The sequence below is a fragment of the Bos grunniens genome, chromosome 15 (assembly GCF_055505025.1).
Source record: "Bos grunniens cultivar Pamir isolate PY7600 chromosome 15, Bosgru_T2T1.0, whole genome shotgun sequence".
Classification (NCBI taxonomy): Eukaryota; Metazoa; Chordata; class Mammalia; order Artiodactyla; family Bovidae; genus Bos; species Bos grunniens.
Window position 1 is genome coordinate 47,885,048 of NC_141179.1, and position 72,089 is coordinate 47,957,136.

A 72,089-nucleotide genomic window follows, 5' to 3' on the forward strand; every position below is an offset into this window, starting at 1 on the left:
ATCACTGCTGACATTTAACTAAAAACTTGCCATGCATGTGGTATCATGCCAAATACTTTATATTCATTATATCACTTCCTCTTTTAAAAACACGTAAAAGTAACTAATATTGTTATTTTCATAGATAATGAAGGGAACAAGGAAAGGGAGGCTGAGCACTTTGATCAAAATTGGAAAGCTAGAACATGAGCCACATTCCCTGGTGGCTCAGATGGTAAAGAATCTGCCTGTAATTCAGGAGACTTGGGGTCAATCCCTGAAGAAAAAGAATGGCAACCCACTCCAGCATTCTTGCCTGGAGAACTCCATGAGCAGAGGAGCCTGGTGGGCTATAGTTCATGGTGTCACAGAGTCGGACATGACTGAGTGACTAACACACACACACACACACATACACAAGCACACACACACACACACACACACACACACACGTGGCAAAGCCAAACTGAAAACCAGGGAATGTGATTCTAGAGCCTGTGCTTTCAGTCCCTGTACAAGATTTAGCCTCATTCAGCACAATTTCTTAATTCAGCTTTTCCTTCCCTCAGAGTTTACAAGGAAGAGAGCTCTGTTCAGCTGATTCTAAAGGAGCCGAGCCCTCTACTCCATACAATTGGACAGGGACTGACTTTAGGATTTTTTATTTTCAGTATTCAGGAAATATTGGATTAGAGGTGGAGCAGCCGTTTGCACCATCCCAGGACAACAATTTAGTCCAGCTCCAAAGGGGATTTCACTTCAAGGCATAATGTTTATCATTCTCTTGTTGGATTAACTGCTATTGCTTCTCTTTGTGAAATTTCAAGAGTGCTTTATTAGATTTGAGTCGTTTAGAAAAGACTGTGAATTTCCTATTCTCGTGATAGAGACAGTATCGCAAGGTACACCAGGAGGTTACCAAAGGTGAAATAGAAGTTTTCAATAGTGAGTGAGTAAGTTTTCAGCATATAAACTCAAATAGGGCTTGCTTACCTGGTAAGCAAAATTATCCATGAATCCTTGTGACCAGGATCCAGTTATTTCAGCATATGGAATCTACGTTCTGAAAATTTACCTGCTGTGATTCTAGTTGGGATTTTTTTTTCTTGGTGTTGGGTTCTGGCTTAACTCCCTCACTGCTACACAAAGAGCAGAATGACCAACACTAAGAAGAATGACAACAATGACTACAGCAACTGAAGACCGGGAAAGAGCCAGGGAGTTGTGGAGGGATGAGAGAAGCAGCCCAGGAGACATATAATCAGTAGATTTGAGGCTACTGATTCTGCTCATGTATCCCACCTGACCAGCCTCTTCCAGGAGAGTGAAGTGTGTATGAGAAGGTATCAGATGCTGGCTGCCAGGGAAGGAAATGAAGGGTTTTTCTTGATACAAAGACTTTCACTTTGAATATCCTAGACTTTCCAAATACAGATTATGCAATAAACACACACAACTTTCTACTCGGTGTAGGACTTTAGGAAACCAAAGATTCAGGGGCTCAAGGGTCAAATCTGGGGTAGGGACAGCTATGTATTAGCTCAGTTCTGTATTTCCATTTGCGATTAGAGAAATTATTCTCAGTATGAATCAGAGAAATAAGGAGGATAGAAAACATACCAATCTCTTCTAAAAACCCTTCTCCTTCTCATTAATCAAGTTCTAGATCCTCAGAGTGACTCAAACTATTTGAAAAGTCAAGAAAATGATCAGTGCCTTTTCAGACCTGATCTTGTTTGGCATACAGATGTATAACGTGGATTAAGTACAAATGATTATTTTCAGGGAGATTAATAGAGAAAACTTGACTTATAAACATATATAACACATGTTATAATTGTGGTTATAGTAAAAATGATCTTTCAAGCAGTGGGAAAGAGACAAAAGTACAGGTGAATGAAGCAATGTTCTGTAGTTGAAAATTTGAGTTCCAACTCTGGCTCTTATACTCATTATATGACCCTGAAGGCTATTTAAAATTTTTGGTACCTAATTTTCTCATATGTGAAACAGATAAATGATACTTAGCTTTGCTGTTGTTGTGGGGACAGAAAGGATTATTTCCCAAGATCCTATTAGCCCAGGGACATAAGAAGCTTAAAGCATCTGAAGAGGACACATAAAGTGGTTATATTCATCTGGGGAGAGGGGAGAGTTACTCTTGTAGGCAATGGCCTACAAGAGAAGAAAGGTCTGCCTAGGTGGATATTCAGTAATGATTAATGATGAGGTATTAGGGACCAGTAGATCCTAAAGTCTTTAGGGGGAGGAGGTAGGTGAGCAGAGTATCAGGAGACAAGGTTTAAATGTATGCAGGAGCATATGCAGCCATTCACAGCCCACTTGGCAGTAGGCATTTTCAGGTACACCCTAAGGAATCAACAGAGAGTTTGACATAGGGAAGTGCTGTGCTACAGATGGGACAAAGGAGAATCACATACTAGCCTTTTAGAGAATCCTGAAGAGTCCAAAGGAAGTGATCAGCATCTGAACACAGGCAGGGGGCTGGAGAAGGAAGGGTATATTACTATTTGAGGGGTGAGAAGGACAGCTAGATTTATGTAAGGAAGGATGAAGACACAGAGAAATGAGTCAAGAACATCATCAAAAGTCTTTTAACAGACACAGGGAAGAAATGTCCTTTTCAGACCTCATATAACACTGATATAGTATTGCAATATACTTTTAGTCCCATCTTAGAATCCTTTTAAATTCCTCAATAGCTGGGAACATTTTTTCTGTATATACATATATTCTCCTCAATGAAACTCAAGCCTCTTAATATGAGAAATGAGGGCTTGTTGGCCATGTGGGGCATTGCTTTGATCTTCAATACTCCAATTTCATTAATTACTCCACTAATTCCATTAGTTATGCTCACAGACTGATATTTACGAAGGAGTGGTCATAGTGGTTCCTTATTCCAAGTACTAAAGAACAAGACATGATCCCTGACCATGAAATGTTGAGAGTCTGGAAAGAACAGACTAGTCTTAAATAACCCAAATGATAACAGAAGGTCTGAACCTAGCTATGATTGCCTAGAAACAGAGTAATCACCTTGGCTCACAGATTGGTTTAGAAAAGAGAAGAAAGGCAGGTGCTGATCCAGCCAGGCACACCACCTTGGTCTTCTAGCCGTGATATGGATGGGGGCTTTGAGTCTACAGTTGTTTGGGGTCAACAACAACTTTGTATGGCCACGGGATCTAAGTGTGTTGGCAGAATCGACATCTATATCAGGCCCTATTGAAAGTTTTCATCTCCTTTTCATTCCAGGCTCCTGGACTCACCTTTCTTCATTGTCTCCTTCCTTACAATTTTCCTGGCCTCAACTTGGGACTTACCAGCTTCCAAAGTTTGCACTGCCTCTATTTCTGGTTGTTGGAAAAAGGACCCGAACTGCCTCTTCAAAGGCTCTAGAGGCTGATTTTATGGCCTCTGGCTCCTCTGTGCCCCTTCCATCCCCATTACTTTCAATGGTTGGTGCACTTGTTAGACACCTGGACCCTGAGGCCCTATGGTCTATTTCCCAGGAGAGTATATTGTCAAAGACTTAATTCAGCACTGTGAACAGAGTGAGAGAGATCAAAGGCTCTTGGGGAGTCTGAATAAAGGAAAAACACCCTGAGAAAAGAACGGTAAGAAAACTGAGTGATGAGAATCTTCTTGGGAAAAATTTCTATGGTTGCACCAGTAGGGAAGGAACTGAATAAATTACCCTCAGAGGAAGATGACAAAGTGACATCCCGAGTAATCAAAGGAGCAGGGGCGTCCAAACAGCTTGGACTGTGGGCAACTGTGGGGGCCAGGAAGTCAGAAATGTTCTTTACAGGAAGGAAGGACTCATTTCCTCTTGTAATGGTGTGAAATAACCTTCAGTGTGCAACACGAGAAAGTGACACTAAGTAGCAAATGTCTGCCCTCTAAAATTTTGTTAGCTTTATGCATGTAATTATTCTCTTTCATTCTGGATTTAGCTGGACAGATAATTAAGCTGGTTACCTGTAATTTATCTACCTGAGTTCAAAACACATACTAGATTATCCAAAGTAATTGACTGATCTTGAAAGTATGTTTTAATGGTGAACCACTTTGGAGGAAGAGAGTATGAAAAAGCCAAGATAGTCTTGGGGTCACAGTCAAGAGCAGAATAATACTTGAGATTCTTATGAAACAAAGGAGGAGAGAATAAAGGAGAAAATGGGTGAAATAGAGAGGAAAAGAGCTATGGAAAATAACAAAAGAAGAGAAGAAAAAGACAGGGAGGGGAAGGAAGACAGTTTATAAGAAAGAAAAAAGCACAAAGATAGTGAATTAATGTTTTTATATGCATATATAATTGAATGAAAAAAGTCAGTAAAATAATTACTCTTTTCAGTGTTTTAGACAATGAAACAGAAATGTGGGGAGTTTAAATTAATTGCTTATTTTGTGTAGCTGGCAATAGCCTAGCCTATCCAGAATATTAAACCTGGCTTCCATACTTAAAATCCAGGTTTTTTTTACACTTAAAGTGAATGTCAGGAAGTTCTTTCTCAAGAGTATGTGGCATACTGACCAATCTGTCACTCAGTAGAGTGTAGGAAGAATCAGCCATAGTGATCATTAAAACATGTGTATTATTTGGTGAACTAAGCAGTCCTTTTCTGTAAGAAAAGAAAATTGGTGCAAAAGGAATATGAAGTGATGACACTAAGCAAGGCAGTATTATCCCACAACAGGAAAAAAAAACCTCAGAAATATCTTCTCACTGATATTAGTTGCCTGGATAAATGTACAGAACTCCTCAGACATCTCTTAAGTCAGCAGAGTACCTAAAGTCAGACAGCCTGCTCTCACCTCAGCTGTGAGGAAACAAGATACTGAGACCCATAAATACCACCACCTCCTCCCCTTTTGGCCCAATCTACAGATAAATCAATATTTACTTTTACAGGAGTTAGCTTAGGTCTTGGGAAACTCTCAGCTTAATTCTCAAATAGGACACAGTTCTTAATTCTATTATAAACATCCAAGCAAATGCAAATTCAGTTATTTTGTTGAGGAAATCCATCAAGTTCTGTCTTCCTTAGATATTAACTCCTCTAGTGCCCCTTCCCAATTATATCCAACAGCAGTGTCTTCTGACAGACAACAAACTGTGGAAACCCAAAGAGAATCCTCATTTGCTTGAATTAAATGTTGAACTCTTGATGTGACCCTGGCAAAATGGCAAAGCAGGTCTCTGGAGAATATTTAGATGGTCCTGGGTTGGGGGCTGGGTCTGGGGAGGAATTCAAATCCCTGTACCCGGTCTGTTGAACTTCTGTCTCTGACATGCAGTTTGCCCATACTCCACCCAGTGCCTTCTCTTCCTTCCTACCACAGGTGAGGGGGATGATGGGAAACATGGAAGGGATCTAAATGTGTCCCTCTGCTTCTCTCTCTTCTGTCTAAACAAACATGGGGAATTATTTAATGAAGCATCTGGAAAAAGTAAACAAGAAGTAGATCAGGCTGTAGGACAGACAGTGTCTCAGTGAGACCAGAAGAGCCATAAACATATTTGGAGGTTCCTACCACTTCTCACCATTTTAATGTCATGGTTGGGTTTTAGCTTGGCAATCGGTGTATATAAATGACAGAGACAAGGCTAACTTTCCCAAGCAGAGTTCGTTTTCCTCCTAAATACAAGTCAATTTACACATTCCAGGCATACTTGCAGTTGCACGTGTGCTCAGTGCATCTGACTCTTTGCAACCCTATGGACTATAGCCCACCAAGCTCCTCTGTTCATGGGATAGTCCAGGCAAGAATACTGGCGTGGATTGCCATGCCCTCCTCCAGGGGATCTCCCTGACCCAGGGATCGAACCCTTGGGTTCTGTCCCCTGCATTATAGGCAGATTCTTTACCCACTGAGCAAATTGGGAAGCTCATACTTGCAGTTGTGTGGGGCTTTATGACTAAGTCTGGCCAAGGGAATGGCATGCATCTCTTCCAGGAATGGCTTTTACAACCTCCTCGATGTCCTCTGCATTCGTCTCTTCCTTCTCCTCTGGCTCATTGCAGATAATTCACTGGAAGATACAAATCCATAGAAAATAGTGGAACCACACAGTGAACAAGGCTAGGACCCTGAATGATTGGAAGGAAGAGAGCTTTCACCTTTCACATACACTGAATTTGATGTCATTAAAAAGTATAAAATTGCATTGTGCTAATTCACTGGTAAATTGGAATTGTTTGTTTTGACAGCTGTCAAGTTATGTTGCAGTGGTAAAGAATCTGCTGGTCAGTACAGGAGGTGCAAAAGACGTGGATTTGATCCCTGGGTTGGGAAGATATCCTGGAGAAGGAACTGGCAACCCACTCCAGTATTCTTGCCTGGAAAATCCCATAGACAGAGAAGCCTGTTGGGCTACAGTCTATGGGGTCCAAAGAACATGCCTGAGTGACATGCCTGGCTGAACACACACACACACACACACACACACACACACACAAGTTGGTAATTCTAGGGGAAAGGTTTAAAGAACTCAAAATAATAGTGTGTGTTTGCAGTTGTTGATTTAATTTGATAAGTTGTTATGAGTAATAAATGAGCTTAACAGAAAGTTACCTGGTTTCCAAGAAGAAATTAATCACAATAGATAAAGTTTGTAAATATAAAGTCTTGAAGAATGTTCCTAGTACTTGGGAAGTCAAAGGTTAAGAGAAAGATTTAGAATGTCTTTGAGTAGCAAAGACTCATAGAAAATGACCCTGAGAAAAGACTAGATTATGTGAATCGTTGTCTTCTCATCTGATAGCCTTATATAGACAACATTATGTAGAAAAGCAGTTGCTTGGGGAAAGCAAAAATACATAAAAAAGGAAAGAAAGTTTACCTAAGATAAATCTTGTTAAAAATTTAAGGGGATTCATTGCTAAAGGAACATGATCTAGGCTTTTAAAAAGTTTTTGATTAAAAATTAAAACAATCATTGATTTTAATATTTGACAGACACAAAACAGTCTCCAAATGCAATATCTGCGAAATAAGTCACACATTCCAGTGCCTGCTTCATATAAGGCAGTGGGGAAACATTAAAGAAGACACAACCCCACAGATGCAGAAAAAGGACATGGAAAGCAACGGCCAGGAGAGTTTCTCCCAGAATCATATAAAGTGGGAGGTCAAGAGAACTTACCCAACTGTTAGGAGATAAAAGCATTGCAGTGCCTGGCCCCAAAGTATTTCAGAATTACCACTGACAAGTTCCTGCTAAATGTATTACATGCTTCAGTTCAACTGGGAATCTTTCTGGTTTATGCTCCACTATTAGATGTATGGTAGGAGGAGGGAGATGACTCATCCAAGAGGAACTACATCAGGACTTGATGGAGATGACCACACACCCCTGGAGACCTTGGACTTTCTGAGGATACAGTGCCTAGGTGAGGGTTCTGGTAGTCTCATTTGGGAAGAGGTTATATATGCTTTACATGTGAGGGTCTCTCATCATTTTTCTTGTTATTCGGTCACTAACTAACTCTTTGCGACTAATTAAGATCTAACTCTTTGCGACCCAATGGATTGCCGCACACTAGGCTTTCTTGTCCTCCACCATCTCCCAGAGTCCACTCAAATCCCTGTCCATTGAATCAGTAATGCCATCCAATCATCTCATGCTCTGCTTCCCCCTTCTCCTCTCACCCTCAAGCTTTCCCAGCCTCACACTCTTTTCCAATGAGTCTGCTCTTTGAAACAGGTGCCCCAAATATTGAAACTTCAGCATCAGTCCTTCCAATGAATATTCAGGGTTGATTTCCTTTAGGATTGACTAGTTTGACCTTATTTCTCTTAAGAAATAAATATTTAATCACCAGACCTCTCCAGCTAGATTTATGTAAAGATTCTGGCCAAGGGAATGCAGAAAAAATGGTGTAAATCTCTCTTAAATTGAATCCCTAAAATATCTTACAAAATCCTGCTCACTCTCCCCCTTTATTTGCCTGACATATTCAGAAGCTCCAGTGGCAGTCTGTAATGGATTAGAACATGGAGTCAACTAATCAAAGAAGCATGGGTCTCTAAATGCTGACATGAAACAAAGCCCTCACGTATTGGAATGGTATGTGGATGAGAATAAACTTTAATTGTTAAGTGTGTTAAGTTACTGTGATATCTTTGATGGAGAAATCAACTTTACTTACACTGAGCAATTCATTATATGTTGGGTTATACAGTGGTCTGCCTTTGCTATTTGTAATATGGACCATGAAAAAGTCCAGAAAACTGCAAAACTATCCAGTTGAAGTCTAACAATGCAACTCACTCTTCAAAAATGTAATAGGAAAAGCAGATTTATGTAGCAGATATGCCTAACCTACTCTTGACTCTGGCCACTATTAATTAAATGATCATTAGGAATTTATCATTTTGGTTAATTATCTAATTGCCAAGGTTAAAAATGATGATAAGTTTTGAACTTAATCTTTCTTAAAGTAGCTTGTTTCTTGGTAACTGTCTGTTCAGTTCAGCTCAGTTCAGTCGCTCAGTCGAGTCCGACTCCTTGCGACCCCATGAATCCCAGCACACCAGGCCTCCCTGTCCATCACCAACTCCCAGAGTTCACTCAGATTCATGTCCATCGAGTCAGTTATGCCATCCAGCCATCTCATCCTCTGTCATTCCCTTCTCCTCCTGCCCCCAATCCCTCCCAGCATCAGAGTATTTTCCAATGAGTCAACTCTTCACATGAGGTGGCCAAAGTACTGGAGTCTGAGCTTTAGCATCATTCCTTCCAAAGAAATCCCAGGGCTGATGTCCCTCAGAATGAACTGGTTGGATCTCCTTGCAGTCCAAGGGACTCTCAAGAGTCTTCTCCAACACCATAGTTCAAAAACATCAATTCTTCAGCGCTCAGCCTTCTTCACAGTCCAACTCTCACATCCATACATGACCACAGGAAAAACCATAGCCTTGACTAGACGGACCTTTGTTGGTAAAGTAATGTCTCTGCTTTTGAATATGCTATCTAGGTTGGTCATAACTTTTCTTCCAAGGAGTAAGCGTCTTTTAATGTCATGGCTGCAATCACCATCTGCAGTGATTTTGGAGCCCAGAAAAATAAAGTCTGACACTGTTTCCACTGTTTCCCCATCTATTTCCCATGAAGTGATGGGACTGGATGCCATGATCTTCGTCTTCTGAATGTTGAGTTTTAAGACAACTTTTTCACTCCCTACTTTCACTTTCATCAAGAGGCTTTTGAGTTCCTCTTCACTTTCTGTCATAAGGGTGGTGTCATCTGCATATCTGAGGTTCTTGATATTTCTCCCAGCAATCTTGATTCCATCTTGTGCTTCTTCCAGCCCAGCATTTCTCATGATGTACTCTGCATAGAAGTTAAATAAGCAGGGTGACAATATACAGTCTTGACATACTCCTTTTCCTATTTGGAACCAGTCTGTTGTTCCATGTCCAGTTCTAACTGTTGCTTCCTGACCTGCATACATATTTCTCAAGAGGCAGGTCAAGTGGTCTGGTATTCCCATCTCTTTCAGAGTTTTCCATAGTTTATTGTGATCCACATAGTCAAAGGCTTTGGCATAGTCAATCAAGCAGAAATAGATGTTTTTCTGGAACTCTCTTGCTTTTTCCATGATCCAGCGGATGTTGGCAATTTGATCTCTGGTTCCTCTGCCTTTTCTAAAACCAGCTTGAACCATCTGGAAGTTCACAGTTCACGTATTGCTGAAGCCTGGCTTGTAGAATTTTGAGCATTAATTTATTAGCATGTGAGATGAGTGCAATTGTGCAGTAGTTTGAGCATTCTTTGGCATTGTCTTTCTTTGGGATTGGAATGAAAACTGACCTTTTCCAGTTCTGTGGTCACTGCTGAGTTTTCCAAATTTGCTGGCATATTGAGTGCAGCATTTTCACAGCATCATCTTTCAGGATTTGAAATAGCTCAACTGGAATGCCATCACCTTCACTAGCTTTGTTCATAGTGATGCTTTCTAAGACCCACTTGACTTCACATTCCAGGATGTCTGGCTCTAGGTGAGTGATCATACCATCGTGATTATCTTGGTTGTGAAGATCTTTTTTGTACAGTTCTTCTGTGTATTTCTGCCACCTCTTCTTAATATCTTCTGCTTCTGTTAGGTCCATATCATTTCTGTCCTTTATCGAGCCTATCTTTGCATGAAATGTTCCCTTGGTATCTCTAATTTTCTTGAAGAGATCTCTAGTCTTTCCCATTCTGTTGTTTTCCTCTATTTCTTTGCATTGATCACTGAGGAAGGCTTTCTTATCTCTTCTTGCTATTCTTTGGAACTCTGCATTCAGATGCTTATATCTTTCCTTTTCTCCTTTGCTTTTCACTTCTCTTCTTTTCACAGCTATTTGTAAGGCCTCCCCAGACAGCCATTTTGCTTTTTTGCATTTCTTTTCCATGGGGATGGTCTTGGTCCCTGTCTCCTGTACAATGTCACGAACCTCCATCCATAGTTCATCAGGCACTCTATCTATCAGATCTAGTCCCTTAAATCCATTTCTCACTTCCACTGTATAATCATAAGGGATTTGATTTAGGTCATACCTGAATGGTCTAGTGGTTTTCCCTACTTTCTTCAGTTTAAGTCTGAATTTGGCAATAAGGAGTTCATGATCTGTGAGCCACAGTCAGCTCCTGGTCTTTTTTTTTTGTTGTTGACTGTATAGAGCTTGTCCATCTTTCGCTGCAAAGAATGTAATCAGTCTAATTTCAGTGTTGACCATCTAGTGATGTCCATGTGTAGAGTCTTCTCTTGTGTTGTTGGAAGAGGGTGTTTTCTCTGACCAGTGCATTTTCTTGGCAAAACTCTATTAGTCTTTGCCTTGCTTCATTCCATATTCCAAGGCCAAATTTGCCTGTTACTCCAGGTGTTTCTTGACTTCCTACTTTTGCATTCCAGTCCACTATAATGAAAAGGACATCTTTTTTGGGTGTTAGTTGTAAAAGGTCTTGTAGGTCTTCATAGAACCGTTAAACTTCAGCTTCTTCAGTGTTACTGGTTGCTAATGTAACATCTTATAAAATGCTGAGATATATTCTATTTATGAATACTTGACTCATGTCATTGATTTGATATTGACTTTTCAATGTCAATGGAGAAAAGGAAATCAGAGTATAAATTGTCATATATATCTTTTGTTTTTTAAGTTAATCATTAAAATTCCCATTGGCTTATGATCATGAAGTACAGTATTTTCTTCTTTAAACTATCCACAGTCCTTCCCCTATTGTTGGAGATCCCAGAAATTTTGATTTCAAAGTTATCAGTCTCCTTTCAAACACCAAGCAGATTTAAGTGGAATCACTCCAGTCTTGCTATTCTGGTTGATAGCCACAAGGAGACACTGTTGAGTTGCCAGCAATGAAGCCTTTGATGGGTCCTTTTGGAGAGTTCTGACAAAATGTGGTCCACTGGAGAAGGGAATGGCAAAACACTTCAGCATTCTTGCCTTGAAAACCCTATAAATAGTATGAAAAGACAAAAAGATATGACACTGAAAGACAAACTCCTCTGGTTGGTAGGTGCCCAATATACTACTGGAGAAGAGTGGAGAAATAGCTCCAGAAGGAATGAAGAAGCTGAGCCAAAGTGTGAGTGTGTCTGGTGGTAAAAGTAGTCTGATGTTATAAAGGACAATGTTGCTTAGGAACCTGGATTGTTAGGTCTATGAATCAAGGTAAGTTGGAAGTGGTCAAACAGGAGATGGCAAGAGTGAACATCAACATTTTAGGAATCAGTGGACTAAAATGGACTGGAATGGGTGAATTTAATTCAGATGACCATTACATACACAACCGTGGGTAAGAATCCCTTAGAAGAAATGGAGTAGCCACCATAGTCAAAAAAATAGTCCAAAATGCAATACTTGGGTGCAATCTCAAAATGAAAGAATGATCTTTGTTCGTTTCCAAGACAAACCACTCAATATCACAGTAATCCAAGTCTATGCCCCAACCACTAGTCCAAAGAAGCTAAAGTTCAATGGGTCTAAGAAGACCTACCAGATCTTCTAGAACTAACACCAAAAACTGATGTTCTTTTCATCATAGGATTGGAATGCAAAAGTAGGAAGTGAAGAGATACCTGGAGTAATAGGCAAGTTTAGCCTTGGAGTACAAAATGAAGCAGGGCAAAGGCTAACAGAATTTTGCCAAGAGAACGCACTGGTCATAGCAAACACCTTCTTCCAACAACATGAAAGATGACTGTACACATGGACATCACCAGATGGTCAATACCAAAATCAGATGATTATCTTTTTTACAGCCAAAGATGAAGAAACAATATATAGTCAGCAAAAACAAAACTGGGAGCTGACTGTGGCTCAGATCATAAACTCCTTATTGTAAAATTCAGACTTGAAGAAAGTAGGGAAAACTACTAGGTCAGTCAGGTATGACCTAAATCAAATCCCTTGCAATTATGCAGTGGAAGTGACAAATAGCTTCAAGGGATTTGATCTGTTAGACAGAGAGGCTGAAGAATGATGGATGGAGGTTTATAATACTGTACAGGAGGCAGTGATCAAAACCATCTCCAAGAAGAAGAAGTGCAAAAAGGCAAAATGGCTGCCTGAGGAGGCCTTACAAATAGCTGAGAAAAGAAGAGAAATGAAAGGCAAAGGAGAAAAGGAAAGATATACTCATCAGAATTCAGAGTTTCAAAGAATAGCAAGGAGAAATAGGAAAGCCTTCTTAAGAGATCAGTGAAAAGAAATAGAGGAAAGCAATAGAATGGGAAAGACTAGAGAGATCTCGTCAAGAAAATTAGAGATACCAAGGGAATATTCATGCAAAGATGGGCACAATAAAGGACAGAAGTGATATGGACTTAACAGAAGCAGAAGATATTAAGAAAAGGTGGCAAGAATACACAGAGGGACTTTACAAACTCTTTTGTAAAGAGCTTATCTTAATGACCCAGATAACCATGATGGTGTGATCACTGACCTAGAGCCAGACATCCTGGAATGTGAAGTCAAGTGGGCCTTAGGAAGTATCACTATGAACAAAGCTAGAGGAGGTGATGGAATTCCAGTTGACCTATTTAAAATCTTAAAAGATGATGCTGTTAAAGTGCTGCACTCCATATGCCAGCAAATATGGAAAACTCAGCAGTGGCCACAGGACTGGAAAAGGTCAATTTTCATTCCAATCTCAAAGAAAGGCAATGCCAATGAGTATTCAAACTACTGCACAATTGCACTCATCTCACACACTAGTAAAGTAATGCTCAAAATTCTCCAAGTGAGGCGTCAGCAGCACATGAACCAAGAACTTCCAGATGTTCAGTTGGATTTAGAAAAGGCAGAGGAACCAGTGATCAAATTGTCAGCATCTGTTAGATCATAGAAAAAGCAAGAGAATTCCAGAAAAGCTACTACTTCTGCTTCATTGCCTACACTAAAGCCTTTGATTGTGTAGATCACAATGAACTGTGGCAAATTCTAAAAGAGATGGGAATAGTAGACCACCTGACCTACCTCCTGAGAAATCTGTATTCAGGTCAAAAAGCAACAGTTGGAACTGAACATGGAATGATGGACTGGTTTCAAACTGGGAAAGGAGTATGTCAAGGCTGAATGTTGTCACCTTGCTTCTTTATTTAACTTATATGCAATGTACATTATGTGAAATGCTGGGCTGGATGAAGCACAAGCCGGAATCAAGATTGCTAGGGAAAATATCAATAACTTCAGGTATGTTGATGACACCACCCTTCTAGCAGAAAGTGAAGAGGCACTAAAGAGCCTCTTGATGAAAGTCAAAGAGGAGAGTGAAAAGGCTGGCTTAAAACTCAACGTTCAAGAAAACTAAAATCATGGCATCTGGTCCTATCACTTTATGGTGAATAGATGGGGAGACAATGGAAACCGTGAGAGACTTTATTTTCTTGGTCTCCAAAATTGCTGCAGATGGTGACTACAGTCATGAAATTAAAAGACGCTTGCTTTTTGGAAAAAAAAAAAAAAAGAAAAACCTAGGCAGCATATTAAAAAGCAGAGACATTACTTTGTCAGCAAAGGTCTGTCTAGTCAAAACTATGGTTTTTCCAGTAGTCATGTATGGATATGAGAGTTGGACCATAAAGAAGGCTGAGCACCGAAGAATTGATGCTTTTGAATTGTGGTGTGGAGAAGACTCTTGAGAGTCCCTTGGATGGCAAGGAGATCAAACTAGTCTATTTTAAAGGAAATCCATCCTGCATATTCATTGAAAGGACTAATGCTGAAGCACTAATACTTTATCCACCTGATGTGAAGAGCTGAGTCATCAGAAAAGACCCTGATGCTGGGAAAGATTGGTATGAGGAAACAGGGATGATAGAGGATGAGATGGTTGGATGATATCACTGATTCAATGGACATGAGTTTGAGCAAGATCCAGGAGATGGTGAAGGACAGGGAAGCCTGGCCTGCTGCAGTCCATGGGGTCGCAAAGAGTCAGACATGACTGAGTGACTGAACAACAACAACAAATGCTGTTTAGACTCCCAGATTCCCTGTCTTGATGTCCCACTCTGGGTCTATGAGGTCACAGTTGTCATTATTAGCACCCACATGCTTGGAATATGTCATAAGCAAAATATAGCATCAGATGTACCAAGAGGCTTGCAAACTCCACTTTTTGATATGTGGAATGCATAGTTTTATTTCCTCAACAATACTTAGCTCTTTGTTTTGAGTCTTGGTCACTAGGTTAGATTCTTTTTCCTCTAGATAATTAATTCCGAAGGTAACCTGTTGCTCTGTCTTGCTACTGGATCTTGATTAAAATTTTCTCTGTTTCTCAATACTGTTCAATGGTTTCAGATCTTTATTTATCAAAAGGATCTGTGTTGCTCATGTAAATTTCTCATGCAAATATGACAAACCTGCAAACCAGGGAGTGAGGTGAGTGGCTTTGATAGGTCCCACCTTACCCTTCTCTGGTTCTTAGTACAACTTCTTCCAGAACAGCTGAACCATAGTCAGACCATAATAGCAAAGCGACTCTTCATAGATTTTCTCAGTTAAATTGACAAAAACAACTACAGTCTACTAATTTTAAATACATTTAGTTAATACTAAATCTCGCCAACTAAGCCTGTGCTAAGAGGACTTTTTTTTTTTTAATATTATTGAAACTTCTTGGCAGTGTTGGATCTGCCCTTTAAGACCTGGTTCTTTGAGTAATCCTGGCCCCATATTTCCATTCCCTTTACCTGTATGTAGAGTCACCTGAAACATTGTCTTGGGACCATTTTGTCCAGTTTCTTGAACCACCTTCCCTGGTTTTGACAATTCTGTGAGAGCCTGTGGTCCTCTTTAACCTCTTGCCTTAGAACCAGGGCAGAAAGACACTCATATGTAGGGACTGACTTCTGTAGAACTAGAGATCCATTGTAGACACTATTTGTCAACTCTACATTTATACACTTCAGTATTGTAAGTAAAGGAATGTTTTCTGAGCCCCTTCATGTGCCGAAATTGTGCTAGTTATCATGAGGAATGACAACTGGTGTATGGAATCCTACATCTTTTACAAATCCTTACAACAGATTGGTAGTATCTATTCCTGTGAACACTGACTTTGAGTCAAATTTCTCACAATTGTGTTGCTATTTGCATTGATTTAAAGACTGTATTTTCTTCTCTATTTTCTGATTTTGTCATCAGAATAAAATTAATTTTTAAAATGATTTTGAAAGATTTGCAAATTTGCTAATATTGCTAAACAGTTAATTATTAATATAAGAAACATATGACAAGTTATCATGGCTTCTTACCATCTTACTGGGGCTTCCCTGATGGCTCAGTGGTAAAGAATCCACCTGCAATGCAGGAGATGTGGGTTCAATCCCTGGGTAGGGAAGATCCCCTGGAGGAAGAAGTGGCAACCCACTTCAATGTTTTTGCCTAGAAAATCCCATGGACAGAGGAGCCAAGGGGTAGCAAAGAGTTGGATGAGACTGAACACACACACCACCTTACCTGGATGAAAATCTGCAATAACCTTTTTTGTCATCTCCCTTCATCATTTTGATCTGTTTAGTTTTTAAAAATCTTGTTTGTGTCAATATTGTAATTTCTATGTAGAAACCTATCATTTGGTCATTTTTCTTTATAAATTTATACAAAATATAATTTTTTTTAAGTTCACCACCTCTCTTTGTTTATAGTACCATAGTCCCATTTTCTGTTTATTCCTTACTCACTCTCTCTTGAATTTTAACCAGGTCCCATTTCCAATTAGAAGCCAAATGAATGTTTCTGCAGTTCCTAGAATACCAAAAGAAATCAGTTATACTATCTAGCTTCCATACTCAGATGGGAATGACTTTTTGTTAGTAGCCACTCTCGTGCATTCTGCCCTAAAGCTAACCATTCTGCCTCATGCCCTAACCAGGACTGTAGGGCATATGGTTTCACTGAGTCCTCAAGCCCAGAGGAAGAACTCTTAACTCTTTAGGAATTATAGCCTTCTGACTTAAAGGCTTTGACCAAGGTCAGGGTTGAGTCCCTGTAGACCTCTAAGCACTGGGGTCATCTGCAGCTGGAACCAGTGACTGTAGAGTAAGATTGAAATTAGTAAATTAATCTACATGCACCAGAAGTAACAACCACACCAGAAACACATGTGTTTGTTTTCAAAGTTTCTTTGTTCTTCGAAGCTGCAAAGTTGTTCACAACAGTTTTTTTTTTTTTTTAGTTATTTTATTAGCGAGTATACTGACACTCTGAAAGAGATGGGAATACCAGAGCACCTGACCTGCCTCTTGAGAAATCTGTATGCAGGTCAGGAAGCAACAGTTAGAACTGGACATGGAACAACAGACTGGTTCCAAATAGGAAAAGGAGTATGTCAAGACTGTATATTGTCACCCTGCTTATTTAACTTACATGCAGAGTACATCATGAGAAATGCTGGGCTGGAAGAAGCACAAGCTGGAATCAAGATTGCCGGGAGAAATATCAAGAACCTCAGATATGCAGATGACACCACCCTTATGGCAGAAAGTGAAGAGGAACTCAAAAGCCTTTTGATGAAGGTGAAAGAGGAGAGTGAAAAAGTTGTCTTAAAACTCAACATTCAGAAGACGAAGATCATGGCATCCAGTCCCATCACTTCATGGGAAATAGATGGGGAAACAGTGGAAACAGTGTCAGACTTTATTTTTCTGGGCTCCAAAATCACTGCAGATGGTGACTGCAGCCATGAAATTAAAAGACACTTACTCCTTGGAAGAAAAGTTATGGCCAACCTAGATAGCATATTGAAAAGCAGAGACATTACTTTGCCAACAAAGGTCCGTCTAGTCAAGGCTATGGTTTTTCCAGTGGTCATGTATGGATGTGAGAGTTGGACTGTGAAGAAAGCTGAGTGCCGAAGAATTGATGTTTTTGAACTATGGTGTTGGAGAAGACTCTTAAGAGTCCCTTGGACTGCAAGGAGATCCAACCAGTCCATTCTGAAGGAGATTAGCCCTGGGATTTCTTTGGAGGGAATGATGCTAAAGCTAAAACTCCAGTACTTTGGCCACCTCATGCGAAGAGTTGATTCATTGGAAAAGACTCTGATGCTAGGAGGGTTTGGGGGCAGGACAAGAAGGGGATGACAGAGGATGAGATGGCTGGATGGCATCACTGACTCGATGGACATGAGTCTCAGTGAACTCTAGGAGTTGGTGATGGACAGGGAGGCCTGGCGTGCTGGGATTCACGGGGTTGCAAAGAGTCGGACACGACTGAGCAACTGAACTGAACTGATACTGACACTCAAAGAACTCCAAGTGACAAACTCAGGTAAACCTTCCAGTCAAGGACAGAGCCTGAGTTTCAACCTGGATCTCATGACCCGTGCATGTCCCTTATCACTGTGTCCTGCTTGACTTTCATGAAATTCATCATTTTTATAGACATGAACTTCAGCTTCTGACCTGTGAATAACAAGACCATAAGAAAAATAATTATTGAAGGTACCAGGGGCATGACTTTTTCAAACCTTTTTCTCCCCTTAGGAATTTTGTAGCATCAGTGGGATTTCAACATGAGAATTTTTGACGTACTTTTCCTGTGGCAAAAAGTAGAATGATTATTTTGGAATCTTTGAGCTATGCATTCCGATGGGGATATACAGATTATGACTGATGGGCAAAAAAGCAGTGTGACTGGCTTGTGTGGAAATGCCAGAGGAGTTTAATGAAAATATTTCCAGTGTTTACTACTGCTTTAATCTTATTATTATCCCACTGATGATCATGGAATATTTTCTTGGGGCTAAACATCAATAGCTTTTTGGGTTGAGCATCCTAAGCACTCGCTGTCTTATCTGCTTTGTCCTAACCCCATAGATGATAGGGTTAAAGGCAGGAGGTACAACCACATATAGATTGGCCAGAAGTATGTGGATGCAGTGAGGGACATTGTGGCCAAAGCGGTGGGTCATGAAGGAGAAGAGTGCTGGCAGGTAGAAGGCCAACATGACGCAGACATGGGATCCACAGGTGCTGAGTGCCTTGAGCCGTGCATCCCAGGACGGGAGGTGGAAGACTGCTCTGAGGATTTGGACATATGAAAATCCAATCACAGAAAGATCAATGTATCCCACAGAGAAAGCAATCAAGCCATAGATAACATTGACCCTAATACTGCCACAAGACAACTTTGCCAAACCCATGTGTTCACAATAGGTGTGGGGGATGATCCGGACTTCACAGAAAGGCAGTCTCAGGATAAGGAAAATAAATGGAGTCACAAATACCAAAGTCCTAAATATGATGACTATGCCAAGGATAGCTATTACCTTACTGGTGAGGATCATGCTATATTTTAGGGGGTTGCAGATGGCAATGTATCGGTCTATGGCCATGACTGTCAGCACCACAGACTCCAGGCCAGTGCATATGTGAATTGTGTACATCTGTGTGATGCAAGCACCAAACACAATCTCCCTGAGATTGAACCAGAAGATACCCAGCATCTTGGGGATGGTGGCTGTGGACAGGCCAAGGTCAGTGAAGGCCAACATCGCCAGGAAGTAAAACATAGGTTGGTGGAGGCTGCATTCAGTCTGGATCACAAACAGGATGGTAATGTTTCCCAGGAGAGCTATTAGATAAACTGCAAGGAAGGGGAAGCCAATCCAGATGTGCATGTCTTCCAGCCCTGGAATCCCCATCAGAAGAAAGGAAGAAGGATGGAACTGTGTCTTGTTGGGGTGCAGCATATCTGTTTGGAGTGGTTATAGATACATTTTTTGCAGTTTTCTTGCTTCCAGGGAGAGACCATAACCTCTTTCAGATCATGTCACCTGTTTTCTGGAATCTTTAATTTCATAATACAGCTGAAGAGACCTAGAGATGGAATATGAGGCAGAATTAAAAAGACATTCTCACTTCAAAGTACTTACCTCACCTACATAGAAAACCACGTGGAAAATTTCCAAAAAAAAGCCATTCTGCACTTGTATTTTTTTCTTTCACTCTTTAAGGAAGAAACTGTATATGGCTATAAAATAACAAATATTGATTGTTAATTATATCTATTAATCATCACGTAAAGCCTAAACAAGATGGTCTGTATGTGTGTGTATAAAATTATAGGACTTGTATTGATGTAGATGGTTTAGGGGAATGATACATTCTTTCAAGAGAGGCCTGACAAGAACATGGTATGTGGATACATAAGCAACAAGATCCTACTGCATATCACAGATAGCTATATTTAGTATCCTATAATAAATGATAATGGAAAAGAATATGAAAAACACTTACAACATTATAAATCAACTATACTTTAATAAAAAAATTTTTATAAAAGAACAAGGAATTGCTAAATAAAAAGAGAAAATGGTATGTGGGAGGGAATTTAGTTAGGGTGGAGGGGTGGACAGCTGGTGTTTAGATTTGAGCTAAGGAATGAAATTAAGAAATTTTGACATATCAGGAGACTAATGTATAATTCCAGCAAAATAATAAACCTTCTCAGAACTATAAATTCTTCTAAGTCCAATCACCAAAATAATTCTTAGTCTAAATTTAATGAAACACTATCCACAGAGCCTTCCCCAGATGGCTTGTTTCATGATTATTTATTATTTTTGTTATTTTCCAGAAGTCTATTTATTTTGCTGTTATGCTAGTTATTATTGATTATTAGTAGTTTTTAAAGTGTAGTCCCTGGGCCATGGGTATCAGCATCATCTAGTAATTTGTTATAAATGCTAATTACTGGACACTACCCCAGACTCTCTAAATAAGAATTTCTGGGATTGAGACCTATTAATAATTTTAATTAAACCCTCCAGGCAATTCTAATGCTCATTCTAGCCTAAAGAAACACTACTAGCTTTTTACCGCTAGGGTATAATGTCTTTGAGGTCAAAATCTGTGTCAGATTTATGTTCATGGTATAGAGTATCTTTATACTTTACATAGTGATAGGCAGAGATCAGCAATAATTAGCAAATAAAAGTTAAAGGTTTTAGTGGAAATAATCTTTCAAATTATTATATAAATATGATATCCTAGATAAACACAAACTGGGTTACAGAGTGGCATGCAGAGGGATTTTGGAGATCTCTCAGAAATCATATTTCTAAAAAAAATCTAGGAAAGTAGGACTGGGTCGAAGGACAAGGTGACTCACCATGAGATTGCATCTGGGGCCTCCAGTGATATTATGGGAAGCTCTGGAGCTGGAATGGCCCTTCTACATTGTCCCACGACGATGCAAGGAAATCAGTTATTTGCATTCCATGGTGTCTTGCCATTGGCAAGTGTTATCCTAAGTGATGGGACAAAACTTTGGTTGAGATAGTTTCTTGAGTTGGATGACAGTTCCAGAAAGGGGTGCAGATGTGAGCTCCCAGTATCTGATATTCCTAGTAGCTGGGAGGTAGATGCATATTTCCTAAAAAGCAGATCTGGAAGCTGTGTCACAGGGCATACCACAGATGGCATTGTGTTTCTGCTCATTCTTGGCTGTATTTCTCTTTCAGTCTCAGGAAACTTACTCTTTCCTTACTTAGTTGTCTGCATTTGAACTTCACATCTTACTTTTTCTTCTTTCTCTACCTGTCAGTATTCTCTGTATTTCTTGTGTCAGGGGCAAAACTTTAATTTGCTCCTGGACATGGCCTGGACTAAAATTCACGTTTGCGTGCATGCTAAGTTGCTTCAATTGTGTATGACTCTTTGTGACCTTATGGTCTATACCTGCCAGGCTCCTCTGTCCATGGAATTCTTCAGACAAGAATACTGGAGTGGATTGCCATGCCCTTCTCCAGGGGATTTTTCCGACCCAGGGATCAAACCTGGGTCTCCTGCATTGCAGCCAGATTCTTTATCATCTGAGCCACCAAGTACTTTAACAGTGTTTGTCTTCAGAAATAGCTATCAAATCTATTTTTCTTCCCCCTCACAACTACTGAGTTAATTAAGACTTCTATAATCTTTTATCTTAATTTTTCAATAATTCATCCCTCTTCACCAATGACTCTCAGTAATTTTCCCTTTGAAAAACATATGACTGATCAATATAATTATATCAATAAAATGTGACTGAGATGCAGTGACTCATATCCTGTTCAAAGGGAGTAGGGGGTTCAAAGATTCATGTCCTGTTCAATGAGATTGTCCAGTGTTTCCAATGTTTAATACTGTTTTGATTTTATTATCATCCCACTGAATGATCATGGAAGATTTTCTTGGGGCTAAATATCAATAGAAGCATATTGTCATTGGCAAAAATGCTGTCTGTTTAGGTCAATATGTTGCAACCATTGTCTTTACTGGGCTTCCCTGGTGGCTCTAGTGGTAAAGAACCCACCTGCCAGTGCAGGAGATTCGAGAGATGCAGGTTCAATTCCTGAGTTGGGAAGATGCCCTGGAGGAGGGCTTGGCAACCCACTCTAGTATTCTTGCCTGGAGAATCCCATGGACAGAGGAGCCTGGTGGGCTACAGACCACAGGGTCACAAAGAGTCAGATATGACTGAGCCACTGAGCATGCACACATGCATTACCATTACTATGACCACTACAGATGCAGTCATCTTCACCTTTTGTGTGCTTAATATTATTTTCTGTTTAATAAACACTTCCATGTATATTTTTAAAGTTTATATTCACCATAACTCTCTGATGTTCTTTCTTTTCCTTTCTGAACCTCTCTTTCCTTTCAGACACACAGTTCCCCAAGTAAACTGTGGTGAGCTTCTCCCAGGGACTGGCTTCCATCTTTGCAGCAGAATTGAATAATCTCTTGGCCCAGGTTTCCAGGCTTCCCATCTCTCAACCCCTCTGTGCCTCATTTTCAGAAATGCTGTTACCTCCCACTAGGATGACCGTGCCTAGTATAAGAGGTTCTCTTCTGAGATGACAAAATAGAAGGCTGTAGAGAAGGAAGGAGTTCGTTTGTTCCAGCCAATGAGTTACCATTAGTATTTTTCCCTCCTGTTTGCATATCACATTCTTTGTTCATATGTTTGAATCTATCTGTTCAATATCTATCTACCTATCTGCTGAGTTTGTTGATATTAGTTTGCATATTTAGTCCTGTGTTATGCTATGTGATTTTGTGTTAGTGACTGATGTGCATCTATAAATTCAGGTTTTTCTCAATACAATTTCTTGCTGCTCTGCTTGGAGATGGATTTCTCTACGAGACTCTGATGGAGCCACTGGAATTCCATCATTCCATGAATCACTTTAGTTACTGTCATTGTGATCCCTCTTCCAGCATAACCAGAAACTGACTCACCTATCATGACTGGCATCTGAGAAATAGTTTGTGAAGAACTGGATGCCACAGACTGTAGCCTGCACATGTCTGAGTTTTCAATAGCCAAGGCCAAGGAGTTATATGAGAACTCTAGCCCCCGGAAGGGCCTTCCCACTGTGGGTTGTATCCTTAGACCTGTAATATGGCATGGAAAATTTCCATATCCCTGAGGACAACCTTAAAATTTTCTGGTCAGAAATTCCCTCTGGTTACAGATCTATAGTCTGCATCCTCCAGTGAGTACCCTCAGGAGTCTAGTAAATCAAAGGAATAATGGCCTCCCACCAAACTGGCGGGCTGCAGACCATGGGTCACAGAGTCAGACACAACTGAGCGACTTTCAGTTTCACCTTTTTTTTTCCGCCAATATCTTAAATCTCACTGTGGATCAGGTGAAGTTACTTTTGGTAGGCAGGGAAGACAGTGAAACAGCACTGTAGGAAAAAACCCAGCATTTCTCAAACTCAGTGCAGAAATATATGTACATTTGATAAAGGCCAGAGCCAGAATTCTTATATAAGTTTACAAACTTTGAGCTATATTTGTTTTAAGAATTACACTAAATGATTTTTGTGAGCGTATAGAACCTCTAACACTAGATATAATAGTAATTGTGTATCATGTATATTAGGAACATGGTCCCTTTGCCCATCCCTTTGTTCTATGAGTTCTGTCCATTCAATTTACCTTTTGAGCTTTGGTTTTCTCACAGGAAAATGAGGAAAGAAAATCAACTTAACGGGATTGTTGTAATGATATAATCAGATAATGCCTAGAAAGGACTCTATCACTGTTTATTAGAAATTAATTGATATTAAACACTGGCTATTTAATTAATTTATGGCATTATCTCTGGAATCAACACTTTAGAGTCAGAAAACTTAAGTTTAAATCTTTTTTCTGCAATACAATAACTGAGAGACACTGAGCATAATTCTTTACCTCTATAAGCCTCACATTCCACCTTATAAATAAATTAAATTTTTAAAAAGGGGTGAAAATAAAAATTCACATCACATTTTTTTTCTGAATTAATATATGCAATGAGAAAGAAGTGTTTGACAATAGATCCAAGCTATTACTAAAATGGATATTGTCTTTATTACTTATTTAAGATACATGTTTTTGATGGAATTTGAATAAAACAACTGCAGTTACTTTTTAGTTCACTCTTGCTTTTATAAAGGACTCATTTAATTAAGAAGTGCATTTAGCTTGACCACTGCTGCTGCTGCTAAGTCGCTTCAGTCGTGTCCGACTCTGTGCGACCCCATAGACGGCAGCCCACCAGGCTCCCCCGTTCCTGCGATTCTCCAGGCAAGAACACTGGAGTGGGTTGCCACTTCCTTCTCCAGTGCATGAAAGTGAAAAGCGAAAGTGAAGTCGCTCAGTCGTGTCCGACTCTTCGCAACCTCATGGATTGCAGCCTACCAGGCTCCTCTGCCCATGGGATTTTCCAGGTAAGAGTACTGGAGTGGGTTGCCGTTGCCTTTTCCAAGCTTGACCACTAGGTGTCAGTAATGCTCATATGACAAGCAAACATTCTTGATTCAACCTATTATTTACTAAGCTCTTATTAGACAACACAGTATTTAGGTGTTCAATAAATATAAGCTAAATCAATAAAACTTTGTTGGTAATTTTAACTTTATATATATGCAATGGCATAATCAACTACTTCTTGAGCAAGTAACAAAAGATCTGTTGTGAGCTATCAGGTAAATAACTGTAATTTTTCAAGATATTTTATGTATAGCGTTACTTATATGACTCCCAAGTGAATCACCATCTTCTCTTCAGAAAGCTTTTATTTATTTTATGATAAAAGACCATAAAGGATAAAAAAAAGTTTTTGACTCTTCTTCATCACTTATAGTATTCTCCACAAAAGGTGTTGTATCTGGCTATATGGCAACCCACTCCAGTATTCTTGCCTGGAGAATCCTGTGCACGGAGGAGCCTCGTGGGCTGCTGTCGGTGGGGTCGCACAGAGTCGGACACGACTGAAGCGACTTAACAATAACATATATTTTCATATCAATTTTTTTGAATTTCAGTGCTAGTTAAAGCTTTAGAAAGCTCAAAGTTTTCTTCAATACCCATGGATTTTATAAAACATGTAACAGAATACTCCTGGCATTTCAGTTTTTCTTACATCTCACTTTAGACCTTAGGGAAAGAGTAATATAAAATTACTTGAGAACATATAGGAATACAAACATAGGACATGCATGGCAGTTACATGATTATCCATTCCTTCTTTTTTAAAAATTTTGATCCTCCAGGTAAACATGGTACATTTAATTTCAGAGTGAATTCATAACATGAGTTTTGAAAACGGGAAGTATTTTGCATAACTCTTGAGTGGTCTAAAAGGATAAAAAGAAATCCAAATCTCTTCTAAGGGGACTCTGAGAACAAATGGCATGTGCTCATGCCTGCTAAGTCGTTTTAGTCATGTCTGACATTGTGCGACCCCATGGACTGTATCCCACCAGGCTCCTCTGTCCATGGGGATTCTCCAGTCAAGAATACTGGAGTGGGTCATGACCTCCTCCAGGGGGATCTTCCCAACCCAGGGATTGAACCTACTTTTTTTGTATCTTATGCATTGGCAGGCAGGTTCTTTACCTATAGCACCACCTGGGAAGCCTGAGAACAAAGACAGTATCAAATATCACAGATACAATCCTTAAAAAATAGTATAGTACTTGAAAGGAGAATATATAAAAATGCTGGCCTTCGGGCTTTTGTTCTGAATTTTTTTTAGCTCTTCATCTGTGTGGGCCAGTGTGCTGCATATCTTCTCTGCCTCTCTAGGACCACTTCATACTCTGCATCCTGGAGGACTCACACAAATGTACTGCACTGATTGCCTCCTTTGCACTTGGACACCTGGCCGTATTCAGAATATAAAAAACACCAGCAGGAGGGTAGCAGAAGGAAAGTCAGGGTATTCACTCTGGTTTCCAAGTGCCCACTCCTTGTAGATGAACTGAAAGTCATCATGTGCTGGGTGAGTCTCTCAAAATAAATCCCAGCTCCTGCCAGGTAGGTTCCTTCACTGTGTCTTTGAATCTAGATTCCAGGAACCACACTGTGCCTGTAGCTTGCCATAGTTTAAGGGCACCAGCTTGAGTTTGCCAAATATTTTTTCTGAAATTTTCATAGTCAGTAAGCAACTTTATCTTTCACTGAAGATCTCTCTATTTAAATTTACTCTTAGTTTATACAATAATGTACAATATATAACATATATATATGTATGTTTTCCTGGTCCTACTTTTAACATAGGCAGTTTTATCTTTAACCCTGATTTTCCAAAGGCTTTTGAACTGCATTCAAATATATATTAAAGGAGCTAGTTTTGTACTTATTGGAAACTGCTGCTGCTAAGTCACTTCAGTCATGTCTGACTCTGTGCGACCCCATAGACGGCAGCCCACTAGGCTCCTCTGTCCCTGGGATTCTGCAGGCAAGAATACTGGAGTGAGCTGCCATTTCCTTCTCCATTGCATGAAAGTGAAAAGTGAAAGTAAAGTCGCTAACGACCCCATGGACTGCAGCCTACCAGGCTCCTCAGTCCATGGGATTTTCCAGGCAAGAGTACTGGAGTGGGTTGCCATTGCCTTCTCCAAGTTATTGGAAAAGACTGGTACAAACTCAGGCTTCCCAGGTGGCTCAGTGGTAAAGAATCTGCCTACCAATCCCTGAGCTGAGAAGATCCCCTGGAGAAAGAAATGACAACCCATTTCACTATTCTGTGGTCTGAACATTAAATGCTTTACATACAGACTTAATAGCAAAGATATGCAATGTGATAGGAGAAGGAAATGGCAACCCACTCCAGTATTCTTGCCTGGAGATTACATAGACAGAGGAGCCTGGTTGGCTACAGTCCATGGGGTCACAGTCAGACATGACTGAGTGACTAACACTGAACACTGAACAATATGATAAGAATAAAAAATACATAAACATAAAAATAGTTAAGGAAATGGTGACAAGAGAAAAATGACTCCAGTTTTAATTATATTCTATCAGATTAAATGACCCAAGACAATGCCTTTTCTCTTAAGCCACCCTTACACTCCCAGATACCCCTCCTTTATGGGAACCCTTTATACATCACAGGGTACTTCACAGAATACAGAAACCCATCTAGTCATAGAATATTAGCGTTGTTTCTTTTTATATTATTCATCAGTACCTTGAGAGTGGACATAACTCAGTCTAATTGATTTATTTCCTCTAGTTTGTACTGTTATTAAAGCATTTTGCATTATAGAGCTATTTGAATACTTTAAATATAAAGTATTGTTTCCATAATGTAGACATATGGAGTATATTTAGGGATAGATGTGTTACTTGGAAAGGTCTGCTTTGACAAACTGACAAAGTCTAAATTAAAATCCCAGTGAGCAGTAAATCAATGGAACATCCCAAAAGAGAATAAAGACACTCAAAATGGAAACAGTTCCCCCAAAGTATATGATTTGGACTTATTTAGCTGCTGAATATATGTTACCAATCCCCCTACCCTACCCCACTCTCCAACTGAATGATTAATGAGTAATCGTTCAATAAAAGATGCAGTGTGGTTTATGGAGATAAAACAGCCTAACATTACTCTTGGCCTCCTCCCTGTGATAAGCAGCAGTGCAAACAGGAGAAGCAGGAGGGTTATGTAGTCAGTGGGGGCTTCTGAAATGTTTACTGGCAGAAGCTTTATAACATCTTTCTCTTGAGCTGTCAGAATGAAAAAAAATCAATGATTTCTACATTGATTTTTTAAAAAAAATTATTGGAGTACAGTTGCTTTACAATGTTGTGTTATTTTCTTCTGTATAGCAAAGTCATTCAACCACATGTACACATGTATCCTCTCTTTTTTGGATTTCCTTCCCATTTAGGTCACCACAGAGCACAGAATAGAGTTCCCTGTGCTATACAGTAGGTTCTCATTAGTTATCAGTTTTATTCTTCTTGAGAGTCCCTTGGAATGCAAGGAGATCAAACCAATCAATCTGTAAAGGAAATAAACCCTGGATATTCATTGGAAGGACTGATGCTGAAGCTCAAGCTCCAATACTTTGGCCACCTGATGAAAACTGACTCATTGGAAAAGACACTGATGCTGGGAATGATTGAGGGTGAGAAGGGGGAAACAGAGGATGAGATGGTTGGATGGCATCACTGACCCAATGGACATGAGTTTGAGCAAACTCTGGGAGATGGTGAAGGACAGGGAAGCCTGCCATGCTGCAGTCCATGGGGTCACAAAGAGTCAGATGCAACTAAACAACTACAGTGACTATATGGGTTTCCTGGGTGGCTCAGTGGTAAAGAACCTGCCTGCCAGTGCAAGAGACACAGATTAGGACCTGGGTCCAGAAGGTCCCCTGAAGAAGGAAATGGTAACCCACTCCAGTATTCTTGCCTGGGAAATCCCATAGACAGAGGAGTTTGGTGGGTTACAGTTCATAGGGTTGCAAAGAGTTGGACACAACTTAGTGACTAAACAACAGCAACAACACAAACTTTATAAAGGAAGATTTAAAAATGGCCAGTAAGTGCCAATGTCACTAGCTATCAGGGAAATGAAAATGAAAGCTACAGTGAGATACTGTTTCTCACACACTAGAATAGCTAAAATTCAAAAGATCAAAACCCCCTCAACATTGGTGAAAATGCGAAGCAGCTGAAGCTCTCATACTTGTTGGTAGGAGTACAAAATCATGAAACCACCTTGGAAAACTGTTGGTAATTTTCTTCAAAATTTCCAAGTTGGCACCTGGAAAATGGAAGTGTCTGCAAGGAATTTTCCAAGTTTTTAAAGATACCCCTGAATTATGGGTGAGGACTTCCCTGGTGGCTCAGATGGTGAAGCATCTATCTACAATGTGGGAGACCTGAGTTTGATCCCTGGGTCGGGAAGATCCCCTGGAGAAGGAAATGGCATCCGACTCCAGTACTATTGTCTGGAAAATCCCATGGAAGGCTAAAGTCCATGGGGTTGCAAAGAGTCGGACATGACTGAGCAACTTCACTTCACTTCCTTTTGGCTTAGCTGGTAAAGAATCTGCTGGCAATGAGGGAGACCTGGGTTTGATCCCTGGGTTGGGAAAATCCCCTGGAGAAGGGAAAGGTTACCCACTCCAGTATTCTGGCCTGGAGAATTCCATGGACTGTATAGTTCACAGGGTCACAAACAGTCTGGTCGCAAATGAAGCACAAGCTGGTATCAAGATTGCTGGGAAAACTATCAATAACCTCATATATGCAGATGACACCACCTTAATGGCAGAAAGTGAAGAAGAACTAAAGAGCCTCTTGATGAAAGTGAAAGAGGAGAGTGAAAAAGTTGGCTTAAACTCAGCATTCAGAAAACTAAGATCATGGCATCTGGTTCCATCATTTCATGGCAAAGAGATGAGGAGATAATGGAAACAGTGGCTGACTTTATATTTTGGGGCTCCAAAATCACTGTAGATGGTGACTGCAGCCATGAAATTAAAAGATGGTTGCTCTTTGAAAGAAAAGCTATGACCAACTTAGACAGCATATTAAAAACCAGAGACATTACTTTGTCAACAAAGGTCTGTCTAGTCAAAGCTATGGTTTTTCCAGTAGTCATGTATGGATGTGAGAGTTGGATTATAAAGAAAGCTGAGTGCCCAAGGATTGATGCTTTTGAAATGGTGCTGGAGAAGACTCTTGAGACTCAGACTGCAAGGAGATCCAACCAGTCAATCCTAAAGGAACTCAGTCCTAAATATTCATTGGAAGGACTGATGCTGAAGCTGAAACTCCCAATACTTTGGCCACCTGATGCAGAGAACTGACTCATTTGAAAAGACCCTGATGCTGGGAAAGATTGAAGGGTGGAGAAGGGGGAAGATTGCAGGAGGAGAAGGGATGACAGAGGATAAAGATGGTTGGATGGCATCACCGACTCGATGGACATGAGTTTGAGCAAGCTCTGGGAGTTGGTGATGGACAGGGAAGCCTGGTGTGCTGCAGTTCATGGGGTCACAAAGAATTGGACAGACCTGAGCATCTGAATTGAACTGAACTGAATTTATGGGGCTGATAAACCAAATGAATGGACCCATATTGGAACAGATTTGAGAGATATTGTATCTGGATTAAATGTCCTGAATGTTTGCTTATTTCTTTATTTTTTTAAAAACATGATTTATCTATATTTATGGATTTATACAATAGTAGCAAAGATTTTTCTTGTGTCTGTAAGTGCATCAGCATCGTTAAGCACTTCTCAGTGAGTATTGGAGTGGGAATGTGGAATCTGCACTGGTATTAAACTTCACCAGCCAAATGTGGGCGGGCTTGTCTCTGTCTGGGTGGGATGAATGTGGCCACCCTTGGCCAGGCTGCCAGGATGTCACCCCCCTCACGGAGGAGGCCAAGAGTAATGTTAGGCTGTTTTATCTCCATAAACCACACTGCATCTTTTATTGAACGATTACTCATTAATCATTCAGTTGGAGAGTGGGGTAGGGTAGGGGGATTGGTAACATATATTCAGCAGCTAAATAAGTCCAAATCATATACTTTGGGGGAACTGTTTCCATTTTGAGTGTCTTTATTCTCTTTTGGGATGTTCCATTGATTTACTGCTCACTGGGATTTTAATTTAGACTTTGTCAGTTTGTCAAAGCAGACCTTTCCAAGTAACACATCTATCCCTAAATATACTCCATATGTCTACATTATGGAAACAATATTTTATATTTAAAGTATTCAAATAGCTCTATAATGCAAAATGCTCTTAATAACAGTACAAACTAGAGAAAATAAATCAATTAGACTGAGTTATGTCCACTCTCAAGGTGCTGGTGAATAATATATTAAGAAACAACACTAATATTCTATGAACTAGATGGGTTTCTGTATTCTGTGAAGTACCCTGTGATGTATAAAGGGTTCCCATAAAGGAGGGGTATCTGGGAGTGTAAGGGTGGCTTAAGAGAAAAGGCATTGTCTTGGGTCATTTAATCTGATAGAATATAATTAAAACTGGAGTCATTTTTCTCTTGTCACCATTTACTTAACTATTTTTATGTTATATATTTTTTCTTCTTATCATATCGTTCAGTGTTCAGTGTTAGTCACTCAGTCATGTCTGACTGTGACTCCATGGACTATATACCCACCAGGCTCCTCTGTCTATATGATCTCCAGGCAAGAATACTGGAGTGGGTTGCCATTTCCTTCTCCTATCATATTGCATATCTTTGCTATTAAGTCTGTATGTAAAGCATTTAATGTTCAGACCCTAGCAAATTCATGTCATGTGTAACACAAACATAAGCATGTGTGCACACATACACTTACACACAGCATTGTCCATAAATCAATAGTCAAACTGCATACATATTATTCCCAGAACACTGGAATCTTGTTCAGGTCCAGGATGGAATTATCTTGACACAGATCATAGGAATGAAATGGGATGTTAGAAGTTGGGTTCACAGATGCTGAATGTAAAAATGTATGGAGGACTTGACCTATCTCTATATCTGGTGCCTGGGGTAAATGTGTTCTTTGGGTCCTGAACATACAAACAATTTGCCTAAAAAATGTATGATAAACACCATGTGGTATATAGTAATTTATCAATGAGCATTTAAGATAATGAGTAGAGAAGAATTAATTATATATTTGCTTTTTGTCTAATCACTGAACGTAAAGATTCTTTGTAGTTTCCAGGTACTTTTTTCTTCCTGTTCAGCTCCATGAGCTACTTGTTTTTTAATTGAGAAGACAGGCCATTTCTAGCCATTTCAAGTCTCCTTCTACAAAAGAAGGTTCTGATGTGGTTATTATTTACTGTGACATGGCTGTTCAGAACAATATAGACCATCTTGTTTCTAGCATTTCCAAATTCTATTTGTTTAATGCTGATTGCATCATTAGTAGGCTGCTGCATTCTCCATTATATTACCCATGGATAATAGCTTCCAGTGACTCTTCAAAAGTTCTTTCTATGTTTCATTGATGGTGACTACAAATGCCAGGTTTAACCAGATCCTTCAGGAAAATGTGTTTTTTTTTTTTTTTTTTACTGTTTATATTCCATTTTTTTTGAACTTTATAACATTAATGTAGAAAAACACATCTTTTGCTACCTAAAATATTTAATCCCTAATGACTGCATGTCTAGAAGATGGTCTCTTTCAGTTCTTATTGCATTGTTTCCTTTCATACTGTGTCACCAGCTTGTAGCATAGGTGAGGTGTCTGTAGTAAAATGAGAAGAGCATTCTCATTCCTATAAGGAATACCCCTACTTCATCTGGCATTACTTAATGTTGACTCAGGGTGGCATGTCATCATATCAATTGGCTATAATGGTCACAAATCCTTTGTAGTATACAGATGTAATCACTTAGTTGACAGGTGGTATGGAGCTTGCAGAGAGAGTGGGATGGTCAGTCACTCTGGGTACCAGGGCCATGGTGAGGAAGGCAGTAAGGTAAAGGAGGTCTGCTGCTCCCGCTACTACCTTCAAGTGCTGTAGCTAGGAAGCAGCATGAGAGTGTAAATGTAGACAGTTGAAAGACAACGAACAGACCTAACACATAGTTCAAGCTCAGCATTTCAGAATGGACCATTGGTAGCCTAGAGCCCTGAACTTATCCTATGTCTGTCATGAGTGATGAGTAAGAAACACCTCCAATCAGCATGTTAGAACCCTTCTGGTGGCTTCATCTCATGTGATTCCATGAAAGTCTATGCTGTCCAGAAAGACAAAACTGCTGACCAAGCTACTCTCCTGAAACCAGGTCCCAGGATCCAGCGATGAGGTCCCAAGACAACCTGATAGACATGGGTCATAGAGCCCCTTAGGACAAATGTCTGACTCCATAAGGTGGTGGGTGTTGAAAAAGAGAATCAGAGTCCTCTGAAGAGGGGAATTAATGATTAGGCCTATGTATGCTTGGTTCAAGTTCAAGGCACCCTGCACAGACAGTGTTGCTATCTCCAGCTGGCCCCAAGTAGCAGAAGTGAACTTAGAACAATTTGGGGAAGCTACTCCAAAGCACAGAGTTGCCCTGAGAACAGAGCTTAGGGCGGGAACTCTGCTCAGCCAGGTCCAAGCATAACACTGCAGTTTGATTGTGAACCATTTCAGGGCCAGCATCACTGTTCACTTCAATCCACATTGTGTACACTATTACTTTTACATTGAATTTTCCCCAATATCATAGGTAGATTTAATCATAAAGTTGCTTTTTATGTGTCACAGACCACTTAGTATCATTGACAGAGAAATGAGAAAGCATTGTCTTTATTTAGTCTGTTTATGTGTGGTATAAATATGAATGACCAGGGAGCTAGTGAGTCCTCACCACTCAGGATTTATAGACCATAGTAATGAGGACTGTATTAACTTTAGTCACTCTTTGCTACTACTCTGCTTGCACCTGCAGCAGAGTTTCTGTAGTCTCCTTTTTCTCATTACCAACACCAATCCTAGGTTACTTGCTCTGTTTTCCACTTTCCTAGCTATCTCTACCTGAAACTATTATTGGATTGTCACTTATATATACCAAGTATTTTCTATCCAGATGTCCTGCAAGAATTAAGAGTTTGTGGTAAAAATGATTTATCTGAGTGATCATTTCTCGTTACCTCTGTGCATGCATGCTAAGTTGCTTCAGTCATGTCGAACTATGTGCAACCCTGAACTGTAGCCCCAGGCTCCTCTGTCCATGGGATTCTCCAGGCAAGGATACTGTAGTGGGTTGCTGCGTCCTCTCCCAGGGCATATTCCTGACCCAGGGATCAAACTTGTGTCTTTTATGTCTCCTGCATTGGTAGGAGGGTACTTTACCACTAGAGCCACCTTGTTATCTCTAAATGATGCTAAATGCAGATATGCTTTATGCGCAAATTTCCTGCCTTTCTTTGAACTTTGGTTTTCTTATTTGTAAAATACAGGAGGTAGATTAGCTCTCTCCATCTTTAAAATTCTAAGTTCACGTAAAATTTTAGGGACATGAGTCAGAGGTCTGAACAAAACAAAACAATTTATAACTCACACAGACAGGCCTAAGGAAATTCCATAAAGTGTTGTAGGATACAAGAATTGTACTTAGCCAGTGTTAAATTTCAGATCAAGAGCTGACAGATTTACAGAAATTGCAACATATGTTGTTGCTTTCCTTGTCTTATTGGTTATATATTTCCTAGTTTCCAGATATCTAATTCTGAAGAGCTTTGAATATTTTGCCTATCTTCATTAAACCTACAGAGTGGTTCTAAAACAGGATATGATAGAGACTTCTGATTTCTACACAAGAGTGTCATGGTCAGTCACAAATTTCAAATCAGTGCTGTTTTTACCTAGTTTAAGCAAACCACACTTTCCAACTGTATCTAGAGTTCACAAATAAGACTATATATGTGAAATCTACATTGTTAAATAAATTACAGTGAGATAATTTTGGACTTGACACCAAGACTGTTCTTCTTCTTAAACCATAGAATGAGCCTGAGTCCTTTTAAAGTGTTCTGAAGTCCTGTATATCTGAAGGTACATGGTAGAGAAAACAAGAAAAATTTTAAGTAGAACTCAATTGGAATTAGACATAGTACAGATGATTATTCACGTCTAAAATGACTTTTTTGGCAGGCCACAGCCTGCCTCCCTGGGGGTGTGGTGTGGCCCACTCTGCCGAGCATGGGCACGGGGGTCCAGTGTGGGGAGCCCTGCTTCCTGGGACACTGGGGTGAGGCCAGAAAGGTGGATATCCCCTTGCCAGTCACACACCTGCGCTTTCGTGGGGAACCTAGTGCTAAACCATTTGTAGAGGACCAGCTTCTTCGTTGGGGTTTCCTAGGTAGCAGAGCAGCTCCCTTGCTGCGATCTATTGAAAGTCAGCCCTGAACTCAAGAGTTTGAAAAGAAAATAAATAAATAAAAAATAAAATGACTTTGCTTCAGGAAGGAAAACAATATTATGTATTCTTAATGCTCACACTGCAGATTCTCTTATTCTTTAATTCCCAAAAGCTTGATCTGTTAGAGAAAGAAAGAAGAAAGAAAGAGAGAGAGGAACTAAAAAGAATAGTAAAGATAAAAAGGAGCAAAATGAAAAGACTGAGGGATCAAAACAATGAGTCCAGGATTCTAGAGTAGGGAGATGAAATTCAAGGATTGTTATAAAGAACATAGTTCTATGGAATAGGATATTCTAATTCAGATGTCACTACACACCCATGGTTTGAACTTTATTTTCTTGATCTATATAATGAGATCAGTGTTCTATCGGGTTTTAAACTGACGACCCAGAGGGATGGTATGGGGAGGGAGGAGGGAGGAGGGCCCAGGAGGGGGAACACATGTATACCTGTGGCAGATTCATTTTGATATATGGCAAAACCAATACAATATTGTAAAGTTAAATTAAAAAAAAAAGTGCTATATTGGTCGCTTTAGAGTAAAAAATAAATAAATAAATAAATAAACTTACCTAAAGAGAAGACATGGAGAAATGAGGGAAATCTCACCCTTTTCCATCAGGCATTCTGTCCAAGACCACTGCTGCCTCTAGAGTATTGATAGAGTCAATTCCTAGGCAGGTTGATAAGAAGTCCAGGGTACTGGAGGAGGAGAGAGGGGTCTGGGGCTCTCAAGAAGGAGATAGGGTTCTGGAATTCTCAAGGAGGAGGAAAGGACAAATCTTTTTTATCCTCTACGTTCCTTAGTCTTAGTCACATAAAATGTTTTTTTCTTCAAGCCTAGAACTGATGATTACACGACAAACAACTCAATTTAAACTCTGTAGTAAGGATTATATAACAACAATGTATCCCGCTTGAGAACAGTTTCTCCTTTTTGAAAAGTTTCTGACTAATCCTGAAATCTTAGAATGTATATTATGGAAGTAGGTCTAGTAAGATCTTTACAACTTTGAGACAGTCTTTTGATTTATTGTAACAACCAATTAAAAAAGTATATAGCTCCTTTGCTAACACTAACAATGGGGGCAGTCTCCGGCCCCCTTTTTATGTATATGTCAGAAGCTTTCTCTGTCTCTTTCATACTTTAATAAAACTCTGGTACACAAAAGCTCTTGAGTGATCAAGACTGGTCCCTGGTCCCAAAGCTAAATCTTCTTCTTTGGAGATCTAGAATCCGACACTGTTCACCATAAGCTATCATCTTGGGAGCTCATCCAGGATCTTCAAGACAAGGTAAGAACACTCAGAGCTCTAGCTTCTCTGCTTTCCCAGTATACACATTTTCTACTTTACTTTACTAACTCTCCGGTGTACTTGTGTAAATGAATGACACGCCCTGATACTGTTTACCATAAGCTATCATTATCTTCCTGTTTTGTTAGTCTTTGCTCAGTTACATGGGGGAGGTGAGCAGAGTGGACAAAAATGGTAGTTTGCTTAATCTGTTTACCCAAGTGGAGTTGCTCAGTCGTGTCCGACTCTTTGCGACCCCATGGACTGTAGCCCACCAGGCTCCTCCATCCATGGAGTTTACTAGGCAAGAGTACTGGAGTGGGTTGCCATTTCCTTCTCCAGGGGATCTTCCCGACCCGGGGATCAAACCAAGGTCTCCGGTATTGCAGGCAGACGCTTTACCGTCTGAGCCACCAGGGAATTCCGTTTACCCTAAACCATTTCCAATAAAAATGAAAAATCTGGAGAGTACTATACAATATAATGAAAGACTTAGATCTTAGATTATTAAAATTTGTGAATATATTTCCCAGTCATTTCACAGAGCTATTATTTCTATACAAATATTTTTACAACCCGCTCTCGGATTTGCTTTGTCCTGACTCCATAGATGACTGGGTTAAGGGCAGGTGGGACAACCACATATAGATTAGCCAAAAGAATGTGAATGTAGTGGGGAATATTATGACCAAAGCGGTGTGTCATAAAAGAAAAAAATGCTGGTGTGTAAAAGCACAGCATGACACAGACGTGAGAACCGCAGGTATTGAGAGCCTTCAGTCGGGCATCCTGACAGGGGAGGTGGAAAACAGCTTGAAGGATCAGTACATAGGAAGAGGCAATCAGAATCACATCTACAATAATATTAGAAATCACCATGAGCCCATAGATAACATTGATCTTAATGGATGCACAGGCCAATCGGGCAAGACCCATGTGCTCACAGTATGTATGGGGAACAATGTGGTGCCCACAGAAGGGCAGCCTCAGAATGAGAAACACAAATGGAGTCACAAGAAGTAAATTTCTGCCCACAACAACAGAGGCTAAAATGCCGATGGTTTTACTCGTGAGGATGGTGGTGTACTGGAGGGGGTTGCAGATGGCAACAAAGCGGTCATAAGCCATGGCCACTAGTAGAACAGTCTCCATTCCTGTAAACATGTGGATAAAGAACATCTGAGCAAGGCAGCCTCCAAAGCTGATCTCTTTGAGGTTGAACCTGAAGATGCCCAGCATTCTGGGGATGGTGGAGGTGGACAGACCCAGGTCAATCATGGACAACATGGCCAGAAAGTAGAACATGGGCTGGTGGAGACTGTGTTCAGTCTTGATCACATATAGAACAGTGATGTTCCCCACAAGGGCAATCAGATACACAACACAGAATGGGAAAGCAATCCAGATATGTACAGTCTCCAGCCCTGGTATTCCTAGCAGAAGAAAGAAGGGAGGATGGAACTGGGTGTCATTGATAGAAGGCATTCTCCTAGAGGTGTCATTGAAAATTCTTGTCAGAAAGTAGGATTACATTGTTTTTCTTATCAATGCGTCCTAGAAAGATGAAAAGACTTTTAATCAGTACACTGGAGGTTATGGTAAAAGTAGTTAATTTAGAAATATTAGATATTCTCCTGTTTCCTGAGAGTAGTCAACAGCTCTTTCAATAGAAGTTATTGTTCTGAGATTCATCAGTTCAGTTCAGTCCCTCAGCCATGTCCGACTCTTTGTGACCCCATGGACTGCAGTGTACCAGGCTTCAGTGTTCATCATCAACACCCAGAGCTTATTCAAACTCAAGTCCATTGAGTCGGTGATGCCATCCAACCATCTCATCCTCTGTTGTCCCCTTCTTCTCCTGCCTTCAATCTTTCCCAGCATCAGGGTCTTTTTAAATGAGTCAGTTCTTAGCATCAGGTGGCCAAAGTATTGGACTTTCAGCTTCAGCATCAGTCCTGCCAATTAATATTCAGGACTGATTTCCTTTATGATAGACTGGTTGGATCTCCTTGCTGTCCAATGGGCTCTGAATATTCTTCTCCAACACCACAGTTCAAAAGCATAAATTCTTCAGCACTCAGCTTTAGGCGCTATTACTTTTTCTTATATATGAGAATTTTGAAGGAACTGGCAGTATTTCAAAAAAGAGTGTATACTACCTTTAATGGTATTCTCTTCCTTTCCTTTTCCAAGAAGTTTTTTGGTTACTTTTGAGAAATTATTATACCTAGTGTTTTTCAAAGTGTGGTCTGGTGTTAAAGAATCCTAGGTCTAAATTAAAACTGCTGACTTATACCACTGTTTGTGTTTGATATTATACAAATATAGGGATTTCCCTCATGGATCTGTTGCAGCCAAATTATGGGAAGCAGGGCTTGCCTCATAGCTCAGTTGGTAAAGAATCTGCCTCCAGTGCAGGAAACCTGGGTTCTACCCCTGGGTCAGGAAGATCCCCTGGAGAAGGAAATGGCAACCCACTCCAGTATTCTTGCCTGGAGACACCCACAGACAGAGGAGCCTGGCGGGCTACAGTCCATGGTGTTACAAGAGTCAGACATGACTTAGCAACTAAACCACCACCAGTCAGATGGTCTCTCTTAGAATTTTCTTCTTTATCTTTATACTAGAAAGCCATTGCTATTTTTGATGCATGCTAATCTTATGGAATTAACAAGCATCAAAAATCTAATCTAAGATGCTAATCTTACTTTGGCCACCTGATGCGAAGAGCCAGCTCATTGGAAAAAACCCTGATGCTGGGACAGGTTGAGAGCAGGAGAAAGAGGTGACAGAGGATGAAATGGTTGGATGGCATCACTGACACAATGGACATGATTTTGAGCAAACTCTGGGAGATATTGAAGGACAGGGAAGCCTGGCATACTGTAGTTAATGAGGTTGCAGAGTCAGACATAACTGAGCAACTGAACAACAACAGGACAAATCTTATGAAAAGGTTTGGTTTCTGATCTGATGCCTCCAGATTCCTGTTTATTCTGTGATCCCTTGATGTTCTTACAGGAAGTACAATAATTTGCTTTTTGCTTATCAGCTAAATAATGTTCATATGCCTTTCATGCCTTAACTTATAACAAATTAACATGAAAAATTGCACTCATGTCCTGAAATTATGCCTAGCTTCAGGTTTATATAGATAAAATGCCTAGCAAATTTAAGTGACACTAAAATTAAAGCATTGTGAATGAATCTTTCTTGATGCTTAAAAATAATAAAGTTATATATTTTTAAGTTTTGGCATCTCTAGGATATTATACAACTCTGCAGCATCTAACATAGCATGATTTTATTTATAAATTTTTCTATTCCCTACCAACATAAATGCTGCTACTGGAGGTAACAAACCAGGAGTATTTACTTTACTATCCCTAACATTGCCATATGAGGATATGGCTCCCAGTTTTTCAGAATGTAGCCATTGAATAAAATAAGGATTTGTGTATGTGTATGTTTATATTTATGTATGGGTGAGAGAGAGAGTATGTGTGAATGTATGTGTAAGGGAGAGAGAAAGAGCAGAAATATTCTGCGTATAACTCAGTGACATATTACTGTTTTCTCACCTGTGGTCATCTGCTTTAATCCCATATGCTATGTCATGTTTTGTTTGTGTGGTGAGAATAGAAAATGGTTACTTTGGATAACTTCTCAGCAAAAAGGGAGACTGCTGTCCCATTCTCTCCTCATTTGCCTCTTCTCCTCCTTTCTGTAGCATCTCATTTCCCTCTTTCATGTATCCTTACCTTTCCAATATTTCCTCCTCCAAACCTTCCTTGGAACAGCGTATCACAGTATAAGCCCTGGTGCTAAAGATGGTGATGGGAACCCCAAGAAACCTCTGGGTTTCAGTCTGTCCTATCACATGGAGAAAAACTTTATAGTGAATGAGGGTGTCTCTAAGTCTAAGCATGTCCCAGAATCCCCGAGCTTAGCCTTCAAAGTCCTCTGGGCATAAACATGGGCTCATGGGTCATTAAATCCAGCTAACTCTTTGTTCTTCCCTACTCCATCTGCAGAGACACATCACCATACCAGACATAATTCCTTAGCTCACAGGAAGGGATGTGTCTTGTGCTATTAGGAAGGGAAACATCCAAAAGGGGGAGGAATCAGCACAGGGGATGACATTGACTCTGTCCATTTCAAAAGGCATGAAAGTATTAAATTTAGACCATTAAGTTTTCAAAGTGTGACTTCCTAGGGATCTATCCTTAGCATTGCGTCTTTTGCTTTGTTGAATATAAATATGTGAATCCTGATGCAGTTTGACAATGCTACAAGTGAATTTCAAAAGTTAAAGAAGATCTGTCAAGTAGATGCATTGGACTCTGTAACAGTAAATTTTGGTTTTGGGTAGTGCTCATCTTACCTGTAGAAAATGGCATCAACTTTCTTCCAACCCATTAAGACTCTCCTTCCTAAATTATAACTAATGGTAACAGGTAAAATCTTCAGAGAGGGGCTTTCTTATGTTTCAGTTCTCTGGGCAGAAGGCAAAAGAAATTCCACAATCTCCCAAGAAGACAGAATCCAGGTAGAGCTCAAATTCTAGAGTTTACTTAGAATTTACCTTTCTGGATGGTGATGGAGTTGACCTGAGAGTACCTGGATGTGCCATAGATCATGGTTTTCCTGAGTGCAGACAGAAAATTGAATATACTAGACAATCAGTTTTTCTTTTTTTATTTTCCAAGTTCAGACAATTTTTTGTTATTATGCAGAAGATAATGTTTGTGATAAAAACGATTCTGGTTCAATCTCATGTGTTCCTGTTTTTTCACTGCTTCTCTTTTTAATTAATGAAACCTGTACTTCCAGTCTCCCCTATCACTTTCTCATGTTATCCATCCTCACCATTGTGTCAACATTTACCTTTCCAAATCAAGTCTGACTCTGTCAAATCTCCTGTTAAAATTCCTCCCTATGACTTTCATTTCTCTGGTGTGTATTATAGACTTTATTTGGTAAAGCATACTCAATATTGTTGCCAAGCCTTCAGTCAATACCTAATCAACATTTTAAACTTTAATTCTACATCATGAATCTTCAAAACAGTATGCTGTTTTGGTGATCAAAAGTCCTCTTTATGAAACCATTTATTTCAGTTTTCCTTCAACCCTCCCTTATTTACCATTTCCTTTATGAAGAGTCTGTATGAAGCAGATATGATCTGTATGTCTCCTGTATCAGTTTATGATACTATTATAACATGAACAAATTACTTTATTTGATTCTGTGTTTACTCCCTTTCCTGTTTTTCCCAATATTTTACTGTGATAGAAACACTTTACACAAAATTTTCTATCTTAACTATTTTTAAGTGTATTTCAGTAGTACTAATGTCACGCGAGTGTATGCTCCTCGGTTCTGTCTCGTCACAACAAAGATTTGGAGTGACGGACATTAAAGCCGCCTCAGTGTGTCACAGCTCTCAGGTCTTGGACAGACGGTGTTATACCTCTTAGACAAATCAGTGTTACAGCTCAGTGTTACAGCTCTATTTTATTTAGAAGATAGCAGGAAAATCCATCTTTGAGGTGTGAGGGTACATCGATCCAAAGACGTGAAGAGAAGAGTGCTCCAGCACGTGGGAGACAGACAGAGAGCTAGCTTTGGCTCCTCTTTTTATATGTTTTTTTCCCTGGGCCTGTCTTGTGTAAATTGGGCCAGCCAGGAGTATTGTTTGTTTTACCTGAGGCCCTCACTCCAGTCCTCAGACCTTCCTGTGTTCTATTTTCACTGGCTTTTCTCTTCCGTATCTTTTAGCCACTGTTATTCTGGACTCCTTTTTCCCTATTCTAACTACCTAACACTAAGTACATTCATATTGTTCCACTTTGTTAAAATAAAAACTATATCCATTAAACAATAACTCCTGATGATCTACTCCCCTCATTCCTTGGCAACTACCTTTCACTTTTTATTTTTTTATTTTTTCTGAGCTACTGAACTGAAATCTTATGTTTAATGCCTTTAAAACAAATAAGCAAACAAAAACACCAAAAAAACAAAGGGGCAGGGCAGGGGCCAACTTTTAGAAGAGATGTGTGCTCAGTCACTCAGTCATGTCCAACTCTTTGCAGTCCCATGGACTGTAGATTGCTAGGCTTCTCTGTCCATGGAGTTTTCCCTGGCAGAAAGGCTGGAGTGGGTTGCCATTTCCTTCTCCAGGGGATCTTCCCTCCCCAGGAATCAAACATACATTTCTTGAGTCTCCTGCATTGGCAGGTGGATTATTTACTACCAGTGCCACCTGAAATGATAGATATTTGATTACCTTGATTGTAATGATGATTTCAGGGGTATATGTGGATATCCATACTCATTAAATCAGAAGTTGTACAAGTTAAATATTTGCAGTTTTTTTTCTATCTCAGTTATATCTCAATAACACTGTTTTGAAAAAAGGAATCATTGTCAACCAAGAACTTTACAACCAAAAGTAAGGAAGGTGATAGAGAGACAATCATACCAACGTTCTGAATATATTGACAGTGTAGGCTTTCTTTTACACACACATCTAGTCTTGAAATTATGGCATTTCCTACACTCGAGTTCAGAATAATGTCCTTCTGAGAACTGCCTTTATTCAGCAGGATGGGAGGGACTTCCAAATACTTAGGTAGAAAGAGGAGATCTTCGAATATTCAGCAGAGGAAGTGGTGGAACTTTATTTCCTGTAGCTGGCAACTAGTATTAAGGGCTAATAAAATACTCTTTAAAGGGATCACAGTATCTGACCGACAACAATTAAGGACCATCATTTCGTGAAGGCTTTTTCTTTGCTCTTCTTAACTATTGACATTTAGTGGTTAACCTCCATTTTGTCACTATGACGAATGCTCTTAATTTAATATGAATATGCATATTAATATAGTATCATAGCTAGTAGATGAAGGCAGGGGTAGGGAAGGATGAATGAGTTTGATGGCAATGGATATAAAGGTACTTTAACTTCACTGTGGACCCCAGGTAACTGGTTTGGGTCTTGGGGCTGCTCATAAGATGCGGGAAAGGAAACCTACTCAAGTTCTGTGAGTAGGTGCATCTGTGCACCCTCCCTGGCAGTATTGGTGGAATGAACCAGGATCAATGGTGACTCTCGCCAAGCATGGTTGTTCTTTTAAAACATACAAGGTCATGTAAGTGTGACTATCTAATCCCTCATGTTTTCTTCATATCCTTGCTTTTCTTTCCTCTGTCCTTCGTTTCCCTAAATTTGTACTGTGATTTTCAACTAACTATAGCACATATTATTGTTGTTAGTCGCTCAGTTGTGTCCGACTCTTTGCGATCCCGTGTCCTGTAGCCCACCAGGTTCCTCTGTCTATGGAATTCTCCAGGCAAGAATACTGGAGTGGGTTGCCATTTCCTTCTCCATTAGCATATATAATCCCTTATGATTTTACAGTTCTACCTCAAATTGTGATTCAAACCCACAGTTCTTTCCATTTTACCATAGCAGACTCCTCAGCTTAGAATTGAGTAAATTGCACAGTTTTTAAATAATCTTTTTTCTCCTAAGCCCCAGCATGTGGTAATTGCCATTCTACTCTCTGTTACTATGAGTTTGACTTCTTTTAATAAAGGTGCCACATAAAACCAAGATCATGCAATGCTTGTCTATGTGACTGGTTTATTTCGCTTAGCATAACTTCCTGTTTCTCCCATGTTGTTGCAATGATGGGATTTCCTTCTTTTCTAAGGCTGAATAGTATTCCATTTTATACATAAACCAAACTTTAAAATGTCTGCATTGAAATTTTCAGTTCAGTCATTATATTCTTCAGTTCCAGTATTGCTGTTTAGTTCATTTTTATAGTATTTATTTGTTAGCCTTCTTATTTTATTCCCCATGGGCTGTAGCCCACCAGGCTCCTCCATCCATGGAATTTTCTAGGCAAGAGTACTGGAGTGGGTTGCCTTTTCCTTCTCCAGGGGATCTTCCCAACCCAGGGATTGAACCCAGGTCTCCCGCTCTGTGGGCAGATGCTTTACTGTCTGAGCCATCGGGGAATCCCTTATTTTATTCATGTGTTGTTTTCTTGATTGCATGTAGTTGTATATTTTCTCTTGTAGTACACTGAGCTTCTTTAAGATAATTATTCTGAATGATTTGTCCAGCAGTTCATGGGCTATCTCTTTAGGAACAGTCATTGGCACTTTATTAGTTACTTCATTGGTGTTTGTCTGATTCCTTGTGGTCTATATAGCCTAGAGTTGGTATGCACATTTGAAGAAACAAACATGCCTTCCAAGATGTACATTGGTTTTAGCAGGTAATGTTTTTCCCCTGCTGGGATCCTGGATCGATGGGACTGTTGCTGAGATCACTGTTGGATAAAAGTGGAACTAGGCCTTATGGCTATTATCTGGTCTGTAGTCAAGTTTGCAATTGGCAGGCTAGTTACCAGGTTGCAAGGGGGTGTAGTTTCCACTGGTTCTCTGAGAGTGCTTTCATTGGGTCACTGGGCTGATCTCTATTTGGGAAGAATTGCCCCTAGTCTGTGCTAGAGTGGAATGGCACCGGGGGTCATGATTAGGTCTGAAGCTGCCATATCTATCACATGGGGAACAGATAGGCTTGGTTCTTCATAGGCCCCCTGGCAGCAGTAGCTAGTGATAGAACTACATACAAGTGGGACTGGAGTTGAACTCAAAGGGGACAGGGGTGTTTCCAGTATGCAGTCAGAACCACGACATCAGGCCTGACACTGGTGTGCTGGTTTGCATTCCCATAACAGTCCTCCTTAATCATAAGCTCTACCTGGATTCCAAGCTCCCTCAAAGACATTATTTTTCTTCATGGATGGCTGCCAAATATTTGGTTCTCTGGGTGGACATAAGTTGGAGTATTCTTGGTTAAAAGTTTTTTTTTTTCTTTTTAGCGTTTTGAATATGTCCTGCCACTTCTGATCTGCAACCTTTCTGCTGAAAAATCTGCTGAAAGCTTTATTGGGTTTCCCATGGGTGTTAACAAGTTGTTTTTCTCTTGCTTCTAAAATTTTCTTTATCTTTAACTTTTGACAGTTTAATTGTAATTGTGTCTTGGTGTGAATCTCTTTAGGTTTATCTTATCTGGAATTCTCTATGCTTCCTGGGGGCTTCCCAGGTGGCTCAGTAGGTAAAGAATCTGCCTGCAATGCAGGAGAAGCAGGAGACATGGCTTTTATCCCTGGGTTGGGAAGATACCCTAGTGGAAGGCATGGCAACCCACTCCAGTATTACTGTCTGGAGCATCTCATGGTCAGAGGAGTTGGTGGACTATAGTCCATAAGGTTCCTGGACCTAGATATGTGTTTCATTCCTCAGATTAGAAAAAAATATTCAAATAAGTGTTTGATCTATTTCTCCTTCTGGGACTTGTACAGAGCAAATGTTATTCTGCTTAATGACACATATTCTATTTCCCAATAATGCTATATACTTATTTTATTTCTAGATTATCATTAATTTCAGCACGTTTTTGAAGGAGAGCAGAAATGAGTATTTATGCTCAAAGTATATCTTGACACAGAAATGTAGGCAGAATTTTTTGACAAAAATTCAGTCATAAAATGTGTAACTTAAGTGAGTATTTGTCCCTCATTACTTTAAGACATAAAGAATATTTATCAATATTCTGGAATTTAATGTATGATTATGAAAACCTGTGGGCATGTTATTTTTTATTGTTCTCTTCTACTGTCACCTCAATATTAACTCTTCTGAGTTTGAAATATAATCATTAATAATATACTTTTCAATGTTGATTTTGTATATTAAATTAATAAGAATCACTAGGATAGGAATGTCATAGAATTAGGTGAATTGATTGCTGTGGTAATTTTCAATGTTAAATTTGAGCTTGGAGAACATTCTATTGATACTTAGGTCAGTCATCCTTTAAAAGTTTCATTTTAAATTATCATTCTTTCTTTTCTATTGACATTTTTGTAAACCATGAATACATTGTTTATACCTACTTCATCCATTTTATATATTCCTCTTATATTTACTTTTTCACATTCCAAAATTTTTACGGTCCTTTACAATCCAATTTCTTTATTTGTTTTTTGAAGTTCATAAATAAGTTTCTTTTTTTCTTCTTATATATTCCAACACTTGAAGTCTTCTAGTTGAAAACCAATGAACAAAATAAATATTAACCCTGCTCTCTCTTGCTACTGTGTGGCTAAGTTGTGCCCCATGTCTCTCTCTTGTATCTCATACCTGATATCTTCCCTTTACTTGCATTATAATTATCCAAATTACAGTTCTCCTTGAGTCATAAAATTATCAGAAATCAACTTTGTGCTTCACTAATTGTCTATGTCCTATCTTTCCTAAATGCTAATGTGACGTAAGATTTTCTAAACTCCCACATAATCATTTTACTCACCAGTTTATAAACTTCAATTTCTAAATGAATAAACTTCAGGCTACTAATCACACCTTTTTAATCTTTTCAAAGTATGGCTCAATTGTTCATAACATTTTGCTATATTAAGTCACTCAGTCATGTCCAGCTCTTTGCAACCCCATGGACTGTAACTCGCTAAGCTCCTCTGTCCAAGGAATTTTCCAGGCAAGAATATTGGAGTGGGTTGCCATTTCCTTTTCCAGGGGATCTTCCTGACTCAGGGATCAAACCCATGTCTCCTGCATTGGCAGGTGGATTGTTTACCACTCTGCCACCTGGGAAGAAACATATTCTTTTATTATCTCTGTTTTTAACTAAATTGCTTTATCAATTGCTAAAACATATGTCTTATAATGATTTTCATGCATTCCACAGCATTTTTAAACTCCAAGAAGGAAGAATGTTTCATTACCACAAAATACATAGTGTTAAATTTACCATTTCATGAATGAAAGTGTTTATAGGAGGTTAGACTTATGAAAAACTTGATAGAATCAGAAACTTGAGAACATGGAAAGGGAAGAAAACACTACAAAAAAGTCAATAGAAAAGAAAGAATGATAATTTAAAATAAAACTTTTAAAGGATGACTGACCTAAGTATCAATAGAATATTCTCCAAGCTTAAATTTAACTCAAGCTCAAAAGAATTAGTCTAATTCTTATCATTTGCTTGATTATACTTTGGTAAAAATTTTGCTATTTACTTTTAGACAGTACTTTATTTTCAAAATTAAAAAAAATTATGGGAGAATATTTGTTTTACAATGTTGTATTACCATCTGCTGTACAGCAAAGTGAATCAGCTACATATTTATATATATTCCCTTTTATGGATTTCCTTTCCATTCAGGTCCATTTAGGTCTCTGTGTTATACAGTAGGATTTCACTAGTTATCTATTTTATGCATAATATCAATAGTGCATATATGTCAATCCCAGTCTCCCAATTTATCCCACTCCCTCTTCCCCCTTTGTATCCATACATTTGTTCTGTTGACTTAGAATATATTCACAACTTAAAAGTTCAGAGTTATGTTTTATTTGGCAGGAATTTTTAGGACTTCAAGCCAGTAGGCAGTATCTCAAGTAACCCTAATAGAACTGATCCAAGGAGGCAAGCAGGGGAGGGGGGCCAGGAGATACAGAAGTTTTGAAACAAAGGTAGTCTGATCACCAAAAGATTGTTGTTAATTTAAAAAAAAAAACAACTGATTTGAGATCTTAAAAAAATATTAAAAAAATAAAAAATAACAGATATCCAAAGTTAAGAAATTTAGTGCTTTTCTGTTTTTCTATGTATGGGAAAGTGCAAGAGTCTAGGCTAACTGAAATCATTCTTTTGGTATGCACCTTAGTCATCTGGGGCCAGTAATCTGTGTTTTCACATTCAGAATTTCTTCGTGGCTCACTCTGAGGAGTGGCTGCAGTCTGATGGCTGCTAGACAGCAGGTATTCTTTTACTTCCTGAGTTCCCTCAAGGCTTGCCAGCTCATTTATAAAAACTTTGCATTTTACTTCCTACTCGTCATGTGATCTCATTGAATATCCTTATGAAAGAAATCTTATTACTATCTGAAAGAGATCTAGAGCACCTTACAGTTTTAACAGAAAGCTATTTCTTCAATGAATAAAATCTCTCCTCCTTGAGATTTACTCTTGCATGGCATATTCTATGCCTGGGTCATTAGTGAATATCATTGCAAGTATACATTGAGACACACACAAACACACATGCCTGCAACAGTTACAACCAATATTTCTTTTCTATGTCTACATATAATCTATATGGTACTTATACAACTTTAAGGGACTTCCCTGATGACTCAGTGGCTAAGAATCCACCTGCAGTGCAGCAGACACAGGAGAGTACAATCCCTGGATCAGAAAGATCCCCTGGAGGACGAAATGGCAACTCACTCCAGTATTCTTGCCTGGGAAATCCCATGAATAGAAGAGCCTAGTGGGCTGCAGTGTATGGGGTCTTAAAGAGCCTAAGTGACTAAGTTCAAGCATATACACACACACACACACACACACACACACACACACACACACACACAGCTAATTTGGGTGAAATACATTGCTTTATTTAATCACAAATGTCAGTCTTCCTAGACTTTATACGTTTCTAAGCTGAATGAATTACCTCTAATTCAATCTTTTTTTTTTAACAAATATACTTTGTACACACTCCTGGATTTGCTTGGTCCTGATTCCATAAATGACTGGGTTGAGCGCAGGGGGGACAACTACATAGAGATTAGCCAGAAGGATATGGATATACTGGGGGATGCTATGGCCAAAACGATGAGTGAGGAAGGAGAAGAGAGCTGGACCAAAGAAGGCTAAGATAACACAGATATGAGAACTACAGGTATTTAGAGCCTTTAGGCGGGCATCTTGGGAAGGGAGATGAAAGACAGTATTCAATATCCTAGCATAGGAGATAATGATAAGAAGCACATCCAGAAACAATATAGAAATATTCCCAAGACCATAGTAGACATTAGCACTAATGCTGGCACAAGCCAGACGAGCCACTCCCATGTGCTCACAATAGGTATGAGGAATGATTCTGTGTCCACAGTAAGGCAGTCTCAGGAGGAGAAAAATGATGGGGGCAATCATGCATAAACTTCTTAGAACTACCACCATACCAATCATACCAATAACTCTATTGGTGAGGGTCATGCTGTACCTGAGGGGATTGCAAATAGCCACATAGCGATCAAAACCCATGGCAAGAAGTACAATGCTCTCCATGACTGTAAAAAAGTGGATAAAAAAGACTTGAGCAATACAGCACCCAAAGCACAGCTCCTGAAGGCTGAACCAGAAGATACCCAGAGTCTTGGGGATGGTAGCAGTAGAAAGACTCAGGTCAATCACTGACAGCATGGCCAGAAAGTAGAACATGGGTTGGTGAAGGCTATGATCTGTCCAGATGACAAGCAGAATAATAATATTCCCAATGAGAGCAATCAGATACACGACACAGAAGGGAAAGCCAAGCCAGATCTGTGCAACTTCCAACCCTGGAATTCCCAGCAATAGGAACGAAGAAGGATGTGACTCAGTGACATTGGGAGAAGACATTCTTCTTCAGGTGGCATGATTTTTAAAAATTGTTGATGATTACCATTGGACAGTCCACAGTTAACTGATATCTATAAAGATTAAAAATAAAAAAATCCCAAACAAAGGATTGGTATTAGGAATAAGTTTCTCTAAATGTCTTTGATTATTATTTTTTTCTTTTCCAGTTCTCCATACATAATCCTAGTGACTCTTCTCACCTGTACCATAAGTATGAGAGTTGAAGTGTCAAATAGAAGTTAACACCATTTTTCTCTTAAACTTATGGGTTCAGAGTAGATAAATGCAATAACTCTCCTCTTCTCCAAGAAATAAATACTATTAAGCAATAATAAAATTGATAATAATAGCAATAACCACCAGAATAATAACATCTATCTTGAATTGGTTACCTACTATTTTTCAGACATTATTCTTAATATTATGTGCTTATATTATCTCATTCAGTTCTCCCCACAACTTTATGGCACAAGTTTTACTGGTCTCTGGTTTATGAAAGTAAAAGGTTTTGAGAAGTTGGTTAACTTATACCATTGCTTACAGAGCTAATAATCATCAGAATCAAGATTTGAAATTAGTTTGGAAGTAGGTTTTGTGACATTGATCTGGACCTATATTTGCAAACTTGTCATTAGAGGTAGTGAAAGAGGGTACAAAGAAAAGTAAGAGATAAGGAAGAATAAAAGGAGTTGGTTCAGTCAAAAATATCTCAAAGAAGAATAAATCTGAAATATTTACACTATCAGATATTGAAATTTTCCATAAAGCTATGATATATCACAGTGTTACTGGCAAAGTAAAAATGTAGAAAAAGAGACAGTGGAACAGAATTGAGAACCTAGAAGCAGATCCACACAATATTTGGGGTCCAGATATCTAAATTTCAGATATCTCCAAGTAGGAATTTAAGATAAATCATCAAGAGGGGAATGATAATCCATGAAGTTTCCTCTCAGAATGAAGTTCATTTTTAAGAACCTGTCGACTCCATTAACTGTTGAGAGAAATGCTGAGACATCAGATCTGAGAAAGCTAAACTGCAAAGTTAAGGCACAGTTCCTAAGACAGTCCTTCCTTCTGCCCAAACTTCAAGTATATGGGTTTCCCCAAACTATACTTGGGTTCAATAATTTACTAGAAGGGCTCATAGAATTTACTGAAAACTATGATATTCATGGTTAGAGTTTATTCTAGAGAAAGATTATAACCAGATAAAGGAAGAAAGGCTTAGGAAAGAGGGTGAGGTTTCCAAACATGAAACATCTATTGTCCTTTCACGTAAAGTCAGGATAAACTACCCTCCTGGCATTGATATGTGGCAATGTGCATTGAGCCAGTGTGCCAACCAGGAAAGTTCACTTGACCTCTTGTTTGGACTTTATATTGAGGTTTCATTACATATACTTGATAGATTTTTTGCACACATGGTTGGACACCCATTGACTGATGCCACATGACCCAAATCTCCCATCCTATTATATTGTTGGTCTTTATGGCAGGGTCAACCCCCACACTCAGGTCTGGTTTGGCCAGCCCTCACCTTAAATAAAGACACTCCTATCAGATATGACACAGATTACTTCATGGAAGCCAAGAGCAAACAGACCTTTCTCTGGGCAAAGCCAAATTCTTTACTCACATCTGTTCATTTAGTTCCAAAGATATTTTTTTACTATTGCTGTAGTTATGCTTTCCACTTCATGCTTCATATTGGGCCATGCCATCAAATCGTTAATTCAGGTCTCCAAATGATCAAGTTTGAATTCAGTTTAATCCCTTTGAAATATAAAGCAGGAGAAAAAAATCAACAGCTGATCATATTGTATGCTTTCTTTTTTTTTTTAACATTTTGGTATGTAGGGAGTCACTAAGTATAAGGGGATTCAAGTTCATCGCTCTAGTCTTATTTGCCTACTCAGCTTTTTTTTTCACTTTGTGTTTTTTGTGTTTTTTTTTTTCACTTTGTGTTTTGTGTTCACATACTACATTATCATGGTAGTATGTGTAGGAAAAAGAAGCAAACGCATATAATATTTAATATTACTCATCTTGTGGCATGAAACAGAGTCCTGAGTCTGTTCTTACTGGCCTTGTGACCTTAGGTAAGTTGCACTATGTTCTGTGTTTTAATTTTATTTAGAAATAAGCACAGTCATACTTACCTCATATTGAGTGGGATAGGGAAGGCTGCAATATTATAGGTGTCCAGCAGGTACTTTCTCTCCAACTTCTTCCCATGTTAGTCCTCCCGGTATCTCTCCCCAGACCACTGATATGTGCCATTTTATTCCTTACTCCAATACTCAAGGTCTTAACTTGATTTCTGTGAATCAGAATCCCAATCTTAGGCATGCATTATTCAGATCTATCAGGGGCACTTACCAGGTACTCTGTCTTCTGTCGTAGGGGATCACGTAGCAACTGAAAATTCAGTTATTAACATTTTTTAGGTCAGACCCTTGATACATCCCAGAAGTTGTTAACAAATGTTTTCGTGCCTGTGTGTTGAGGAGGATTTGCCATGTCATCTCTAGATGCCAGAAAGTCTGAGGCACTGGAATTAAAATGAATAGGAATTCCCTTTGGTCATTGCTCCAGCTAAGGAGAAGCTCTAGGGAAATCTTAGTGACCTTGCTGCTTGTTATTTGGTCAACTGTCAATTCTTGCTATTTTACATAGTATTGGTGATCCATCATATTTAATCATTTTTCCTCCCTTATTTCTTATCCTGTACTCCTTTAGGTCATAAAATGCTGAGACTAATTTTTTGAACTCTGTTGGGCATCTATATAATCAGAAAGTCTTTTTTTAAATTGTAGTAAAATACACATAACATAGAAATTGACCATTTTAACCACACCAGTTTAGTTCCTGGATCAGGAAGATCCACTGGAGAAGGGATAGGCTACTCAGTCCAGTGTTCTTGGGCTTCCCTTGTGGCTCAGCTGGTAAAGAATCTGTCCATAATGTGGGAGGCCCTGGGTTCGATCCCTGGGTTGGGAAGATCCCCAGGAGAAGGGAAAGGCTATCCACTCCAGTATTCTGGCCTGGAGAATTCCACGGACTGTATAGTCCATGGGATCACAAAAAGTCGGACATGACTGAACAACTTTCACTTCACTTCACTTCAACCATTTAAAGTATGCAATTCAGTGGCACTTAATACATTCACAGTGGCAACTATCACTATCTAGTTTTTGTACAATTTTCATCACTCTAAAAGAAAACCTGGTACTCATCAAGCAACCACTCCATGTTCTCCCCTTTCTCCACACCGTGGAAGCCACTAATCTGTTATCTGCACACGTGTGCGTGCTAAGTCGTTTCAGTCATGTCTGACTCTTTGCGACGCTATGGACTGTAGCCCATCAGGCTCATCCATCCATGGGAATCTCCAGGCAAGGATACTGGAGCGGGGTTGCCATGCTCTCCTTGAGGGGATCTTCCTGACCCAGGGATCAAACTGGTGTCTCTTTAGTCTCTTGCATTGACAGATGGGTTCTTTACCATTGAGCCTCCTGGGAAGCCCAATCTGCTTTCTAGCTCTATGAATTTTCTCCAGGAATCAATTCTACATATTTCATATAAATGGAATCATATATATGAGACTTTTGTACCTAGTTTTTTTGCTTAAAAGTGTAATACTTTTAAGTTGAACCCTTGTTGCAGTGTATGTCAGTACTTCATTCCCTTTTTATGGCTAAACAATGTTCCATTGTATGCATATACCAATTTTGTTTATACACTCATAGTTTGGCTATTGTCAATAGTGCTGCTACATACATTCTTATATAAGATTTGTTTGAATACCTGTTTCAAATTCTTTAAGTGTATACCAAGGAGTGGAATATTGGGGTCTTATGATAATTCTATGTTGTCATTTAGTTGCTAAGTCATGTCCAACTCTGCAACTCCATGCACTGTAACCCTCAGACTCCTTTGTCCAAGGGATTTTCCAGGCAAGAACACTGGAGTGGGTTGCCATTTCCTTCTCCAGGGGATCTTCCCAGCTCAGGGATACAACCTGCGTCTCCTGCAGCGGCTGCATTGGCAGGTGGATTGTTTACCACCGTACCACCTGGGAAGTCCAATTCTATGCCTAACTTTTTAAAATTGGAATATAGTTGATTTACAATATGATATTAGTTGCAGGTGTACACACAGTGATTCAAAAATCTTATAGATTATACTCCATTTATAGTTACTTAAAATATTGGCTGAATTTCTTCTGTTGTACAGTATGTCCTTATAAAGCTTGTTTATTTTATCCATAGCAGCTTGTAGCTCTTAATCCTCTACCCTTGTCTTGTCTATCTCCTTCTCTCTTCCCACTGATAAATACTAATTTATTTTCCATATCTGTGAGTTTCTTTCTTTTTTAAAATATTTGCTATTTTAATTTTTAGATTCCACATATGTGATAGCAACAGTATTTGTCTTTTTCTGACTTATTTCACTCAACATAAAACACCCTAAGAACACTCTCAAATAGTCTTTGACATAAATTGTAGCAATATTTTTTTGAATCTGTCTTCTAAGGCAAAGGAAACAAAAGCAAAAATAAACAAATGGGACCTAATTAAACTTAAAGGCTTTTGCACAGCAAGGGAAACTGTTGGCAAAACAAAAACACAACTTACAGAATGGGAGAAAATATTTTCAAATTATATGACTGATAAGGAGTTAATATTCAAATTATATAAACAGCTCATACAATTTAATATAAAAAATAAACAACTGGATTAAAAGATAGGTAGAAGACCTCATAGATATTTTTCTAAAGAAGATATACAAATGGCCAACAGGCACATGAGAAGAAATATTCTTTTTATCATTACTTAGCATCATTAATTATTATAGAATTGCAAAGCAAAACCAGAATGAGGTATCACCTCACAGTTGTGTTTTGCTGAAAGTTTTCACTTTCGTCTCAGGTTCAAAGGATTTGTCAACAAAATAAGCCACTAGTTATCTGCAAATAAATAGTATAAATATTTATTAGAGAATTATCTAGCTTACTTTCAATATACTAACATTAAAAGAAAAGAGAAATAGAACAGAGGATACATCACCAAATTGGGTTTTGACCAACATCCAGACTTAATCAGCTCTGGGAAGTCCCATGTCACAGCACATCTGGAGTCCCAATTAGGAAAGGGTCCCAAGCAGTGCATCAGCTCATCCTCTGTAGTCCCCTTCTCCTCCTGTCTTCAATTTTTCCCAGCATCAGGGTCTTTTCAAATGAGTCAGTTCTTCGCATCAGGTGGCCAAAGTATTGGAGTTTCAGCTTCAGCATCAGCATCATTCCTTCTGGTGAATATTCAGGACTGATTTCCTTTAGGATGGACTGGTTGTAAGCCTGGTTTCATGTTAATGCTGTTTGTTTTGTCTAGTAAAACTGAGAATGTTGATAAGCCTGGGATTTGGTTGGCCAGGCCCCCTTCAGAATCTTGGGAACAATCTCAAGATTTCTCCCCTAATTTATCTAAGGTGCTGCAAGTCTTACACTCACAGCAAGCAGTCACTCACAGTCGTTCCCAGTCAAGGCAGTGTCCAGGCAGATTAGAAGCAAGGTTAGAGACCTGTTCTGCTTTGTCTCTGAAGCCTGCTAAGTCACTTCAGTTGTGTCCGACTGTGTGCAACCCCATAGACGGCAGCCTACCAGGCTCCCCCATCCCTGGGATGCTCTAAGCAAGAACACTGGAGTGGGTTGCCATTTCCTTCTCCAATGCATGAAAGTGAAAAAACAAAGTGAAGTCACTCAGTCGTGTCCGACTCCTAGCGACCCCATGGACTGCAGCCCACCAGGCCCCTCCATCCATGGGATTTTCCAGGCAAGAGTACTGGAGTGGGTTGCCATTGCCTTCTCAATCTGAAGCCTGAACAAGACTATTTTTTAAATTTCCATAACAACTTGTCAGAATAGTTATCATCAAAAACCCGCAAATAACAAGTGTTGACTAGGATGTAGAGAAAAGGGGACCCTGGTACACTGTTGGTGGGAATATAAATTGGTGCAGCCACTATGGAAAACACATTGGAGGTTTTTTGAAAAATTAAAAATAGAATTGCCATATGAGTCACCAATTCATTTATGAATATTTACCTGAAGAAAACAAAAACCTTAATTCAAATATTATATGCACTCTAAATTTCATTCCTGAACATGGAACAACAGACTGGTTCAAAATCAGGAAAGGAGTACATCAAGGCTCTATATTGTCACCCTGTTTATTTAACTTACAAGCAAAGTACATCATGCGAAATGTCGGGCCAGATGAAGCATAAGCTGGAATCAAAATGCTGGGAGAAATAATATCAATAATCTCAGATATGCAGATGACACCACCTTTATGACATAAAGTGAAGAAGAACTAAAGAGCCTCTTGATGAAAGTAAAAGAGGAGAGTGAAAAAGTTGGGTTAAAACTCAACATTCAGAAAACTAAGATCATGGCATCCAGTCCCATCACTTCATGGCAAAGAGATGAGGAAACAATGGAAACAGGGCTTTTTCCAATTTCTGTTGGGCTCCCAAATCACTGTAGATGGTGACTGCAGCCATGAAATTAAAAGATGCTTGCTCTTTGGAAGAAAAGCTATGACCAACCTAGATGGCATATTAAAAAAGCAGAGACGTTGCTGACAAAGATCTGAATAGTCAAAGCTATGGTCTTTCCAGTTGTCATGTATAAATGTGAGAATTGGACTATAAAGAAAGCTGAGCACCAAAGAATTGATGCTTTTGAACTGTGGTGTTGGTTAAGACTCTTGAGAGGACAGCAAGGAGATCCAACCAGTCCATCCTAAAGGAACTCAGTCCTGAATATTCATTGGAAGGACTGATGCTGAAGCTGAAACTCTAATACTTTGGCCATCTGATGGGAAGAACTGACTCATTTGAAAAGACCCTGATGCTGGGAAAGACTGAAGATGGGAGGAGAAGGGGACAACAGAGGATGAGATGATTGGATGGCATCACTGACTCGCACATGAGTTTGAGTAATCTCCAGGAATTGGTGATGGATAGGAAAGCCTGGTGTGCTGCAGTCCATGGGTTGCAAAGAGTCGGGCACAACTGAGGGACTGAATTGAACTGAATTGGACTTTCATTCCAACATTATTTATGATAGGCAACATTTTGAAGCCATCTAAGTGTCTATGGATAGATGAATGGTGAAGAAGATATGGTATACATATACAATGGAATGCTACTGAGCCATAAAAAATCGAGTCTTTTCATTTGTGACAACATGGATGTATCTGCTGCTGCTGCTGCTAAGTCGCGTCAGTCGTGTCCAACTCTGTGCGATCCCATAGACGGCAGCCCACCAGGCTCCGCCGTCCCTGGGATTCTCCAGGCAAGAACGCTGGAGTGGGCCGCCATTTCCTTCTCCAATGCATGAAAGTGAAAAGGGAAAGTGAAGTCGCTCAGTTGTGTCCGACTTCTTGAGAACCCATGGACTGCAGCCCACCAGGCTCCTCCGTCCATGGGATTTTCCAGGTAAGAGTACTGGAGTGGGGTGCCATTGCCTTCTCTAATGGATGTATCTAGGGTTTGTTATATGAAGTGAAGTAAGTCAGATAAAGAAAGATAAACACAGTATCATCTCACTTGTATGTGGAATCTAAAAACAAAACCAAGCAAAATGAAAACAGACTCATAGATACAAATAACAATTATTCGTATTAGTTTAGTTTAAACTATTAGATTAGTTACCAGAGGGGGATAATGTTGCAAGGGTTGAAACAGGTGGAGGGGATTAAGTACAAATCCCTGTTATAAAATAAGCCTTATGCAATATACAACATAAAGAATGTGGTCAATAATATTGTAGCAACTTTGTATGGGGACAGATGTTTACTAGACTTATTGCAGTGATTATATCATAATTTTGCAAATTTTAAATCACTATGTAGTGTAAGATACCTGAAACTAAGATAATATTGTATGTCAAGTGTATTTCAATAATAGTAATAATAAAGAATTCTTTGGAGTCTATTAACTGCATCAAATCCCCTAAGATACTATTGGGACCCATCCCAGGGGATGTGGGTTTTAATATAAGTGTAAGTATCTCCCACTTAGCATAATAAATGGTATGCCGAGGGATGTTTCTTAGAGACCATGGTAAGTTATATAATGGTTAGGCTGTGAAAATATCAAGATGAATGGGGAAAGAGCTTATGCCAAAATAATATGGAGAGTTGGAGGAAAAGTGAAGGTAAAAAAAAGATGAAATGAGAATGCACACTCACAATCTCCTGAGGCTACACTTTTACCTACATGTTCTTATACCTTTGATTGTGCAAAATCTCATTTGGAAAATGTGGAAGGAGATGCACCAATATAGCCTGCATTGATTTAGCTATTGTTTCTGATCTAGTTTGCAATTGTATGTATGTGAATAGCAAGAGGTCAAGGAGTACTTTTCTCTGTTTTCTAGAACTGCTTTTGAATTCATGAATTTGTTAATAAATGAATCTTGAAGCATAGCTCTGGAGAACAGATTGGATGAAAATAAGACTTAGGGCTAGGTTGATGAAGCATCTGAGAAAGGAAATAGCAGGATTACCATGAGGTGACAAAATCAGGCCAGGACAAGAAGAAGGTATGCATGCTCCTTGTGCTCATCAGTTCTGGGAAATGGGAATGTGGATAGTTGGGGTCTGCTGGTGGTTGGTGGAATAGAGTAAGTAGACACCATGTCAAAGAGAGCCAAATATACTCTCATGTAGAACTTTAAAGTTAGAAGGTAAATGAGGGATTGGGACCAGTCTTAATTCTGAACCCAGAGAAATTGAAAGATATATGAATGTATATTGAAATAACAGGTCAGTATACATTATAAAATGATTAAATAATTTTTTGACTTGTTAAGTGTTTACAGACTGGAAATGATGTTGACTCTGAGAGGAGGTAAGCATCCATTTTCAAGTCCATTTAAAAAATTCACAGAAATAAGTGGAATAATTGGTTTTCTTGGGATGTAACTATTTATTTTCTAAAGTTTTGCTGTGTGGTGCCCTTAAGAAAGACTAAGACATCAGATAATTAAGAATTTGGTCATTAATCTACTGGATTTCTGGATAAGGTCATTGAGAGAATATGTTATTCCTTTTTGATGTTATTTCTGTCCACTGTGCTTTCATTTTCACTTTATTCTTACTCTTCACTCCATTTAAAATAAAACTCCATTTTGTTCTTTGGCTGAAGAACAGTTCTGTGAATCTTAGCTTAAGCCTAACCACGTTCATGCAATTTTTCTGAGCCATTTCTATACCAAAGCATTCTGTGCATACTTCTAAATTGAACTTAGAATACAATTTCCAAATTTCATCTTTGGAGTTTTATCTCCCTTACTGCTCAATGGTCTCATTGAAGGTATGTGGTTAATTTTATTCAAACTTGTATTCAAATTCCCTAACCTAGGTTGGTACACAGAGGACCTCTTAAGTACTTGATGGACTAAGTTGAGAGAGTACATCTCCACTTGGGCTTCCCAGGTGGCCCAGTGGTAAAGAATCCATCTGCCAAGTGAGGAGATTCAGGAGACATGGGTTGATCCCTGGGCCAGGAATGTCTCATGGAGAAGGAAATGGTAACCCACTCCAGTGTTCTTGCCTGGAAAATCCCACAGACAGAGGAGTCTGGTGGGCTACAGTCCATGGGGTCAGACAGAGTTGGACATGACTGAGCACGGACACACCTCCCCACTTACCTTATATATTCTTACTAATGAAAGACAGTAGCTGTCTCTGAAAGCTTAACATGACAAAATTGAGAACCTCAACTGTCTTCTCCTCAGCCCTAGTAGTCCAATTTTACCCCACAGGTCTATTATATAACATAGCATATAAATATATATATATATATTTCCTGGGAGGATTTCCCAAAGTATCAAATTATCTCTCATTTTTATTAGTCTTCATAGGCTTTAAAGGACACAGCAAATCTTGACATGGGTCAAAGTCAACAGATGTATTTACCTTCTTGTGCATTTATCTCTGATGGATGCTTCTCAACTTTGACTTCCCTTAATATTCAAACATTCCTAAATTTGAATCAAAACTTTCCATATAATTGCACACATCAAACATCCACATTTTCTATAGAACTAGTTTTCCCCACAAAATCTTCCTTTTTTTGCTTCAAATATTTATTTATTATAACTAAGTTCAGAATTCCCATGTATTCTGGATGAGTGCTATGAAACAAAATCACTTGATAATTCTTTTCAATGTCACTATAAGGAAGGTATCCGTAAAGACATGACCACCAGGATAGAAAGAATCCTATTAGGAAGTAAGATTTAGGGTTTCTAAAATGCTCTGCCCTCTCCCCATGGTTACAAGGTAGAAATATATTTGAAAGTTGCCTAGTCCAAAATATTTAATCTCTGCTCCCTCAGCTGGGCTGTATGTGGACAATGTCTTTACTGAATATGTTGAGTTATGAACTCTCTAAATGATAGGCTTATTTAGATTAGAATGATCTCTCAATTCATGTTTCATCATAACTAAAAAAATACTCTGTCAAGTATTTCCCTATCTTTGATCCATTTTCAAATTTCATGGGTACTTTAAAAAAATTATGATGAGAACTGAGTTGTTTATTTTCTAAAATAGGACATAGAAATTTCTTGTCCTGTTTCTTCTTCAGCAATTCATCTATTTGTGAAGTTTTAAAATTAATTTTTATGTGGTAGAATTTTTCATTCATATATGTAAATAAAAATAAATTGTTTCTTCTGCCCTAAAAAACCAGACCATCTATTATTCACAAACACCACAAAAATGCATAAACATACACACAAGATTATTCACATTATATTTTGAGGGGTTTTTAGATTCCCTAATAGGGTAATAGTTGAGATTACAAGTACCAAAGAAATCACCATACACCCTAAGCAAAAAATATATGGAATGCTATCACATACATAGACTCTGGAATTTTATTCTTTCTACTTATTTCTGGCTATACTTCAGATTTTTAATTTTCACTGTGCAGAGGATATTATTCTGCCCTCTCTTGTTCATATCAGTTTTTTATTAGGGAAAGCGGCAATAAAGTAAGGTAATTTATATTCCTGGTGCCATACGATGCTCAGGAGAGGCTAGCAAAAAATAAGGAATGGGAGTGTACTTAACCTTGTTTCTTTTTTCAAAAATTTGATATAATTGATACATAGTGTTGCGTTATGTTCAAGGTATACAGTGTTGATTTGATACATTTGTATATCACAATATGACTACTGCCATAGCTTTAGCTATCACTCACCTCACATCACATAGACTTTTTTTTTGTGATGAGAACATTCAGTCTGTTAGCAATTTTGAAGTATGTAATCAGTATTGCTGACAAAAATTATTTATCTTATTTTTTTTAATAGAAACAAAGGATTATTAAAATGTTCTTTTGCATCTTAACAGGAGTCTGAAAAAATGGAGACATGGAGGAGGGATCACTGACTGGAAGCCAACAATTGTTTCTGATATGGACAATAGACAAATTGTGGCAGGAATGATGGGGCAGAATAATTGTGGCAGAAAAAATGTCTATGCCTAATGACACCCAGTTCCATCCTTCTTCATTCCTTTTATTGGGCATCCCCGGGCTAGAAGACCTGCACATCTGGATTGGATTTCCCTTTTTCTTTGTGTATCTTGTTGCACTCCTGGGGAACGCTGCTGTCCTATTTGTGATCCGGACTGAGCATAGTCTCCACCAGCCCATGTACTACTTCTTGGCCATATTGGACTCCGTTGACCTGGGTTTGTCCACGGCCACCATTCCCAAAATGCTGGGCATCTTCTGGTTCAGCCTCAAAGATATATCCTTTGGAAGCTGCCTTTCCCAGATGTTCTTTATCCACTTCTTCACTGCCATGGAGAGCATTGTGTGGGTGGCCATGGCCTTTGACCGGTACATCGCCATTTGTAAACCCCTTCAGTACACCATGATTCTCACCAGGAAAATCATTGGCGTTATTGCAGGCATTGCTATTCTGCGGAGCCTGAACATGGTGGCTCCACTGGTATTTCTCCTCCTGAGACTACCCTTCTGTGGGCACTATATCATCCCTCATACCTACTGTGAGCACATGGGCATTGCCCATCTGGCCTGTGCTAGCATCAAAGTCAACATATTATTTGGTCTTGGGGATATGGCTATCTTATTATTGGATGTACTTCTTATCATTCTTTCCTATATCAGGATCCTCTATACTGTCTTCCACCTGCCTTCCTGGGAAGCCCGGTTCAAAGCTCTCAATACCTGTGGCTCCCACATTGGTGTTATCTTAATCTTTTTCACACCAGCATTTTTCTCTTTCTTAACACACCGTTTTGGCCACAACATTCCTCAATTTATCCATATCCTCTTAGCCAATCTATATGTGATTGTTCCACCAGCCCTCAATCCTATAATCTATGGAATCAGGACTAAGCAAATTAGGGAACAAGTTTTGAAGAACTTTAAAAAAAAAAAAAAAAAAAGGTTAACCATTAGTAGCCTTAGAATGTTTAACAGTTCATATTTTATCCATATGCTTATTAGAAGGGGGTTGTTGTCTAAAAAGATAGAGGGCAGGGAGCCTTAACAGTGATTATTAACAGTAATGACATTCCTTTGTCCATAATTCTTTTAGTTTAAGAATAATAGTGAGTTTATTGATGATAATATAATCATCTGTAAGGATTATATCTTTTGAAACCTGTTTATAGTTAGATTGTTTGATCAAGATAGCCCTGTGACATAGTTACTCTATTTGAACGTTTTCAAATGAGTAGTTAAAGATTCATCTGAAAATACAGTTGTTATTGGAATGTAGATTGCTAGGGCAGGTAGCTTTAAAATTATAGTAGTTTCTGGATCACCAGAGGAAATGTGAAAACAATAGAATAAAATCAGTAGCAGGATTTTAGAAATAATAACAATGATATTATTTGGAATCCTTAGTATGTATTGTTCTAGAAAATTTACTTGTATTAATACACATATTTCCTATGTGAGTTCTATGATGTGGTTACTCTTAAAATTTGCATTTTTATATGAGTAAATGATGGGTCATAAAATTCTCCACAACAAATTATGATCATGATTTTCACTCTAGGGAAACATGAGAAACCATGCGTTAGAAATGAAATAGGAAATTCTGTGGTGGTCCGCCTAGTCAAGGCTATGGTTTTTCCAGTAGTCATGTATGGATGTGAGAGTTGGACTGTGAAGAAAGCTGAGCACCAAAGAGTTGATGCTTTTGAACTGTGGTGTTGGAGAAGACTCTTGAGAGTCCCATGGACTGCAAGGAGATGCAACCAGTCCATTCTGAAGGAGATCAGCCCTGGGATTTCTTTGGAAGGAATGATGCTAAAGCCGAAACTCCAGTACTTTGGCCACCTCATGCGAAGAGTTGACTCATTGGAAAAGACTGATTCTGGGAGGGATTGGGGGCAGGAGGAAAAGGGGACGACAGAGGATGAGATGGCTGGATGGCATCACTGACTCGATGGACGTAAATTTGAGTGAATTCCGGAGTTGGTGATGGACAGGGAGGCCCGGCCTGCTGCAGTTCATGGGATTGCACAGCAATCTGGCCATCTGATGCGAAGAGCTGACTTATTCAGCTCTTCAGAAAAGACCCTGATGTTGGGAAAGATTGAAGGCAAGAGGAGAAGTCAATGACAGAGAATGAGATTGTTGGATGGCATCACCAACTCAATGGACATGAATTTGGGTAAATTCCTGGAGTTGGTGATGGACAGGGAGGCCTGGTGTGCTGTGGTTCATGGGGTTGTAAAGAGTTGGACACGACTGAGTGACTGAACTAAACTGAAATAAATATTTATGAACTTCAACACATGCTAAGTTGTATGTGGCTATTTGGTGATATGCAGATGGAAAGGAGAGACTTACATCCTGAGAATCCCATGGTAGGAAAGTTACGCTATTAAGGCTAAGAACATTCTGTTATAGGATTGTATATTACTTTATTTTGGGAGGAGACTTTTAGAAAATTTGCAATAATATCCAATAAATATTACAAATATTGCACCAATATATTGAAGAATACCAAGCAAATCTAGAAGTATATTTGGCTTTTTTCACTTTCTAGAATAATCATACAAAAAATTATTGACTTAGTCCATAAAGGAGGTGTCATTTGAAATTGCATTCAAGAGGGTCTTCCACAGTTATCTCTTATACTTCAGTTACTTCAGAAATTTTTACTTTTGATTCTTCATCGGCTTATAAGCATGGACATTTTACTACATGACCAGAAACCATCATAGATAAATTTAAAAAATAGATATTGTCTTCTAAATCTTAAAGCTAATTTAACAAAAATGTTGTAAACAGGGTAACATAGGTCCATTCAGTTCAGTTTAGTCACTCACTCATGTCCGACTCTGTGACCCCATGAATCGCAGCACGCCAGACCTCCCTGTCCATCACCAACTCCCGGAGTTCACCCAGACTCACGTCCGTCAAGTCAGTGATGCCATCCAGCCATCTCATCCTCTGTCATCCCCTTCTCCTATTGCTCCCAATCTCTCCCAGCATCAGAGTCTTTTCCAATGAGTCAACTCTTCCCATGAGGTGGCCAAAGTATTGGAGTTTCAGCTTTAGCATCATTCCTTCCAAAGAAATCCCAGGGCTGATCTCCTTCAGAATGAACTGGTTGGATCTCCTTGCAGTCCATGGGACTCTCAAGAGTCTTCTCCAACACCACAGTTCAAAAGCATCAATTCTTTGGCGCTCAGCCTTCTTCACAGTCCAACTCTCACATCCATACATGACCACAGGAAAAACTATAGCCTTGACTAGATGAACCTTTGTTGGCAAAGTAATGTCTCTGCTTTTGAATATGCTATCTAGGTTGGACATAACTTTCCTTCCAAAGAGTAAGCGTCTTTTAATTTCATGGCTGCAGTCACCATCTGCAGTGATTTTGGAGCACAGAAAAATAAAGTCTGACACTGTTTCCACTGTTTCCCCATCTATTTCCCATGAAGTGATGGGACTGGATGCCATGATCTTTATTTTCTGAATGTTGAGCTTTAAGCCAACTTTTTCACTCTCCACTTTCACTTTCATCAGGAGGCTTTTGAGTTCCTCTTCACTTTCTGCCATAAGGGTGGTGTCATCTGCATATCTGAGGTTATTGATATTTCTCCCACAATCTTGATTCCAGCTTGTGCTTCTTCCAGCCCAGCGTTTCTCATGATGTACTCTGCATATAAGTTAAATAAGCATAGCCACTGCTAAATCTTTTGTACTTAGAAAATTTAACAAACCAAAAGATCATACTCAGGCAAATTAATAAAGAGGTATCAGATAAATTGAGTCAAGCTAGCCTATATATTCCGGAGAAGGCAATGGCAACCCACTCCAGTACTCTTGCCTGGAAAATCCCATGGGCAGAGGAGCCTGGTAGGCTGCAGTCCGTGGGGTTGCTAAGAGTCGGACACAACTGAGCGACTTCACTTTCACTTTTCACTTTCATGCATTGGAGAATGAAATGTCAACCCACTCCAATGTTCTTGCCTGGAGACTCCCAGGGACAGGAGAACCTGGTGGGCTGCTGTCTATGGGGTCGCACAGAGTCGGACACGACTGAAGCGACTTAGCAGCAGCAGCCTATATATTCAGAACCTTCTGATTCTAGACAGGCAAGAAAGTTTTAGTCATCCAAATAGATGTCAAAGGAGCTCACATTAACAAGCAAAAATAATATTATCATATTAGATGTAAATAAATATATAAAAAAATTTTAGAACATTATCTGTAGCAAATTGGGCCTTTGGATAAAATCATCACAGTAAGAAAAACCTCTCGAAGACTTTTGAGGAAGAACATATAGCTAGCCAATTTGTTTTTCAGTAGTGAAAGGATGAAAATTAAAAAATATTTTTTGACACATTTAAGTTAGGCATTCCTGGTGCTTACCGACATTTCCAACTTTTCTTTTTCTTCCAGGAACATGGGGGGTTTATGTGTGTAAAACTTCTTGCAGTTAGACTTGGCCATGGGACTTGCAATGGCAAAATATTTGTAGAACTGATCTTTGTCAATTCTTAGTGAAATATTTAAGACTAATTATGTAATTTTTCATTTTCTCTCTCCCACCTCTGTGTTCACTGAAGGCTTTTGTTCAGATGTCATGTCATAAAATTCTGACCTTTGTCAGAATAACTCCCTGAGTGACTACAATACAGCCCCTCCCCACTCCCAAAGCTTGTATTAGTCATGTAGTAGGAATAAGAATTAAACCTTTTATTTCTTAATACACTGAAATTTGGGAGGGAGTGAGTATTATCTAAGCATTATGTAGACTATCTTGAATAGTATCACATTCATGAAAAGTGTCCAAGAATAGCCAATTTTCTTTCTGAAGAACCATATTGGAAGACATACGGAAAAACAACAAGACCTGTTCTAAAGCTGTAGTAGTGATGACCTATAATAAAGCACAGTAATTTGGAGAGTATTGTTTTGGTGCAAGTATAGAAAACCAGTCCAATGAAACTGAATAGAGAGTTCAGAAACACCCACAGATACACGTTTGCACGAATTATAGGAGAGATAACATTGTAGTACAGTAACAAAAGGTGATATTTTTAATAAAAGATATTGGATAAATTGGAGAGTCATAGAAAGGAACAGTGAATTTTGATGTTTATCTCACATTATACAAAAAAATCCTTCCCAAATGAATTGTATATGTAAACTTGAAAGGATAAACCATACAACTTCTGGACAAATAACTTTCCAATAAGAATGGATTATAAAGACACAATACATTCACATATATGTGCTAACAATATGAGAAATATATTTTTAAAGTTAAGAACATCTTTTATCAAATAAAGCATATCAAATATATATATTTTATCAAATAAATAATAGGGAGAATAGACAAAATAAGAAAATGGAACACTACCACCTAGAAAACTTAGCAAAGGGTTTGTATGGGGCTTTTGCAAAGGAAGATGTCCAAATTTCTAGTGAGCATGAAAAGATGCACTGTTTTCTTAGTCACAAAAGAAATACATATAAAATCACTAAGCAATTCCACTATATACTGACCATAATGGGTAAAGTGAAAGGATCGCAAGAGTCGGACACGGCTTAGCAACTAAACCACCAAAGTACCAAATATGTGCAACTAGAATCCTCAAACATTGCTAGTGAGATGGTAAATTGGTAAAATCATTTTAGAAAACTATTTGGCAGTATCTCAGGAAGCTGTCCTTTGCACCCCAGTTCACTCCATCATCACAAACATAGAGTGATTTTGTCTGATGTTCATATCTTGAAAAGTTGTTTATGTTAAGTGGGTATTGTCATGGTCAAGATATTGGTGCCAGTCCAGTGAGCCAATGACAACTGTTAGAACTGCTTTATTCTGTCTCTGAAGAGAGTCAGCTTCATAATTCTGTACTTATCCAGGCTAGACACAGTGCATAATCCTTCTGTGATGTCCACAAGTAATGTAAGTTTATGTTTTCCTCTGTAGTTTTTGTTGTGCCACCTTCTAAGCCCTTTCTAAAGGAAATTAGGTTAGAAAGCATAGAAAACATACAAGTTCTCTGAGTTTCTGTAGCTCTAAAGTTAACACTGTACAACTTAATTATTTGCACATTTATAAGTTGTTAATGGGGCTTCCCTGGTAGTTCAGGGAGAAAGAATCTGCCTGCACAACAGGATACAAAGGATTCAATCCCTGGGTAGGGAAGATCCCCTGGAGAAGGAAATAGCAACATACTCCAGTATTTTTGCCTGGAAAATCTCATGGACAGAGAAGCCAGACAGGTTACAATCCATGGGGTTGCAAAAGAGTCAGACACAATTTAGCAACTAAACAACAACATCTCGTGGTTAGTATTGTCTATGCAACCAGAACATAGGCCTCATGGGGAAAAGATTTACAGATTAAAACATATATGACCACACACTTAATCTTTTTTTGGCCATGTGGCATGAGGGATTTTAGTTCCCTAACCAGGCATGGAACCCATACCCCTTACAGTGGAAGCATGGAGTCAACCACTGGACCACAGAGAAGTCTACACATTCTTAATTTTAAATAAGTATTCAATGGCTACTTGACTTCTAGATCAAGGCAAAGATATTTGCTGGAAAAAAAGTGGTACAATAATTAGAGAATATAACAGCCTTGGGGGACCAGATAGAAAAATCATAGGTTGGTTCAGGTATTATTCTTATAGGACTGATGGCAAGGGAATAATTAGAACTGTTGGGTTCTTAGAGAATTAGAAATACTTGGAAATTGGGAACCTACAGGGAGAAACTTGAAAGTCCCAAAGGCTTCCTTTGCCCATGTCCTTTTTTATGCCTTCGAACCTGTGGTAAGAACTTGTGAGTTCACTTTCTTTGATGCTTTCATACTGTGGAGCCTCAGAAGGGTAGCTACTCTCAGTCCGGGAGAAAATTTTCCATCCCAGTAAGCTTTTCTCTTTGGACCACAGTTACAGTGCTGAGACATGCTTAGCGCATTTATTAGTCTGGATTGTACTTTTTTTTTTTTTAATGTTGGCTATTCCTGAAGCTGGTAAGTTGGTGCAGGCTTAGCTATGGCTATACACATTTGAACATATAGATTAGGAAAGTTTGGACTTGAATCTCTTGATTTAACCCCCTCACTAACTTTACATATGAAATTAATTTGGAGGAGATAAACCAAAATATTTTACATTCTTATTTCTAATTGATAGAATTGTAGGTAATTCTGTGTATTTTAGTGTTTTATTACTTTTTTGTGCAAGTATCTCTAATTTTCATGAAAAGAGGAAGAAAAAGAAAAAGCTAAACAGTCAACTAAGCAACTTGTTATGATATTGCTAAATTCTCTCTCCTCCTCTTCAATCTTTTCTGTCCCTTTCCTTTACATATTCTGCCTTCTTTGTTTCTTTCTGTATCTCTTTCTCCATCCCTCCCATTTCTAATTTTCTCTTTTAGTTTAATTCTACTGAACTTTGTCATGCTACAGGTTATTTTGGAATATTATTTTGTATTTAATATCCAAAAATAGACATTCTAAAATTTTTTTCAAATCAAACCAACACATGATAAAGAGCCTCAATATGTTTAATTACTTTCAGATTGCAAATAGTTTGTAGTTTCTTAAAAGCATACAATGAAATTTCCATGCTGATTTATACATATAAGACTCCTTGTTTACAAATATATTCATTCTTGATTTAGTCTTCCATACTATCAAGCAAGATTAGTGTTAAATGGACTTACCTGGTGACTCAGCTGGTAAAGAATCCACCTGCAATGCGGGAGACATGGGTTCAATCCCTGGGTTGGGAAGATCCCGGGGAGAAGGGAATGACTACCCACACACTCCATTATTCTGGCCTGAAGAATTCCACGGAGTGTATAGTACATGGGGTTGCAAAGGATCAGACATGACTGAACCACTTTCACTTTTTACTTTAGCATTAAATATATAAGCTATATATAAAACACACAACACTAGCAGGTGGTGCTAGTGGTAAAGAATCTGCTTGCCAATGCAGTAGATGCAAGAGACATGGGTTCAATCCCTGGGCTGGGAAGATCCCCTGGAGAAGGAAATGACAAACCACGCCAGTATTCTTGCCTGGAAAATCCCATGAGCCTGGTGGGCTACAGTCCAGTGGATCACAAAGAATTGGACACGACTGAGCAACCGAGCACACAAAAACACATAACAGTTGAAAAATAATCAGTTTTTAAAATCACATCTCTTCTTTGCTGTAAAAGTAGCTATTTGTAGAACTCAACCATTACTTGTTCTTCCAGTCTATTTATTACTTAAAAAAATATTAGAGTCTCCTTTGCTGCCCTGTACATACACACAGACATAAAGAACACACTTTTGAACTTAGTGGGAGGAGAGGCTGGGATGATTTGAGAGAGTAGCATTGAAACATATATATTACCTTATTAAAATAGATAGCTGGTGGGAGTTTAACCTATCACGCAGGGCACCCAAAGCTGGTGTTCCATGACAACCTGAAGGGATGGAGTGGGGAGGAACCTGGGAGGGGGCTTTGGGAGGAAGGGGCCACATGTGTGCCTATGGCCAATTCATGTTGATGTATGCAAAACCATCACAATATTGTAAAGTAATTATCCTCCAATTAAAGTTAAAAAATGTATTAGAGTCAAATTTGGAAAAAGTAAGATGATATTCTCTTTCCCAAATTATGAACATGGATTTATTTATTTATTTAGCTATCCACCTGTTCTATTTGGTATAGAATGGGAAAGTGAATCTCATTTGAGTTGAAATATATCTGATATATAACAGTTGCTTCTGAGCTAGGCTGGCTCAGTGTTGTGCAAAAGAACAATTTTGATCTTATAGACAGATACTCCTTTATCCAGGACTTCAGAATACCTGATTGAACATCTTTCTGGTTTTAGCACTGTTATTGAGCTTTTGTTGTTCATTGTATATAGGAATAAAGATCTTTTAGAGTGAATAAGAATCTTTTGGAAAGGTGACATGCAGGATGAGGCTGTTTTGCCACAATTTCACCCCTATTTTTTTTTTTTTTTCTTGGCAAAGTAATGTCTCTACTTTTTATTTTATTTATTTATTTATTTTTTACGTCTTAATTTTATTTTATTTTTAAACTTTACAATATTGTATTGGTTTTGCCAAATATCGAAATGAACCCACTTTTAATTTATTTCTATCCTACATAGGGGCCTCCTAAATTGCCTTATTCAGGAGGTTTTTTTTTTTTTTTTCTTTTTTAATTAATTTTATTTTATTTTTAAACTTTACATAATGGTATTAGTTTTGCCAAATATCAAAATGAATCCACCACAGGTATACATGTGTTCCCCATCCTGAACCCTCCTCCCTCCTCCCTCCCCATACCATCCCTCTGGGTCGTCCCAGTGCACTAGCCCCAAGCATCCAGTATCGTGCATTGAACCTGGACTGGCATCTCATTTCATACATGATATTTTACATGTTTCAATGCCATTCTCCCAAATCTTCCCACCCTCTCCCTCTCCCACAAAGTCCATAAGACTGTTCTATACGTCAGTGTCTCTTTTGCTGTCTCGTATACAGGGTTATCGTTACCATCTTTCTAAATTCCATATATATGCGTTAGTATACTGTATTGGTGTTTTTCCTTCTGGCTTACTTCACTCTGTATAATAGGCTCCAGTTTCATCCACCTCATTAGAACTGATTCAGTTTTGATTTAAGATCTCACAAGTCTTTGGCATCACCCCTTTTCCCCTTGTACAATTCTATTTGGGCACTCTAATATAGAATAAATAATGACTTTATGCTGAAAACAAGTTGAGATTGCAAAAGACTGATTAACTCTGATTTTTGAAAATGTACCACTATGAAACTATATTATTGATGTTTTACTGATGTATTTGAATATCCAAATAGTCAGGAGGTCCCATGAGAGAACAAGTTATGCATGAACAAATCTACCAGTTACATTTTACTTTCTATTTTTGATTGTCGTGATCACCTGCTTTTATAAAATTCTCTCTAGAATGTCCTCCTTGCATTTTCTTTTTATTACATCACGGGCCCATTGATAGCTTCCTTGTCAGGAAAGCTTCTGATCAGAGTTCTCTTCCTTATGTACTCAGAGCACCCTATTTTGAGCATTATGGTTTTCTTTTTCATTTCTCCATCCTTAACTGCCAGATATACTGTGTGATATCTGTTACCATTCTTCTAACATGAAGACTTTTGACCAGGAGTCAAAATTAATAATTACCTACTCATTCAGTCTTTTTGTAAAAGAAATGTTTTGAGTCACAGCTATCCACCAAATCCTGTGCTAGAGAAATAATGATGAACAAAACCACTTCCTAGCCCTTGATGCAAATCTGCCTGAAGCTTACAATTACATGGGAACTCGGACATTGATTAAATAGCCATACAGAGAGCTATGGAGTAGAATTACAGGGTCTTGGGAGAGAAATATAACAAGTCAACACTGAGTTCCATGAAGCCTTTCTGAGCATGAGTAACTAAAAGACCTGGGAGATTAATGGGAGGATGATGCTGGTTCTTCTTTCTCTTCCTCATATCAGCCTTGATGTATATACCTTAAAACAGATATATTTAGATATTTAGAGACTTTAGCTTCCTATCTTTTCTCCTGAAGTATCATGCTTCTTTTATTCTTAGAATCTTCTACATAGATTTCCTAAAATCTTAAGGGAACAGTGTACTGTGATGTCCCCTAACTTCCTTAGCTTCAAAGAAAAGATCAAGTCTCTTATTATTAATACTATTTCATTCTCTTCAAAGAGAGAAGAGAATCTGTCCTTCACGGATTATAATTAAGAACACACTCATATTTGGTTCCCTCTTCTTTAGAAATGTGTATTTAGACCAATTATGTTAAAATTTGCAAGAGGTAGTATAGAACAAGGAAGAGTAATTGGAAGAAACTGGAGATTGCTAGCCACAAAGTTAATGTAGCACAAGAAAAAGAATGAAGAACTGACTACTTAGTTCTAAAATAAGCACATTTGGGCAGAACGCTGGGAATACCAGAAGGTCAGAG

General features: G+C 38.9%; 4 protein-coding genes across 4 annotated transcripts; 1 reads left to right on the forward strand and 3 right to left on the reverse strand.

Annotated features, from left to right (window-relative positions):
• Positions 1 to 18,170: 18,170 nt before the first annotated feature.
• LOC147357921 (olfactory receptor 52E5) lies at positions 18,171 to 19,216 on the reverse strand. The gene has a single exon (XM_086338394.1). It carries the CDS (start codon positions 19,214 to 19,216, stop codon positions 18,275 to 18,277), a length of 942 nt encoding a protein of 313 aa, XP_086194520.1. The 3' UTR covers positions 18,171 to 18,274.
• A 17,336-nt stretch (positions 19,217 to 36,552) lies between these two features.
• On the reverse strand, positions 36,553 to 37,514 carry LOC147357922 (olfactory receptor 52E4). Its single transcript, XM_086338395.1, has one exon. The coding sequence runs from the start codon at positions 37,480 to 37,482 to the stop codon at positions 36,553 to 36,555; it is 930 nt and encodes a 309-aa protein (XP_086194521.1). The 5' UTR covers positions 37,483 to 37,514.
• Positions 37,515 to 48,567: 11,053 nt separating this feature from the next.
• LOC147357923 (olfactory receptor 52E8-like) lies at positions 48,568 to 49,515 on the reverse strand. Its single transcript, XM_086338162.1, has one exon. The coding sequence runs from the start codon at positions 49,513 to 49,515 to the stop codon at positions 48,568 to 48,570; it is 948 nt and encodes a 315-aa protein (XP_086194288.1).
• An 11,463-nt stretch (positions 49,516 to 60,978) lies between these two features.
• Positions 60,979 to 62,116, forward strand: LOC147357924 (olfactory receptor 52E8). The gene has a single exon (XM_086338163.1). It carries the CDS (start codon positions 61,070 to 61,072, stop codon positions 62,114 to 62,116), a length of 1,047 nt encoding a protein of 348 aa, XP_086194289.1. The 5' UTR covers positions 60,979 to 61,069.
• The last annotated feature ends 9,973 nt before the right edge of the window (positions 62,117 to 72,089 follow it).

What these genes read in the sequence shown, in the direction of transcription:
- LOC147357924 (XM_086338163.1), top strand. Translation starts at nt 61,070, where the DNA reads ATGTCTATGCCTAATGACACCCAGTTCCATCCTTCTTCATTCCTTTTA.
- LOC147357923 (XM_086338162.1), bottom strand. Translation starts at nt 49,515, where the DNA reads ATGTCTTCTCCCAATGTCACTGAGTCACATCCTTCTTCGTTCCTATTG.
- LOC147357922 (XM_086338395.1), bottom strand. Translation starts at nt 37,482, where the DNA reads ATGCCTTCTATCAATGACACCCAGTTCCATCCTCCCTTCTTTCTTCTG.
- LOC147357921 (XM_086338394.1), bottom strand. Translation starts at nt 19,216, where the DNA reads ATGCTGCACCCCAACAAGACACAGTTCCATCCTTCTTCCTTTCTTCTG.